General features: G+C 40.5%; 3 protein-coding genes across 6 annotated transcripts in view; all 3 read left to right on the forward strand.

Annotated features, from left to right (window-relative positions):
• Positions 1 to 5,111, forward strand: part of LOC145441830 (eukaryotic translation initiation factor 4 gamma 3-like) — a 14,658-nt gene extending 9,547 nt beyond the window's left edge. For both annotated transcript variants that reach the window (XM_080319773.1, XM_080319774.1), the window contains 5 exons: positions 629 to 842; positions 907 to 1,008; positions 2,021 to 2,258; positions 2,433 to 2,588; positions 3,585 to 5,111. In XM_080319773.1, coding sequence (XP_080175899.1) covers positions 629 to 842; positions 907 to 1,008; positions 2,021 to 2,258; positions 2,433 to 2,588; positions 3,585 to 3,811 — 937 coding nt within the window. In that variant the 3' untranslated portion in view covers positions 3,812 to 5,111. The remainder of the gene's footprint in view (positions 1 to 628; positions 843 to 906; positions 1,009 to 2,020; positions 2,259 to 2,432; positions 2,589 to 3,584) is intronic.
• A 5,922-nt stretch (positions 5,112 to 11,033) lies between these two features.
• Positions 11,034 to 35,845, forward strand: LOC145441831 (uncharacterized). 2 transcript variants are annotated; one of them, XM_080319775.1, is made up of 13 exons: positions 11,034 to 12,016; positions 13,344 to 13,706; positions 15,156 to 15,389; positions 15,769 to 15,894; positions 18,239 to 18,343; positions 25,528 to 25,647; positions 28,856 to 29,779; positions 30,564 to 30,671; positions 30,727 to 30,799; positions 33,491 to 33,576; positions 34,128 to 34,280; positions 34,341 to 34,400; positions 35,391 to 35,845. In XM_080319775.1, exons 1-13 carry the CDS (start codon positions 11,084 to 11,086, stop codon positions 35,451 to 35,453), a joined length of 3,348 nt encoding a protein of 1,115 aa, XP_080175901.1. In that variant the 5' UTR covers positions 11,034 to 11,083; the 3' UTR covers positions 35,454 to 35,845. The 2 variants fall into 2 exon arrangements, with proteins under 2 accessions (XP_080175901.1, XP_080175902.1); XM_080319776.1 differs by having other exon boundaries at positions 15,156 to 15,254.
• LOC145441835 (eukaryotic translation initiation factor 4 gamma 3-like) lies at positions 27,999 to 59,762 on the forward strand. Of its 2 annotated transcripts, none has more exons than XM_080319780.1 (10): positions 27,999 to 28,230; positions 37,318 to 39,633; positions 43,435 to 43,797; positions 45,142 to 45,375; positions 45,813 to 45,917; positions 45,985 to 46,124; positions 51,990 to 52,125; positions 52,635 to 52,872; positions 54,314 to 54,469; positions 58,820 to 59,762. In XM_080319780.1, the coding sequence occupies exons 2-10, from the start codon at positions 38,995 to 38,997 to the stop codon at positions 58,999 to 59,001; spliced, it is 2,193 nt and encodes a 730-aa protein (XP_080175906.1). In that variant the 5' UTR covers positions 27,999 to 28,230; positions 37,318 to 38,994; the 3' UTR covers positions 59,002 to 59,762. The 2 variants fall into 2 exon arrangements, with proteins under 2 accessions (XP_080175906.1, XP_080175908.1); XM_080319782.1 differs by lacking the exon at positions 27,999 to 28,230 and having other exon boundaries at positions 39,258 to 39,379; positions 39,442 to 39,633.
• Positions 59,763 to 60,948: the final 1,186 nt, after the last annotated feature.

Raw genomic sequence — 60,948 nt, forward strand, 5'->3', positions numbered from 1 at the left:
AATTCTAATTCTAATCTAATTTGGAAAAAGCTTAGTAGCTGTAATTCCAATTCTAATTCTAATCGAATTTGGAAAAACTGTGTAGCTCTAATTCTAATCTAATTAGAAAAAGTACTGTGGAGCTCTAATTCTAATTCTAATCTAATTCAGAAAAGCTGAAAATTTTCTAGTTGTCCAAGTCTGTAACTCCAGTATATTTTGCTGGCACTACTTGAATTGTGGTTTTAGACTTCTATTCGGGCAATTTTCGAGCTAAACTCGCTAATTTCGTATAGGAGATAATGAAAAGTAGTTTTGGGATAGCTTACATCATTTTTATGCCTGAAATGAGCGTCACGGTAGCTGGTGAATATATTCAGACCTATATTTAGTGGCACTAGTCATTTTGGGTTAGTTGCAAAGATATGCCTCACTTTTTCGGGATACTCGGGTAGGTTTTGCTTACTTTCTCAGTGGTTTTCTTTTAAGACTGCTTCCGCTGATACTTGAATGAAACTGCTCACTTTTTCGCTCGTCAGATTTTTAAAGCAGCATGTAGTTTTAAATAGGTCTATGTCCGTCGCATTTTCGTTACTCGCTGTATTATTTTTCAAGGTTTTTTTTAATGTAGACTTCATTCCCTTGACAGCCTGGCCGAGTTACTGAAGCTGGGCAGCGATTTTGAGATCGAGGTCCCGAAAGTGTGGGAGTATTTCGCCGATCAAATGGCCCCGGTTTTCGCGGAGGAAAACGAAGCCGAGATCTCCCTCGCCGTGCTTGGAAAACTCGCCGCCCCGCTGGCTGAGGAGGACAGGTCCGGGGTTTTTGTGGCCGAAATCGTCAAAGAGATTATCAGGCGCGGGGTGAGTAGATGTCTGCTTGTCCTGTCGCTGATTTTCGGCGACGAATGCGCGTTTTCGTGGTTAGAATCTGGATAGTTTCGTGGCGCGTTGGCGGAGGAGTAATCTCGACTGGTGCAAGATTCTGAATAAGGGCGAAAGCGACGTCGGGAGCTTCTTGGAAAAACATGTATGTTGATTGTTGTGATTGATTGGGTACTAGCCCCTGCTAGTTTCGGTACTTTCTGGCTGTACACAGTTGATGCAACAGTCCATGAGCTCGGTAGGAAAATGGAATGAGCAAACGCAAAAACTAAAATTAGTAAGAAATATAAGAAAGCAACTCTCAAATGTAGGAAACGGCTGACAGTGTGAGCTTGCACTGATATTGTTGTTAAATATGAACTAAAACAGGAACTGTATTTACTCAAAATTCACTCGTCACGCATCACTATGCTATAAATATGATGATATGACAGGGTTGTAATGACTCGACTCGAGTCACGATTTTCTGATGACTCGAGTCATATTCTAAAAATACGGAAATGACTCGACCAAGTCACATGACTCGAGAATCAGACAGCCAAGACCGACATTTCTATGTAAATTCAAAGAATAGTAAAGTAACCACAGTATTGGTATTTCGTCTATTGGTACTGGTACTTGAAAGAGTGACCTGAAGCTGCTAAAAGTGAAGAAAATTAGTATATTATAAATGCAAATCATTCGCTATCACCAAAGAGAGTTGTAAAAAGTGGATTTTACAGGAATTTGACTATAAACTTAGCAGTCAACATTGACTTGGACTCGGACTCGAGTCATAATACCATGACTCGGACTCAAGCCTCTGCTCGCTGACTGGGATTCACACTTGACTCGGTGGTGAATTGAAAATGACTCGACTTAACTCGAGTCAAAACTATAAAAGTGAAATTGACTTGTGACACGGAGCCTTGTGACTTGGTTACAACTCTGATATATGATACGTTCTTAGTACACGGATAAGATGTGGTTGCAATAGCTAGTTTTAAACTACCGATATGATAGAGTTAGGTAGATTGCAGGTACGTTGTTCTGAACGTGTTACTCCTATGTGAGATTAGGAGTGTGGATGTGAGCGCCTGTATCGCTGCGTTTTGTAATCCCAAATTTTCATTTCAACTGTCCCAGTCGCGATACTAATTTCGATCTGCGCGTTTCAGAATCTGCGAGAACTCGGAGTTCAGCCCCAGGGTCAGAGCGCGTCCGTGCCGGAAGCCAGACAGAACGAACCCAGCAAACGTTACCGCCTCGAGATGGACCTGACTCAGCTCTTGAACAAGGGCCTGTCGAACGACGATATTTTCGACTGGGTCGAAAAGAACTTGACGCCGGAAGAAGCTGTCGCGCCGGACTTCATCCGCGCTCTCACCATTAGCGTATGCAGGAGATCTCTCAAAAGTAAGATGATTTTATGGCTGGTGATCTGATGTATTGCTGCTCTATATATTGCCAAATCTGTATTGACGATATCTTTGTTGCGCTCATAGCCACGCTATCGAGTCGAGGCTAACGTGACTTTGCGTATGATTTTCTCTGCTTGTAACTTCACGCGATTCGACTTTTCTGTTTCAGTCGATGCGAAAGACGGCGACAAAATGACCGTGGTCGAAGATAAGATCACGGAACGCAGCATTCTGCTGAATAAATACATCGAAAATCGACAGGACAGGGAGCTGCAAGTGTTGTACGCGCTACAGAATCTGATGGTCGAACTCGATCAGCCGCGAGGTAATGGAAATCATTCTCGTTTCTCTACATCTGTGGTTCTTGACCGGACGTGACCGATTTGTAAATGTGTATGTGGACAGGTTTTGTGTAGCTATAACTCTAATTATAATCCAATTTTTGTAAGCTGAAAGTTTACCACTTTTTCATCGCTACACTCTACGTGGAGATATTAAAAGTCTCGAATCTAGTGGGTGGTTGAAATCGAAGCTTTTCAGTTCTGCCGGGCAATGATGAGGTGCCCACAGCATCTCGTACCCCTTGAAGAATGGCGAAATTCTCACTCTCTGAGCCCGGTGTTGTCCGATCAACTTTCGTCCATCTGTCCGGGATGCCCATTTGTCTCGGACGTCCCGAATCGTCTCCAGGATGCCCCTTCTGTCCTGGAGGCCTCTTACGAAATCCAAGATGCCCCCTAATGTCTTGGTACACTCATACAATTCGAGACGCCCCTTTTGTCTCTGATTCACACAATATAGGCTTAGAGTACACAATATATGACGATGATGAAGATTGCATTCCGAGCAAACCTCCATGTGTGGAACAGCCGTCTCTGAGTCACTGAAAGCAACTTTTAAGACGTGTCCGCGCAAATGTCGGGTTGCTGGTAGTGTCACTTTTAATGACAATATATGGGGCGCAGAGGTGGTCTTTAGCAAAGTACTTGTGCTCTCCCAGAGTGGCCGAGTAGATTTTGGCCACTTGCTCCGCTTTCACTAGTGGTTATGTTTCTCGACCGCATTTCTTTTTTGAGTGGAATTGGTAGAACTTGCTGGCGAAATAGTAGCGACGGTGTCACGGTAACGGAACGTATTTTCGAAACTGTTTCCATATCATATTGAATGAAACCCGAATATTTTGGGCTGTCGCTCGTCAGGGGTAATCGCTTACTACTTTGACTATCTCTAGGCCTAGCTAGAACACTTGCTTTTTTACGTATTTCTGCGCCTACAATTGAACATCCGTCCGATTCTGATTCCCCACCTTTTGTTTTACCAGACGTCCTCCGCATGCTCTTTGACGTGTTCTACAACAAAGTCGTGGTCCAGGAGCAGACGTTCTATAACTGGGAGAAATCCGAAGAACCCAACGAGCAGGAGGGTCGCGGCGTGACGGTGGCGTCAGTCAATATGTTTTTTACGTGGCTGCGTCAGGGTTGTAATGACTCGAGTCAAGACTCGACTCGAGTCCGACTCGAGTCACGATTTTCTGATGACTCGAATTGACTCGAGTCATTTATTCAAAATGTGGAAATGACTCAACTCGAGTCAATCTGTGTATTGATTCGACTTGGACTCGAGTCATTGCGCATGACTCGAACGACTCGAGTCATTGCGCATGACTCGAACCAAGTCATTGACTCGAGACTCACACGGCCAAGACCGACATTTCATTGTAATTCCGAAGCCAACACACTATTGGGATTTCGTCTGTTGGTACTGGCACTTGAAAATGCGACCATAAACTGCTAAAAGTGAGGAAAATTGGTATATTATAAATACGAACCATTCGATATCACCAAACAGAGTTATAAAAAGTGGGTTTACCAAGACTTCAACTGGAAACTGAGCAGTCAACACAATGACTTGGACTCGGACTCGAGTCATAATACCATGACTCGGACTCGGCACTCTGCTCGCTGACTTGGACTCGGAATTGACTCGGTAGTGAATTGAAATGACTCGACTTGACTCGAGTCAAAACTATAAAAGTGAGATTGACTTGTGACTCGGAGCCTTGTGACTTGGTTACTACCCTGGGCTGCGTACGGCCGACCCGGAAAGCGACGGAGATTAGCGTTCTGATCTCTGAAGATTTATTGGTACTTTGGTTTCGGTGGATTGCAAGGACGCGCCTGGTCGCGGTCGAACGAGAGAACCGTGTATCGCGCTCGGAACTGTTTTCTCGACAAGCCTCTCTCTCACTCACTCTCCTCTACGTTAAGTTTTTCAAGCAAATTATCGCGACCGTTACTATGCTCTCGTATTGAGCTTGAGAATATCTTCTCTTTTCGATTTCCGCGTCGAAGCGCCGTTTGTCCAACTGTTCTGAATCTTTTCGAAACGCTTCTCTCCTGTGGCAGCCTGTCTTATTTTTACGATATCATTGTCAATTTATTATATTGTAAATCAGCTTGGCGTTAAGCGGCGGTAGGAACAGAATTTCGTGACGTTTCGCGTTTGTAATTGTGTAACGGCACTGCGTCCGTCTTGGGGGAGGCGGGTGCGGTTTTCGTTACGATTCGGTGTGTTGAAAGTATTCGTTTGGGTTTTCGGATTGAAATTATGGCTTTGGTGCGCACGTCTTGACACCACACAATATCGGATTGTGGTTTTGTCGGACGTGGGATTGGATTTTTGAAATGCGTTTCTCGGAGACACAGCGCGGCGTCTGTGGAAATTATGTTGTTGTTTCTTCGTTTGAAATGATTGTGATATAATCGTTGTCGTGCTGACGACGGATGTGAACGTGCGATGTATAAAAGGACTGATAATTTAAAAAACGAGAATACAGATTGTGAAACAAGGTGTTGCCTGGTTTTCTTTGCTTGGTGGTTTGAAACTGAGATGCTGTGATGTAGGCGGAGTTTTATCTGGCTCTAGCCGGAACCATTTTACAAGTTGCATGGCAGTTGTGGTGTTGATAGCCTCCGTGGCTGAGTGGCACTCGCAACGAATGGAAAGAGCAAGAAAGAGTTGCGGGATAGAAGGTGATATTGAAAATGAACTGTGACATCTGGCCAGATTTGGACAACTAGATAATTCTAGTTGTCTAATTCCACTAAATTAAAGCGTAATGCCAGTAATCTAATTTGTGAAATGCTTTTATGTTCTAATTCTAATCTAATTTGTGAAATGCTCTTATGCTCTAGTTCTAATTCTAATCTGATTTGTAACTTGTTCCTACGCTCTAATTTTAATTCTACTCTAATTTATTGTTTTCCTGAAAATGCATCTTTGTCCGAGGAATTTTGCATCGAATTAACAAGAATATCCCTCTCGCGCAAGAAAATCCAGTGCCAAACCGCCATCGCATTACTTACAATGTACTGTACAGGCATGGTAGTAATTGTGACGAAAAATAGCCATGTTGGCATAGCAGCTTGTAGTCTGCGAACAACATTCTAGTTTCGATCACAAGTGGAAGTGGAAAAATTTTTTGAAGCAGAGGGTAAGAGCATGGACTGTGATGTTTTGAGTTGCTTGAAAAGAGAAAATCGTTTTCCTCATCTCAAGCTGCTGCTCGAGAACTCGTGGACATGACTGGAACATCAGCTCCACCGGAAATAGTTTTCAGCCATACAGAGAGCTCTATAGTGCAGGGGTCGCCAACTCAAAACAAATTGCGGGTCACTTTTTAAACCTTTCTAGAGACCGTGGTGGCAAGAATGCAATATCGAGACAAAATAGGCCACACATTTGGGCTGACAGCATCATAACCATGTTAGCTTCAAACACCCTTATACTATGCGTAGATTAAATATAAATACTCGCATTCGACGCATACAGACAACGAATGTACCCAAGACACGCCTGAATCGTTTTTTATAAGCACATGACTGAAATAATTAAAAATGGAGTGGCCAATCTGAAATCCCATTGGTGATCCAAATTATGTCAATCTCGTTGCAGCTATCCCGCTGTGATATCAAGTACTTACCTAAGATCAGTGGTTCTCAAACTTTTTAAGACACGCCCTCTCCCCCCCTTATAATGGTGAAAGATTTCGCGCCCCCTTATCGTTATATCACAAAACGCAACCAGGATGCTAGCCCACCTATAACGGGTAGTTTGATGGCATGGAAGGTTACGACTGTGAATGAGAGATTTTCAAATATGCAATTCAGACTAAATACAGAGCAATAACTATGAATTGGATGTAAATCGCGCTCTGCGCGAAAAATATTTTCAGTTGAGCTCAGCTTTGCACCCCCCTTCATATGCTTTCATGCCCCACAGGGGGGCGCGCCCACCAGTTTGAGAACCACTGTCTTAGAATTATCATGGTGAAATATACTAAGAAAAAGTTAATCAAGTCTCTGCATTAATTCGATTTTTAGCACGCATTTTATCAATATTTTTAAAAACTTTCTTTAGACTCTCGCGGGCCGCACAGAAAGGTGTTGCGGGCCGCATGCGGCCCGCGGGCCGTAGTTTCCCACCCCTGCGTTAACCATTCTCATGCCCATGGGAATGCATTGTGATTCGATATGAACTGAACTTGATTTTGGCTGTAATTATATTTCTCATTCTAAATTTCATTCAATGTCAAAGTTTGTGCGAATTCAGTAATTCTAATTCTAATTCCAATCTAATTTGGAAAAGAACCGAGTAGCTCTAATTGTAATTCTAATCAAATTTGGAAAAGCTGTGTAGCTCTAATTCTAATTCCAATCTAATTTGGAGAAATTGTGTAGCGCTAATTCTAATTCTAATCTAATCTGGAAAAAATGTGCAGCTCTAATTCTAATTCTAATCTAATTTGGAAACGCTGAAAATTTTTTAGTTGTCCAAGTCTGCATCGGGCCCCAGGTCCAGGTGGATGCCAGTCTAAGGGCAGAGACCCATTTCTCTACTCAGCAACGATTGCAAAACTTAACTCGCGCCTAAAAGTATAGCCTACTCACACTCAAATGCGTGCGGATCGGCATTCAAATTCAAGTAAGCTCACCACCAGACTTGATGAGGTCATGCGCTCTAGAAATGGTGTGGTCTCGAATTGGATGCATTTTTGCAGTAATGGAGCTGCAATTAAATGGATTTTGTGTAACAGCAACTTTGGTCCTCTTATTCGTAATTAGCCAGGACGAATAGCCTACATATATCATCCGTCGTTTTTCTCGGCGTTGCGTTGCATGCATTGATGGTGGGTGGGTGGTCATGGTCAGGGTGCCGAAACGAGACATATAACTATATCAAAAGTTGCGAACATCCAAATTATGATGAGCATAGCATTTGGAAGCTATAATAATATTTCGGCGGGCATATTACTTTTAGTCGCTCAAGGCATGTACAATGCGATTCATAAATTACAATGCAATTTAATGAACAGATAGGAGTATGCTGAAACGATCAAGTACAGTCTCGTTGTAATGTAACATTCACCTCGACCTAATGCCCGATGTATCAGTCGCTTTACTTGTATAATCCGCGGCTGCAAAACCAATGGGTGCGGGTTCGAGTCCGACCGAGGTCGACTTCCGAATTCCGATACCTAAGTGTTGGAGGTTTACCTAGGCTCCTCCTCGCCACCTCATCCGCGTCAGCGGTGTCTTACAAAAGCCTAGAGGTGGGCCGTGCTATAAGTCGGCAGTTACGGAAAATAAGAAGAATATCGGCCTGCTGTAAATGACCATAGTAGTCGACAAACATCATGAATACCCCAAAACAAACAAACAAACAGGACGAAGTAAAATCTGAAACTCGATTTGAGAGTTCTTTCAGATGAGGTATTGTTGTCTTGTAGGTCAGGTACACTCTTAAATCCAGCCTGAAATTTGACATTTGCTTATGGTTACCAAATTTTGGAAATCTGAAAAGAGGACACTTTTTCAAAATTTTCAGGCTTGCAAAACCGGAGGAAAATCCTGAAAAAATGGTAAAGTTTTCCCACTTCGTGATCGGTTGACTAAAAACAAAAAAAAGGTCAACTTTCTCGCTCAGCGCACAAAATACAGTTTTGTTTCACATTATCAGGGGGTTGATAAAAAAAAGAAAAAAAGGTCGACTTTTCGGCCCAGCTCCCAGAATACCCGCCGGAGCGTTACTTCAGTGCTGATTTTCTGTAAGTCTATTTTGCCATATATTTAACCAAAATTCTCGGCAAAGAGGACAACATCTCAAAAAAGAGGACATTCAGGCGTCCTCCGAGGACACTTTCAAATAAGTCAAAAAAGAGGACAAATTCTCTTAAAAGAGGATATATGCTGGTAACCCTACATTTGCTGTCCATTGCCCGACAGCGCAATGTAACGTAACTTTGGTCCTCGTGTTCGTAATTAACCGAGACGAACTGAAATCTGATAATGGATTTTGAATTGAGGTACTTTGAAAAGTCTTTCCGATGATGTGTTCATTTTCTGAATTGTAGGCCAGGGTCAGGTACACTCTAGAATCAAGTTTAAGTTCATACAATTTCATCCATTTCAAAACATTGCAAGAATGCGATACGATGAAATATAAGAAGGGGCCGAAACGACTTGGAGTAGTCTTTGAGATCAGACAACAACCTGGGCCTAAGCGATTAAAATAGGAGGCATGCATACTGAATGAAAGTAAAAGAGGATAATACAAAATGATAAGCGACAAAATCAGGGTGGCTTGTGACGGAAGGCGAGATCGTTATGTCAGGTAGTGGTCTGATAAATGTTGAGGGCTGACTGCTATTCATTCAGAAGAAGTTGCTTGTATTTGGACTTGAATGTAGACATGCTTGACGACTGTCGGAATCCGGCCTTAAATTGAGGCCAATGCCCGACAGCGCAAACTGAAATCTGAAAATGCATTTGAATTAGGCGGGAGACTACCCCTGAAAATTAAAAAAATAATATTTTTGTTGGTATTTGTACTATTAGATGTTATCATTCATCTACCCAAGTTTTGTAATGAATGGATAAGCCGAAGTGTGTCAAATTTACCAATTTATGATACCCCAAGTCCCTGATCTTGACGATTTAGTGTTATTTGCGATATCTATGGTTTGATCAGTGATGCGTTACAACAGATGTCAATGTTTATATAGCTCAGTGATGTAAACAAACCATATACAGTGCTCAGCACTTGGTAGCTTGTGGTTCGTGTGTGCTTAGAGTCAGGGTTTAGTGACTGTTTTTTGACGATTAAATGATAGGATTGAAGACTGGTAGAGGCCGGATTAGAGCTTCACAGATATCACAGTCTCAATCTATAGCGCATGGCATAAAAGAAGACATACAAGCAAGCATGGCATCGGATTTTGGAACTAGCAACTCACGTTTATTTATTGTCGAATATCGGAGCTACTACGGCAAATCGTGTGAAATCATGAGGGAAAATGGATTTCAAAGAATGGAAATCAACTCGTTCATAACTCCTGGGACGTTTCAGTATAAAATCGATGCTAAAATTGAAGTTTTTAAAGTCTAACTGTTACTTTTATGCGTTGTGAAATTAAAATGACTTTTTCTCGAAATTTTGATTTTACATAAGTGTAAGTACTAGTGACCATTTTTGAGGCGGAAAAAATCATCCAATCAACTTGAAAATTGGAACATAGACATATATGGGATGCTGAACAAAATAGATTTTTTTTCTTGGTATTGGTAGAAGGTTCGTCATTATTTATTTGTTACAGACGAAAAATGCCATTTTTTAAAATTTTTCGAAAAATTTGAATATTTTTTTTTCACATGATACTCCTTGTTGGAATAAAAAAGTTATCTTGTGCATTAGAACTATTTTATTCCCTAGAAAGCATTGAGAAACAAATTCACTCAAAAATTTTTATGTGAGAATTTTCCCCAAAAATTAGTCTGAAAAATCACAAAATTCAATACAAATCAGAAAATACTCGACTGTATACCACCAAATTGTTTTCAAAATTAGAATGTCCACCAAAGCACGTTATGTCCAAATTTCAGAAGGATAACTAAATTAGTTTTCAAGCTATAGGAATTTCACTGATCTCCCAATTCTTGCGGTATAGCCTCCCCCTTAAAGTTCTTTGAAAGGACTTTCCGGTGATGTGTTCATTGTCTGAATTGTTGGTCAGGTACACTCTTGAATACAGCCTGAAATATGACATTTACTATGGCATTGAGGCAAATCACTGAGAGCGCAATATAGCGTAAAGTTGCTACCCGTATTTAAATCAACCAGGACGAAATGCAATCTGAAAATACAGTACTTTAGAAGCTCGAATGTGTATGTATGCCCGGCTAGATCCGATTATTTAATAGGCCAGTCGGTGCTTTGACGGGTTTTAATTCCGTGTTGGCAAAAATCGTGATTCACATGATCATGGCATTGATCGATATTGTGATTCGACATGTGTTTAAATCTTGTCGGAGAAATGGAACCCCGTCAAAACAGCCCTCAAAGTCTTAAAATCGGCATTGCTCCGAACAATCGCTTGACAAAATTGGGCATCGTCATGTTCATAGTGCTGCGGCAGTACCATTGTTGGAACAATGCCGATTTTCAGATTTTGAGAGAAGTTATGAGGTGGTTCCATTTCCCTGACTAGATTTTAATTTGTATTTTCGGAATCAGAACGACAGTAGCTCTCGATTAAGACCAGTTTTGTTAAATTTCAGCCACCGGGTCGCAAGCTATAATACTATCCAAATATGGTGCTTTCAGATTGCTCAGCAATTAGAGACACTGCTTGCCCTTATCGTAGCGACGGGAGTCGCGTATCTATCCGTAGGTTAGTAATCTATAGTATTACCTACTATAAGTCATCATATACCTCAATGACAGCTCTACTCCATAAGTTTATATCGTAGTTTATTATTAATCATGGTGCAGATTGTGCGTTCAAATGTGGAGAAACATTCAGTGAAGATGATGGCAGAGTTGAATCGAATGAAACAAGAAAAGGATCATTGTGACTTCGTAATTCAAGCCGGAAATGATGTCTATTACGCCCACAAAAATGTATTGTCGGCTGGTTCGGATTATTTCAAAGCTATGTTAAAGCATGACACAAAAGAGAGTCGCGAAGGAAAAGTGGTTTTCAGAGATGTGGATTTTGAGTGTGTGAAAATTTGCGTCGATTTCATATATTCTGGTAAATTAGACATTACTGATGGAAAGATGAATGACCTTCTTCATGTTGCAATCATGATGCAGTTGGAAGATCTGAAACAGACCGTATCAGATATATTGGAGGAATCAATTACGATAGAGAATTACTTTTCCACAAGAAATATCGCCGATATGTACGGACTAGATGCTGTCTTATCGCGATGCAGAGTATTCTTTCATGCCAATATCATGGAAATCTCAACCCAACCTGAATTTGGAAATATCGCTAAAATTGACATCCTCACTTTTGTGAAGTCGGAAAAATCTGAATTATGTGAAGAAGAATTACTAACGTTATTGCTCAACTGGGTTGCGAAAAATCAAAAAAATGAGCAACATTTACAGGAATCTCTCGCAGCAATCAATTTTGACAAAATCTCGCCAGCATTTTTGGAACGTCTTTTGGAATCGAACTCAATTATCAACAACGACTTGAGATTGTATAAGTTGTTGAATGGATATCTTATGGAAGCTTACAAAAGACTGGTCAAAATGAAAGAAGAAATTGGCGATGATGGATTGATAATTCTTTCTGATGATGGTAGATGCACAGGTGATGTGGAGTTGAAGACTATGGCGAACGCTTGGAAGCCGATCAAACGCAATACTAATTCGAAACTGTCTCAGGAAGAATTGGACACGCTGGTGAGTGAACTGTGTACCAGTTTAGCGATTATGGTGTTTGTTGCGTATTACAGCAAACTGAATGTTGCTGCCGAATAGCATGGAAAGCGTTTTTACGTAATGTTCATGAAACTTTCGGATTTCTTCATTGGACTTGATGTTCGGGTCCGTTCCGATCGAAAATTCAAACTGATCATTGACAGCAATGACCATGCTGGTTAATTTTTGTATCTTTTCCAAACAAGGTTGTAACCAAGTCACATGGCTTCGAGTTCCAAGTCAATCTCACTTTTGTAGTTTTGACTCGAGTCAAGTCCAAGTCATCAAGTAGAGGGTCGAGTCCAAGTCATTAAGTTGACTACTAAGTTTTCAGTTGAAGTCTTGTTACTCCGACTTTTTATACCTCTGTTTGGTGATATCGAAACTTCGCAGTTATAATATGCTAATTTTCCTCACTTTTAGGAGTTTCTGGTCGCATTACCAGTATCAATAGACGAAAGCCCAAGAGTGTGGCTACTTTACTTCTCTTCGATATTACAATGAAATGTCGGTCTTGGCCGTCTGAGTCTTGATTAATACGTCCACATTCAAGTCGAAATACAAGCAATTACTAATAAATAAATACAGTCCATCCTCAAGATTACCGGACCACGACTGACCTATCGATCTCGCTTCTCATGACATGCCGCCCTATTTCTTGTCGCTTTCTTTTTCTATACTGTATTCTTTACTTTCATTCAGTGTGCATGCCTCCTCTTTACTACGCCTAGGCCAAGGTGGGAGTCCGATTCCATTGACAAATCCAAGTCGCTTCGACATCTTCCTGTCTATTCATTGTATCGCATTTTTTGTGGTGTATTGAACTGATAAAATTGCTAATAAACCAATGATGATGATGATGACTTGTTTCGAGTCATGCGCAATGACTCGAGTCGAGTCATTTTCGTATTTTGAGAAAATGTCTCGAGTCAGTACAACCCTGTTTCCAAATAAGTTTAAAATTGGAATTGTAGCTGCACATTTTAAAAAATTGAATCTTATTAGAATTACTGAACTCGTCAAAACTTGGAAATTGAGATGAATTCTGAATTAGGAAGTATTAACCAGTTATCCAAGTCTGACGCTGGTTTCGAAGGAGGGGGTTGCACAAGATGTGGGCTTTACAAATTTTATTCGAGTCCCAATAATAGTGTCAATAGTTCAAGCTGTACAGATCGGGTGTATTCCTACTGAAATTGATTATATTTACTCAAAATTTGTAATTTTGGCTTTGTATGGACAATTTTTTGCTTTGAATTGTTGTAGCTGTTGATATTTCATGTCGTTCACGATATGGTTCTCTGTCCAGGGTTTAATGCGTGACATGATGGTGATCCTAAACAAAGTCACGCCTTCGACGTTCCAAGACCTCATGCGCAAAGTGCTGGCTTTGAAAATCGACACGGAGAAAAAGCTCAGAGGCACGGTCGACCTGATTTTCGAAAAGGCCATCGACAAGCCCAACTTCTCAGAAGTCTATGCAAACATGTGCCGGCAGATGGCGCAGATGCACGTTACCCCGGAGGAGAGCTCCGACGAGCGGAACCCGACGGGCCAGGTCGAGTTTCGGAAGCTCATCCTGACCAAGTGCCAGAAGGAATTCGAACGAGATGATTCCGACCGCGGACATCTTCTCGAGTTGAAAAAGAAAATGGAGGCCAGCACCGACCAGGTTTGTGTAGATTTTTGATTCTTGTTATCTTGGTGATTGGATGTTATCATTGAGCATGAGCATCTGAGTAATTGAATTCCAAATCGAGTATCAGAATATGAGAGAGATAGAAAATTTATTCGGTTTCACCAAGAATATATAAATACAAAGCAAAATATAATTCAATTCATTAATTCAACAGCATGAACGGAGGGTTGTTGCATTATGAAACTCATAACAAAAAAGAACACAGAATTGAATATTCATATCACTCATTATGATGTCGTATCAGTATGAAAGATCTGAAAAGCTCAAATATATGTACCTTTTATGTGGCCACAAAGAATATGGCCAGTTCGATATCACAATGAAAATTATTTCAAACTCGACCATTTCATTGTGACACTTTGTGATAATGCTTTGCTGAAAATGCCATTCCCGCAAACGGGACACGACCAATTGTGGTTTCAAAGCTTTGACATTAAGATGCAGAGCTATATCAGAGCCATTTCTTGAAAAATATAACAGTCTTTACTCGCTCTCAATGACACGTCTGCTTTTCGACATGAACCTACTAATCGTGCTAGACCGCTGTCGTTTATTTGCAGATCTGGCAATGATGATTGATCTCGGTCACTTCGTAATGTGATAAGCATAGCGAAACTCCTTGCCTGAGCCCGTGTGTTCTCAGCGTAGCCGTATCGCATTGTATCAGTAGGCCTATAACCATTTCCGAGATGCCCCATAAGTCTCGGATGCCCCTAATTGAGGTCTCTGGGATGTCCATTCTGTCCTGGAGATCACACTCATTCATGCAGATTAATACATCATACGCATGCAATCCGAGATGCCCCTTTTGTCTCGGACTCACAAAATATACACAATGTTGGACAAGAATGAATAAGGTTTCTCCTGAGTGTGGAGCACTCCGTCACCGAGAATGTGGCGTTCTGAGTCATAGAAATGGCAATTATGAAGCACACGTTAAAATTACCCACCGTTTGAACATGTTATGTGAGTGAATAGCTCTTGTTCATGCGAGTTTATAATACCTTCCTATTCAAAATTAATCATGTCTAAGACATTGAAACCCATTATTGAAGAACAAAAATATTATGTTTTGGAATAGATAGGGTAGCGGCGACCCGTGTATTTTTAAGCACTGCAATACAAAGCGCCATATCTTTTTATAAAGTGAAATGAAATGGGTACCGTGTACCGGTATGGTCAAAAATATTCGAGATCATCACTGATGTAATGTGGAACTAGCGTTATTTTCTATGTGGTCATGTAAAAGGTATGTGTTTTAACTTTCCACATCGTCCACACTCTTGCAATGTTGTAATGGGTGATACTCGAATGCTCGATTTGAAGCCATATTCTCGATTTATAATCAAATCACTTTGCTCTGGTATTGATTTGTCCAACCATTTTCTTTCTTGTGCTTATCACCCCACTTTATTTAATCAGGAACTGGCGCCCCAACTAAAAGAAGAATATGACACGGCCGAATTAGAGGACCGCCGACGGACACTCGCAAACATCCGTTTTATCGGAGAACTTTTTAAGGTTCGTATGTTGACCGAGCCCATTATACACAACATCATCATGACCCTGTTCAATGCCCACGACGACGACCATCTGGAGTCGCTGTGTCATCTCCTGACTACGACAGGCAAGGATCTCGACCATCCGAAAGCTAAGGTGACCGATCGACGATAGTAACATCTCAATACGATGCAGTCTTGAATAAAAGTTGAGGGTGAGAAAAACGTTTTTGACTGCAGCCATTTTTATTTTGAAAGCCACCATCTTCACAATTCGAGATCACGCTTCTTAACCCTTTGAAAAATTTCCGGATACTATCATCGACTGATAACTATCTGCTTACTCATGTCGAGAATGGGAGACAGTGCAGATATCCGTGCCACAAATTTCATAACGGGTTAAGAGATGACACGTCACTTAGATATCGCAGGCTGCTGTCAAAATCTTTTTTGCACTTTTGAGACTACATCGTGTTTAGTACGCAGTGTCCCTATAATTGCCACTCTTGATGATATATTGTGTTGTCGCTGTTCAGCCACGGTTGGACCAGTACTTCAGCCATATCCGGAAAATTATTGACGAAAAACGTACCTCGGTTCGTGTCCGACTCATGCTGCAAGACGTCTATGATTTGAGAGCGGTACGCTGCTTTGTGACCTGCGTCTGTCTGCCACTCTTTCTAATATTCATTCCTTTTCCTGTGATAGCACAACTGGATGCAGCACGCCATTCAGACGCTGTTTCGAGGCGACACTCCTATGTCCATGAGTGCCGATTTTCCAGGCGACGAATCCTGTCTGCTCAGCTGAATCTGCTCTTGGACTCAGCAAATCTTGTGTATCAGTCTTGTACTCAATCTAACACAACCAAGAACTCCAAATTGATCGAGGCATTGGTTGAAACACGAAGATGCATACGCGAGATTTGCAAGCCAGGATTAAAATCTGACAATTAGAATGATTAGAAAGCGAAATAGAAATAAAGGACAGTTGAATTAGAAACGGATTCCTCGAAAATGTCATCAAATAACATGCGCAATCGCAAACACTCACCCATATGACTGAACCCATTCAACAGTATTGCACCGACGTAGTAAATGTACAAGTTAAAGTTGTGAGCTGTCAATACTCGGGAAGCATACAGCAATCTAACATTTGACCACATATATTCGGAATCAAACGTTCCAGCGTGGCCGTATAACATCTTCTGAGAACCATGGGGTTTAATTGAAAATTGAAGGAATGTTAATTAAGTCTGCATATCACGTCCAGTCAATTTCAAAACAGAGGAGTTCGAAGGATCAGCCTATTAATGCCATCAAGATGAGCGACCTGGTCCGAGATCAATTAAATTTGGTCTGAAGGCGAACAGATGATTTCATCCCGACTAATGTCACAGTTGAATTTCAATACCAGCTGGGCTAAACAAAATGTTCATCGTGTTAGAAGCCATTGTGCCTCCGATCCAACTAACGTTCAATAAATCACTTCTGAATGGTAGAAAGGCGTTCAGCAACTCTACTAGTGATGAGAACCAATCACTTTAAAAAATGGTAGAGAGGCGTTCAGCAAACTCTATACTAGTGATACGAATAAACCACCTGCAATCGTACGGAGGCGTCCACCAACTCTACAAGCGACGAGAATAAACCACCTTAAAATGGTAGAGAGGCGTCCAGCAGATCTACAAATGTTGAGAACATTGTTGAGACGGAGAATAGAATGTGGCTCCGACGCGAACGTTTGACCAAAGTGCTAAGAATCGTTTCACTATCGCTAAAACTTCGTTGCCATTTGAGAAGTTGAACTCATTGTAGCAATCTTTGCGAAGATCTTGAATACGGCAGTCAATCGAAGCGATTGCTCGTCAAACGTCGATAGACGAAAACTGAATAAACCTAATGAAACTAGTGTCGATACTCGCAACGGTAAACGTGGAATTTGGCAATCGTCTGTTCCGTAAGCAACCGACATCATTCGACTGAATGTAACAATGTGAGCTGTAGCAGATTTGATGCGAAGCAGAGGCGATCAATCCATGATGGGCAGCAGAGTCCTGACTGTAGTCTGCGCCTGAACCGAGGAAAGTCATCAGCTTGAATTAGCTTTAATGTGTACTTCTTCCAGACCAGGGTTGTAATGACTCGACTTGAGGAGTCAATTTGTGTATTGACTCGGCTTGTACTCGAGTCATTGCGCCTGACTCGGACCAAGTCATATGACTCGAGACTGGGTCCACCAAGACAGGCATTTCATTGTAATTTCGAAGAATAACAGTTATCACACTATTAATATTTCCTCTATCAGTACTGGTACTTGAAAATGCTACCAGAATCTGTTAAAAATGAGGAAAAGTCATACATTGTGAATGCGAAGCATTCGATATCACCAAGCAGAGTTGTAAAAAGGGGGTTTGACATGACATTAACTCGGAACTGAACAATCAACACATTGATTTGGACTCGGACTCGAGTCAAAAGACTATGACTCGGACTCGACACTCTACTCCGTGACTTGGACTCGGACTTGACTCGGTGGTGAATTTGAAATGACTCGAGCTGACTCGAGTCAAAACTATAAAAGTGAGATTGACTTGTGACTCGAAACCTTGTGACTTGGTTATAACCCTGTTCCAGACTCGCTATTGCGAATTGATTCCGGACAACCTAACTGCAAATTGTTTCGACGCGACACTCCGATGTCAATAAGTGCCGATTTTCCAGCCGTCGAATCCTATCTGCTCAGCTGAATCTGCTCTTGTACTCAGCAAACCTTGCGTGTCAGTCTTGTATTCAACCTAACACAACCAAGAACTCCAAATTGATCGAGGCATTGGTTGAAACGCGAAGATGCGTCACAAGCGAGATTCGCAAGCCAGGTTAAAAATCAGACAATTAGAATGATTAGAAGAGCGAAATAAAAATATAGGACAGTTGAATTGGAAACTGATTCCTCTAAAACGTCATCAAATAGAGAACAGCAAATAACATGCGCAATCGCAAACAGATGCAAGCCCTCAAAACCATCAGTCAGATTCGTCAGGACGCTAAAAACGAACAGGAGATGCTGCAGCGGAAGCTGGCGTCCAAACCGAATCCAATTCAGAAACAGGTTGGTGTGTTAATTTTAAATTGTGCATGTCTACTGGTCGATGTTTCGAGCAGCGGTTCATAAACTTTAAACGCTTGTGCCGCATATTAGACGTTTTCGGAAGCAGCATGATGTTGATAGAATTGACCGAGAAACACATGATAGGAGTGCATTAATCAATTTCAAACATCCAACGGCAAATTCATACTTGCAAGCACTTGCATTAAGGCGCAATTACCAATTTCAGTAATTATGTTGTGATGACATTTGAACCGCAATGTGAATGCATCTGACCCATGTTGAAACTTTTTCAACCCATCTCGTTCACATCAAAGTATTTGAATAGTATATTCCAGGGGTGGGCAAACTGTGGCTCGCGAGCCTCATGCGGCTCTTTAAACCTTTATCACAGCTCTTTAAATATTGCATGCGTTTCGCATGAGAGGTTCATCCGGATTATATATTGATGCATTTTATCTCGTATTAACAATGCGCGGATTGTTTTCCTGTTGTTTCTTTCTGGATGGTTTAGGCCAGACTTGTGAAATTTAGGGCAAGGTGCACAGGGTTAGAAATTTGCCATTGAACTCTTCGCACATAAACGTTTCACCCGCAACAATGAATGCATAGTCATCAATCAATGATAAATTAATGTGTTCAACAATGAACTTTATAATTAATTACGCCAGAGCAGGTCACAATCATTTGCCGACTAGCAATGGGGAATACGGCTCTTCCATTTGTATTGTAAAGTCTAGCAATAACTGCAGAGTTTGGCCTGAAAAATATTGTAGAGATTACCGAGCTGAAATATTCCTTAAATTCTCATCAGCACTTGAAGGAACTGCTTGACACTGCTTAGACGTCATATAAGCCTGATTCCAAACACTTTGAAGCCCAGATGGAGACGCACCGTATCATCTCACAATAATCAAGTTCATTCAATAGCCAATTAGCGCAATATTGTTAGCAAATTTGAATAGCCTTGCCTACCTGAATTTTGTATCTGTATCTTTGTATGCTGTGTGGTATTGGATGAATTCTGATTCATCAAACATACATTCTGCGAAGAGGTATAAGTAATGATGTTTTTAATATATCTTGTTTCAGCCAAGGCAGACTGCCCCGCCACACTCATTGCCTCTTCATCAGCAGCACTTCTACCAACCTGCCACGCATGAGTACAAAGGACAAGGGGTATATAGTACCCCACTAATGATGGGAATGGTGAGGGTTGCTTCAGGCTCGTGGCATCCCTAATTCCATTGTCAGAAAGGTGCAAGAATAGCTTATAATCCAATTATGGGTAATCGGATATGAATGTTAGTCTTACTTGGATGACATATCAATCAACCAAAATATAGATACTGGTGTTCGTGGTTGATCACGACTTTTATAACTGCTGTGTGTGAAACATCAGTGTGCACACTGGTACTCAAAATTGTATGACATTTAATAATGAACTCACCAATGTCAAATAATTATTAATAGATATCGAACCAGTTTATGATGTGATGCTAATGGACCTTCTTGACCTAATTTGTTTGAGGTATCTGGCCTATGTTTAAAATCTCATTTATGAAAGGGAGAACCACTTATATTACTAAGCAGCTGTTCAAGTTGATTGAGAAATTGCAATCAGACTGCAGTTAGTTCTCAGAAAAATATCTGCTAAAGATGTGGAGCTATGACATGCTTGTTTGAGCCCAGCGATGGGTTCCTGGATTGTTTTCATAGCAGACAGGTGTGTGGTCTGCCGAATGAATACACTTGAGGTTCGGCTTGTTAAGGGGCCTGTCTAATAGTCAGTCTTGCAGCAAGAAGCTTGGTGATAATGCTATACTTTTGCGCACACATGCACTTATAAGATATACCCTCACAACCTGCTCAAGTGGGTTTAGCCTACTTTCACCACTTGAGAAGACTTGACTCAAGTCAGTTTTAGACCATGCTTGAATTGACTTTAAAAATTTCAGTTGACATCTTGACTTAGATAAAAATTTGCAATGACACAAAGATAGTGACCTAATCCCAACACTACCTCGTACTATGAAATATCCACCGTTGTTTGCTACTGCGAGACCACATCCGATCACAATGTACATCACATAGGCATACTGGTACATTGGGTATGTCAAAATATTAAGCCATGCAACCGTTAGTGGCCAAAACCGACACACAGTGCACACTGCACAGTATGCACATGCACACATTTCACCTTCAACAGAGGTCAAGATGAAAATGATTCACTACATTAGCGCTAGTTCCTAAAGAAATATTGCTGACGAACCTTTTGTTTACATGGTCAATATAACCCTGTTGAAGCTACACTAGCGACGCGTTGAAACGCAGAGCTCATTAGAGTCTCCAATAATTGTATATACATCATTAGTCAGTCTAAAAAAGACTGTAACTGCACGTCGTTCGGCATCCTATTTGTTCATTACATCACGTTGTAGGTATATTGTGTGTGTCTTGTTCAGATAAAAATATAACCTGACAATTATTGATAGTATGGATGGATACGGTTCCCAAGTTACAGCAGAAATTGTGTTAGTAGTTCAAGCATGATGTAACAAGAATTGGTGGTTTAATGACGTGAAGTAGCCTGTAGAAGAATAGATTAATATATCTGCAATGTCCAAGTGAGATTCAGTGTATGATGATTAATGCTTCAATTCATACTCTTACTCTTAGCATTGATAAGTATTGTGATTCAACATGTATTACCGACGCTAAGTCATCTTTAGGGCAAGTTTTTGCAGCTTTTGCAACTTATTTTTACATCTTCCGACATCTTCCTAGATATTCAGAACCCATGTAGATTGTAGAATGATGTTTTAAGCTGTTTGGAGGGATTTTATAGTGCAACTTTTTGCAACTTTTCCCTATTTTTCAAACCAATTCTCAAATGTAAAGGATTGATTTAAAAAATGCTATAAACTAGTTCTAGTGTGGTTCTATTCTCTTTGGTTTGCGTAACAAAGAGCTATATGATGGGTTTGCTGCATCTCGTTGTGTTATCTATGACACAATGGCTTGCAAGCAATAAGTTCAACTCCCCCTGCCAAAGCGCGACCGTGTCCGAACAATATCTAAATAGATCGCTTTAGTAATTCTGTTGTTTAAATTTGAGATAGTTTCCCATTTCACTGACGCCCAGGCGAGACCGCCAAAAATTACATTTTCGCCGGTCACCTTATTTAGGCTTTTGATTTTGTTAAAGTCACCAAGAATGATTTTTCCGCAACACATTGGGTCAAGTTTGCAGACCTAGGGGGTTGGGGTGAGGTATTTGACTTGTTTTAGGGGGAGGGGGTTATCGCTATGCTGTTAGGCTTTTTTGGGGAAAATTATTCCTGCATTGCGTAATTTTTTTGCTGTGGACAAGGGAAAAATGAAATTTTTGGCGGTCTCGCCAGAATGTCCGTGAAATGGCAAAGAAAGAATTTGACAACTCCACATGAACTAGGTTATACAACAGAACCTTTCGAAGAGCTTCTTGGAGGTACAGAACTTCAGTATTCAATTGAATAGTATATTCATATTGAAATGAACCCGAATATTTTCGGCTGACACTCGTCAGGGGTAATCGTCAGCAACTAGAAGAGAATAAGAAAGAACATTGTATATCAGCAATCGTATCACAAAATATGACGTCACCAGTATGAAACCTCAAACGAAAGAGCGTTCAATGTACTATTCCTAGGTGGTACACGAACTCCTTCTGTTGACAGAGTTTTGGTTGGTGTATTTTGATAAAAGTCGACTCCAAGGCACACAAGTGGAGTCGAACCCAATTCAGAAACAGGTTGGTGTGTATATTTGATACTGTGATTGTCTACTGGTCGATGTTTGGAGCAGAGGTTCATGAACTTCAAATGGTTGTGACGCATATGGGCCGTCCACGAAAGCAGCATAATATTCATAGAAGTGACCGAGAAACAATTGATATGAGTGCATTAATTAATTTCAAACATCGAACGGCAAATTCATGCTTGCAAGCAATCGCATTAAGGCGCAATTATAAATTTCAGTAGTTAAGTTTTTATCAAAACAATTGAATAGCATATTCCAGGGGGGGGGGGGGACTTTGTGTGTACACTGTACATACGTCTCGCATGAGATGTTCAGCCTGATTATATATTGATGCATTTCATGTTGGATTAACAATAGGCGGATTGTTTTCCTGGGGCATCTTTCCGTATGGTTTAGACCAGACTTGTAAATTTCAGGGTAAGTTGCACTACAAGATTAGAAATTTGCCATTGAACGCTCGAATCCAGTTCGCGTAAACGTTTCACCCGCAACAATGGATACATGGTCATGAATCAACATTGTTGGGATCAGGGCACTACCTTCGAGTCACGAGTCATTGCACATTTTGACTCGATTCAAGTCAAGTCAATCGATTTTGAAGGTGTCTCGAGTCAAGTCAAGTCACTCGATTTTCGGAGGTGACTCGCGTCAAGTCGAGTCAAGCCAAGTCACGAGTCAAGTCACAATTCAAGTCAAATTGCCTATTCGAAGTATGAGGCATGATCGAGTAGTCATTGATTTTGAACCGATGAACGAATATAGAGTTAAATATACATGATATACACGCAAGAAGGCGTTGTATCGCTCACATATACGTAGACCTGGTAAACTACGTAAGTAATTTTCATTTTATTGGTATTGCATTGCCTCAGTTTATAGTTCCCAGCCAAAATAGAGAATAGAGAAACGAATTGATAAGATGCAATACATTACCCATTTATAAATTGATCTGATACAATTCGAGCCTGCGCCAACGGTGGTTAACTATATAAACTATATTCGAAGTCAATTTCCATAAAACAAGAGGTTGGTTAAGTTAAGAAATGAGAAGAGAAATAGACCTTTTGCTATTAAATGACTTTACGATACTAGTTTACGACAAAGTATGCTGTAAAGCTTCGATCACTTCGTTTGCGGTCACTATATTTGCGAGAGAACAATGGAGGCTCAGTGAAACGCACAGTCATTGAAAGATTGGTCGCTCTCATGGGTTGAACCAGCGTTTCGCGAACAATCCGAACTTATGCAAAATATAGTGATTTCTATCGACACTGATTAATTGATGACTTGAAATTGACTCGTGAATTTTGCTCCGTGTTACGAGTCAATCCATATTTCTGATTTGCCGAGTCAAGTCAAGTCATTTTAGCAAAGTGACTCGAGTCAAGTCAAGTCACAGGAAAAAGGTGACTGGAGTCTGACTCGGGTCAAGTCATGACTCGAGTCATCCCAACATTGTCAATCAATGATAAGTCATTGTGTTCAACAATGAACTTCATGATTGATACGCCAATGCAGGTCATGATCATTTCCGGGCTAGCAATGGAGAACACTGCTCTTGCATTTGTATTGTAAAGTTTAGCAATAACTCCAGAGTTTTGCCTGGAAAATATTGTTGGGATTACAGAGTTTAAATATTCTTTAAATTCTCACCAGCACTTGAAGGAACTGCTCGGCACTGCTTAGTCGTCATATCAGCCTTAGTTGAAACACTTTGAAGCCCAGGTGGAGACGCACCGTATCATCTCACAATAATATAGTAGATAGCCAATTAGCGCAATATTGATAGCAAATTTAAATAGCTTTGCCTACCTGAATCTTGTATCTGTATCTTTGTATGCTGTGTGGAATTGAATGAATTCCGATTCATCAAACATACATTCTGCGTAGAGTTGTGAATAATGTTTTTAATGTATCTTGTTTCAGCCAAGGCACACTGCCCAGTCATATTTTCAAGCTATGACTACACAGCCAAGAGTGTTAAGAGGACAATTTCCGCAGTCACAATCCCAACCGTATCCTTTGAAACGATGCGTGGTATTAGGTTTATCTTATTTTCAACTGCATCTCTGTTTAATAAGACGGACTTAATTACTCCTTGGAATATCTAGTGTTATTCGGTGGCGGTATTTTTGCAATATGACCGTCAATTTCCCTAATTCATTGTGATATTTAGCATCCCACAAAGATTCGGAAACCCTCAGCAACACCAGTTCAGCCGTGAGTATTGATTGCTTACATTAAATTTAATCAGTTGATTGGATTGAACAGCAAATAAACAAATGAAAAATTGGCATCTTCGACTGTGACCATCACCATTAGTTCTCACTTCTCAACCGCTATGGAATCTCGATTCATTTTTTGAAATAAATCCTGCGTGATGAGATTTTTTCTGCATAGAATAATTGAGTGATTAAACATGTATTTCTGCGTGATGTTGCCACCAATCCCACTCTGGCTTCTGAATATCACATGCACTTGTATATTCATTGCAAACCTAGCCTCTGTCGTGTTATTATGTTGGTGCATTTTTGCTCTAAGCGGTTTAGTAAGCACCTACCCGAAAACTATGACAGCCTTAACCCTACAGTTCACTGAACCGTCTGCACTCAGCTCTACAGTTGATTGAAATTTATCATTTAGGTTTTGAATTTATAGTATAGAAATATGGTATAATTTGCTGTAACGTTGTGCCGTACTTGGTTAGCATAATTATATTGAATGGAAGCTTCAATACATTAAAGGACATATTTTTTAATGTTCGGAAACTATTGGTAGAGAGAGAGAGAGAGAGAGAGAGAGAAAAAGTATTTATTTTCATTCAACCAAAATACATAACACACGGCAGTGGTGGTGGTACAGAAAATATGCATGTACAGTATCCGGTATTAGATAGGTATGATCGATAAGACCGTGAAGGTCATCTAGTCTGATCACACCAGCATCGCATGATAATGTTGCTCAGAAATACCGCACCGCTTTTTGAATTTTATGAAATCCACTCACAAACATCATTGGAGTGAAATGGTGTTGACCTAAGAACCTCAGCAATGATATGTTGATTAGCTATAAAACGCCAGCAAAGTTTGCTGAATTTACATGTAGCATACTGTGATAATATTTACTGATGGAATAATGTAGTTAACCTTGTCAATTTTATTTTCTCAGCTAACCCGGCGTTCTCGGTGAGTAGAAGCTAGAATGAAATTTTTGTACTTGGTGATAATTGGTGTGATATTGATAACAAATTTGAATAGCCTTGCGTACCTGGAATCTTCTATCTGTTTCTTTGTACGTTTGTGGTATTGGATGAATCCCGATTTATGAAACATACATTCCGCGAAGAGTTATAAGAGTAATGATATTTTTAATATATATTGTTTCAGCCAAGGCACACTGCCCCGCCATCCTCATCGCCTCTTCATCAGCAGCAGTTCTACCGACCTGCCATGCATGAGATGTACAAAGGGCCAGGGGTCTCTAGTACCCCACCAATGATGGGAATGGTGAGTGTAGCTTTAGGCTCTATTGTCAGAAAGGTGCAAGACAAGTGAAGTAACATACGTTTTGAAGTTACGTATTGCAAAAGGTTATCGCTAGTCGACAAAAGTATAAATTATTTATCCAATTATGGGCAATCATATATGAATTTTAGTCTTACTTGATAAACATATCAATCTACCAAAATATATTACTGGGGTTTGTGGTTGAGCACGACTTCTATAACTGCTGTATGTAAAACATCAGTATGTATACTCAAGATTGTAGGACATTTAATAATGAACTTGCCAATTTTAAATATTTGTAATAGATATCCAACCAGGTTATGATGTGATGCTAATGGGCCTTCTCGACTCGATCTGTTGGTATCTGGCCTATGTTTAAAATTTCACTTATGAAATTACCTATATTACTAAGCAGCTGTTCTAGTTTGTCTTCAAATTGTAATGCAACCATCCCTGCGGACTTGGAATTCACACTAATATTTACATTTTTCTGTTGATTACGCTTACCAAAATGTGGGATAGTGTCCATCCAGACAATATCTCTCTCCACTTCTATTCCAATCCTCGCATTTGTCAGCATCAATGCCAAAACACCAGACACGCTGTCAGGAACAATCAAAAGGCCACCAGTTCAAGTAAACCTGCACTGGAAAATTCCGCGAGACGATCCTCGAGAATTAGTCTGCCACCACAATGATTGATAGAGCAATATTGATCACACCCAGGTTTCAAGATCTGGGGCAGAACTATCCCCTAACCCAGTGTTTCCCAACCGGGGAGGAATTCCCCACTTGGGGGGAATTTTGCAATATTTAGGGAGGAATTCCACTTTAGAATTGTAGCGGATTTCCAAAATTGTTCATTCCGAACTGTCATGTAGTCAACCAGTTATATCAGAACGTATGCTCCTTATAGCTGTTTTTTTTTTGCTGAAAGTATGTTCAAATGCTATTTGAAATCTCTTTCTCACATACAAGTACCTTGTTTTATTTAAACTAGTTCAGATGTGCTGCAGTTCGCAAGACAATTTTGTAGGCCAGAGACGGCCTCTCAATCAAATATATTCTAAGCGAGCAAATGTCCTGTCGAATCCATCACAACAAGGCCTCTAACGAAAGTATTTATCTTATATTTTCAAGTCAACATTTTCATAAAGTGACAAAATATTCCAACGCCATAGATTCAAGACAAAGAGATCGCTTGCCAGCCTTTAATTTTAGTGATCAGCAACAACAAAAAATGCATGTTAAACTTGGTACAATGTTGCCGAAACAGAATGAGTGTCCTAAATTTCAATGAGCTCAAGCAGGAAATCTGATCACGTGTATGTTATATATCAGGGTATATATCAGGGCTGTAACCAAGTCACGAGGCTCCGAGTCACAAGTCAATCTCACGTTAATAGTTTTGACTCGAATCAAGTCGAGTCATTTTCAATTCACTATTGAGTCAAGTCCGACGGTCCAAGTCACCGAGCATAGGGTCGAGTCAGATCCATGGTATTATGACTCGAGTCCGAGTCTAAGTCATTGTGTTGACTGCTCAATTTCCAGTTGAAGTCTTGTGAGATTCACTTTTTATAACTCTGTTTGGTAATGTTGAAAGATTTTGATTTATAATATAGTAATTTTCTTCACTTTGAGCAGTCTATTGTCGCATTTTCAAGTACCAGGACCAATAGACGAAATTCCAATGGGAAGGCAACTTTACTGTTCTTCGAAATTACAATGAAATGTCGGTCTTGGCCGTCTTATAGTCCCGAGTCATATGACTTGGTTCGAGTCATGTACAATGACTCCAAGTCGAGTCAATACACAGATTGTCTCTAGTCGAGTCGAGTCGTTTCCCTATTTTGAGAATATGACTCTAGTCAAGTCGAGACATCAGAAAATGCTGACTCTAGTTCGACTAGAGTGTGTTCAATCCTGCTATATATGAAAGTACCAATATTATTAGCCAAATGCATACGCAAACGTGAGAAAAAAATCGCGAGACCAGTAAATTTATGTATACTGATTTTTCACAGCGGTTATATCAGCGATTAGTGCATGATAAGCCGAAAACACAAATGGAAATATGGGCTCTGTTAAGTCAAGCCTTCCAGAATTTCTTTGATTGGGACCAAGACCATTGTTTTGGAGGTCTACAAAGTGTTGTTACAGCACTGCTAGAAACAAACACTCTGCACCGCCCGTCTTATTCTTCGGTCAACAGGTGCTTGCGCGGTAAAAAATGACCTTTTTTAATCATCGGGCAGATTTCTCCTAAGGGGGGAATTTTGGCTCAAATTTTGGCCAAGGGAGGCACGAGATGAAAAAGGTTGGGAACCACTGCCCTAACCTGTTGTGCACCTCGGGAGTAGTCTACCTCACCGGTGGCTGTCTGTTAATTCTGAAAGCTCTGCTCTTGCTAACCGTATAAGTGTAATGTCCCTTTGTATATATTGGTATTGCAGTTGTATTGTCTATGCCTTTATTGAACCCTCACGTTATGGTAAATTGTACTCAAACAGTTTGAAAAAGTAGGTCAAGACCAGACTTTGCAGACGTTTATTAGTCAATTGCATACTGTATCTTCAAGCAGGTGACGATTTACCCTGACGAGTAAGCCATGCTACTGGTAGTGGCCAAAACCTGCGCAGTAAGCACACATTTCACCTTCAACGGAGGTCATGATAGAAACTTGTCACTACTTTAACGCCAGTTCCTAAAGAAATATTGCCGACGTACCTTTTGTTTACATCGTCAATATAACCCAGGTGAAGCTACACTAGCGACACGCTAAAACGCGAGCTCATTGGAGTTTTCAATCATTGTATATATATCATTGGTCGGTCTAAAAAATACTCTAACTGCGCGTCGTTCGGCATCCTATCTGTTCATTACATGGCATGGTACATTGTGTGTGTCTTGTTCAGATTAGAATATAACCTGACGATTATTGATAGTAGGGATGGATACGGTTCCTAAGTTACAGCGGAAATTGTGATAGTATAGTTCAAAGATGATGTAATAAAAATTGGTGGATAATATTTCTCCAATGTCCAAGAGAGTTTTAATGTATGATGATTAATGCTTCAATTCATACACGTGGCATTGATGAATATTTTGGTTCAACATGTATTACCTACGTTAAGTCATCATGTATACTTCAATAACAGCTCTGCTCCATAAGTTTATATTGTAGTTTATTGTTAATCATGGTGCAGATTGTGCGTTCAAATGTGGAGAAACATTCAGTGAAGATGATGGCAGAGTTGAATCGGATGAAAGAAGAAAAGGATCATTGTGACTTCTTGATTCAAGTCGGAAATGATGTCTACTACGCCCACAAAAATGTATTGTCGGCTGGTTCGGATTATTTCAGAGCTATGTTAAAGCACGACACAAAAGAGAGTCGCGAAGGAAAAGTGGTTTTCAGAGATGTGAATTTTAAGTGTGTGAAAAATTGCATAGATTTTATATATTCTGGTAAATTAGAAATTACTGACCAAAAGATGAATGATCTTCTTCATGTCGCAATCATGTTGCAGTTGGAAGATGTGAAACAGATCATATCTGATATCTTGGAAGAGTCAATTACAGTAAAGAATTACTTTTCATCAAGAAATATCGCCGATATGTATGGACTAGATGCTGTCTTATCGCGATGCAGAGTATTCTTTCATGCCAATATCATGGAAATCTCAAACCAACCTGAATTTGGAAATATTGCCAAAATTGATATCCTCAATTTTGTGAAGTTGAAAAAATCTGAATTATGTGAAGAAGAATTACTAATGTTATTGCTCAACTGGGTGGAGAAAAATCGAAAAAATGAGAAACATCTACAGGAATCTCTCGATGCAATCAAGTTGGACAAAATATCGCCAGCATTTTTGGAACAACTTTTGGAATCGAACTTGATTATCAGGAACGACTTTGGATTGTATAAGTTGTTGAATGGATATCTTGTGAAAGCTCTCAAAAGTTTGGTCAAAACGAAAGAAGAAATTGACAATGATGAATCTATAAATCTTTTTGATGATGACAGATGCACAGGTGATGTGGAGCTAAAGACCACGGCAAACGCTTGGAAACCGCTCAAACGCGATACTAATTCGAAACGGTCGCAGGAAGAATTGGACACTCTGGTGGGTGAAGTGTGTATCAGTGTAGCGATTATGGCGTTTGCAGCCTATTTTAACAAACTGAATGTTGATGTTGGGGTCTGTTTCAATCGATAATTCAAATTGATCAATGATCATTGACAACAATGACTATGCTGGTCAGATTTGACAAATGGACAATTTTGGTATCTTTTCCATACAGGGTTATAACCAAGTCACATGGCTCCAAGTCACAAGTCAATCTCACTTTTATAGTTTTGACTCAAGTCAAGTCGAGTCATTTTCACCTCACCGAGTCAAGTCCGAGTCCAAGTCATCAAGCAGAGGGTCGAGTCCGAGTCGAGTCCAAGTCATTGTGTTGACTGCTCAGTTTCCAGTTAAAGTCTTGTTATACCCACTTTTTATAACTCTGTTAGGCGATATGGAATACTTTGCATTTATAGTATCCTAATTTTCCTCACTCTTAGCAGTTTCTGGTCGCATTTTCAAGTACCGGTACCAATAGACGAAATCCCAAGAGTGTGGTTACTTACATTACATTACAATGAAAAGTACCGTGCCTGATCTTGAACTTTTATGCCTTTCAGCCGCAGCAGCAGTTCTGTAAGAACGGTGGCTAATGGCCAAGAGGTCCTGGAAATATGCCGATTAGCGGCAGTCAACTGCACTACCCCCGTCGATGACGGTGGGGCTATCTTATAAATAAATCTAACTTATTTTCAAATTCAACTCCTTTTCAGTCACGTGGATATCCAAATGTGCCTCCCCCAGTCAACAATATGGTTTTGAAACTTCTATGACTTTTCAGCAACCACAGCCACAGCAGCAGTTCTATAAGAACGGTGGGCAACGGCCAAGAAGTCCTGGAAATATGCCGATTCGCAACAGTCAACTGTACTACACCCCGCAGATGATGGTGGGTCTATCTTAGAAATATGTCAAACTTATTATGAAATTCTACTATTTTCCAGTCACATGGATATCAAAATGTACTTCCGCCCACACCCAGCCAACAATATTATCATTATCAGTCTCCACAGACTCGTGAGTATATCACCTGACTTCAATCTTGAGTATAGGCCCGAAATCTGTCCCTTGTTACATGAAATCAGTAGCGGTAATAGAAGTAAATATCTATATTGCTGCGCATGCACTTGGATTTTTAGCAGTAAAACACTTTGTAAGTGTTGTAACGTTCTCATTCTCATCAATGAATTGGCACCCAAGTTCATAGATGCTATGAATGTTTTTAGTAACAGTTAGTTGCTGCTGTAAAATTATTATTTACCAGGGAATGTAGTTATGTTGACTAATTGAAAATTATACTTGTAGTAACGAAACAGGAACAATATAGACTGGTACTCGAAAAATTTCTTCTACTGGGAGGCCATATTTTAGTATTTTCATGTATCTACAGATCAATTAGACTGTCTGACGATGAGGAATTTGAACAATTCGAGCAATAACCACTAACTGACATTGGTGCTACGGTCTTGCCCCACGTATACTTCCAGATTCCATATTATGTCCATTGGTCATTCCTAATATCAAGGGTAACATATGAGTAAAAGGCCTTTAGAAAGTTAATGAATAGAGAGCCCATATTGACCATACTGTCTTTTTTTGCTGAAAACTGCTCCACACTCATTGGTCGTGTTGGTTTTTGATTGGTGGCTACGATTTGTTACTACAAGAATTGAGACTAAGCTGATATTTTTTGTACCGGTGGGTGAATTGTTTTCTGATGATAAGAATGTTGTGCAGTATACCTAGAATTGGTCTAGAGCGCCCACCATCGTTCACTCTCATATAAACTACTTGTTCATGAGGTAAAATGTTAAATGTAGGGGAGAAGATGTAGGAAATTGTGATGCCTAGAACATTTACTGACTGCCCATTAGTTCAGGATGCATGGTAGTTTCCAAGAGGTTATGTTGATCTTATCTAAATTGTCTTTGTTGTCATATGGCGACAGGCTGTGATCAATTAACCTGGCTCAGCTGCACATTACTTAGCATCATCAGCTTGTAGTTATTAGGGATGGTGTGAACGTGAGGTTCACGTACGCGTTCTGTGTGTGAACCTCTGAAATTAAGAGGTTCACGTTCACAAACGAACCTTGGTAGGTTCTGCACTGTGAACCTTTTTCATATATTAAAATTTCCACGTCATTATAACGTCTTTGGTTGAAATTTATTGTATTTTAACTGGGGGCCACTCTATGCATGGTCCGGCAGCATAAAAAATCAACACTAAACGAGTATGCACCTTGACAATCTCGAAAATTTTACCTGCTTTGTTACAAAAGTTTGCTCGAAATATTCAGCTCTCCGTTTTTTAGTGACTCTCTGCTGTGAGCTTGACTCACAATCAGACAACATCACGAGCCAAGTACGCTACTTGTTGGTAGTCAGCGAATGATGCTTATTCTGAAAGCAATCAATGAAATTGATATCGTTGTCTGATGTAAGAAAATCTTGCAAGCGTACGGGTTCCATCTCGATTTGGTATGTTTATTGTATCATGAAAACCAAATCCGTGTGATTGGGGTGGATACTGCAGTATAATTTGTTAATGTGGTAAAACCCGTTTTACACTCTGCTCAATATCAACGTAGCAACTCTCAGACGCTGAATACATTGTGCGGTCTGGCCTAGACTGTTAGGGCGTAAGCTTATATTATATTATATATATAATTGTTGGCAAAGCGATGGAATGTATTGATTTTATTGGATTATTATATCATTTGATTGCTCCAGAAGTATTTACTTCAGCATTTTGGGGTTATGTGGCCCGATTCTTCGCTGGGTATCGTGTACATCAATATATATCACTTCACTGAGACGTAGGGTTGGAATTAGCAATATGACGTTACGTGACGTCATGAGGTTTACGTTCGCGTTCACGCAGAACCTGAACCTTTCAGACGTTCACACCATCCCTAATAGTCTACTGCACTAGGATTTCCTCTTTATTGCCTATAAAATCTTATTTGAGTGCTCCACCGTGTAATATGGGGTATGTTCTTCTTGGCATGTGGGCATTGTGATCTTGAGTTTTTTTTCCATGTTATTCGTGCCCTTAAAATTATTGCCAATGATGGTCAATCAGAAAATTGGTGGCAAGAGATGTCATTCGAGACAGTGATTGTACTTCTACAGGGCTTGTTGTACCAAACTAGAATGGGATGCAAAATTGTTATATCCATGAATCTGTGGTGGAGAACTCTATTTAGGATTTAAGTGTGGAAAAATAGATGTTAACTGCTACTTTCTCTCAGCATGAAAGGGATGCATTCTGGAAAACAATACTTCTTTATATGTGACAGTTAACTCTCCATTCTAGGCCTTTAATTCGGGATGATGTTGACAAGTTGAATGTGTTTGCTACAAGTTGAAGTTTATTTGTTGTAACACTTTGGTAATTCGAGATGAATTATTCGTACAATTACTACCCATGCACATACGCGGAACACTATGATATCTGTACATGCCGATAAGACAACTAAATTCAAATGCATGAAGTAGGTTGAAGTAAGAGCTTCAACACATACAACTAGTATATGTGCTAAAACATTTATTGGAGATATCTGGATTTGCAATTAAGACACAGATGTAGGCCTAGGTCTAGACCTACATCCCACTCATTCGTATGGCTTGATGTTGTTCCATAGCTATGCTTTAACTTACATACGTTGGTATCGGATGAACAATAATTATCTTGTTCAATACACAGTCCAACAGTACCCGATGATGCAAAATCCGCACCCTACAATGCAGCAGCCTGGCCCCATGTATGCACAGTACGGATTCACAACTCAGGTATGTGGTAATGCCGTTACTCAGTCCTGTTTTTCGGTGTTAGTTTACACCACAAGGTTCACTGCCCAGTCGGCATCCTATGTCACAAGTGTCTCTTCCAAACCAAATGAAATTATGCAGCAGCCTATGGCTCAGGTTTATTTATACAGCGATGTTGTTTTTGTCCCCCTTCTGTCCTGTGGTGTTACCTGGTGTCGGTTTGTGATTCAATTTCTCATTTGTTACATGCCTATTTTGGAATGTTCAATTTGAAGTGTTGAATTTACGATACTGATTTGTCACCTCCGTTAATTTTTAATTTTAAACATTTTTCAAGTTATGGGGATGAGTAAGTTCACAAACGCCACAGAGAGCACTCCATTTTTGTTTTGTTCCAAATGTCATTACCATCCTCACTTTATGAAGTAAAGGGCGAATATAATGTACCGATACTGAGCATTGTGATTTGTTCTGCAATTCAAGATGCAGCCATCAAGAGATGTAAAATTGGTCAATTCTGGAAAAATGCATCTTTTCTGTGTGATGCCTCATGCTTTTCACTTTTTACGAAGGGTTCGGGAAAGAGAGAAAAAAGACTGATCAAAATTCTTGACCCCTCTACAAGTCAAGACATCACGAATGACATTATGAACAGCAACACCAGGCAGGATTCGACGTCCACACCCTCCTCTGGCCGTTCGAGCGTCACTGGAACGCCTCCGATAGTAAGTGGGAACTTTTTGTTTTATACTTGACTCGACTAACTTTGCTATGATTACAAACAGACTGGTGATGTAGCTGCCAAGTTTGCTGCGCAAGTGGCTGCGGCTGCCTGGACGGCCAAGGTACTTGATATTCTCATAATATTCTAATCTCTGTGTTGATTTCTCTTGCGCTTTGTACCATTGCAATGTCGTGTTTTTAATGCGGAAACTGTGGTGTTTCATATAAATCTCGGTGGTGCAGTTGAAATTCCTTCTGCGCCTGTCAGCAACCATTTACTTCAACAGGTAGAAAGCTGTAGATTTACAGTCGGGTTTCGTTTGATTAATTGTTAGGGAAACTGTCTACTTGAATTGGTTTCTCGTGATTTTTGTAGGAAATTGTACTATATATCCACTTGAGATAAATTGACGTATAAGCAGGGGTTGTCATCGACATTATAACAAAATTAAGGAGAGCCGAGAAGTTTATGTAACTGATGAGTGAACACAAAAAGTGATTACTCTCACCCAGACGCAATTGGATCCTGTTTGGGTAGCTGCCTAAAAATGTCATCAGGAATCACAGCCTCATTGTCATCTAGTTCGATGAAATCCTTGTTTGTATGCAAATATGACAATAAAAACGCATGTCAGTAATAGACCTGTTTTGTAAATAAGGGCAACGTAGTTTTATACGATACCTCACTTCAAAGTAAGGCCAAATCTTGAAATTAAGGGTGGTATGGCAACCCTGCGTATAAGTCAAACTCTGCATACCATTTCCGATGAATTGCTTGAGTAGAAATAGAATGTGTCAGCTCGAAGACAGCGTAGGGTGTCAGGAACAGCTTGTGGGCTCTTCCAAACTAGCTGGGCCAACGTGCGCCCCCCATATGTACCTGTTGTGTTTGTATAACACCTCGTTTTGATGCGGGCCATGTACAAACGAAATATTTCTCATAATTGCACTCGTTGCAAATTTTTATTCAGGTTTCTCATGAAAAAAACGGCGATTCATTGACGAGGTGTTTTTATGTACTAAACTATGATTGGGAACTACACAAAACAAGTTTCCAAAAAAAAATGCTCAAATCTGAACAACCCTACTGAGCATTGTGATTTGTTCTGCAGGATTCAACGTCCACACCCCCCTCTGGACGTTCGAGCGTCACCGGAACTCCTCCAATCGGCTAACTCATGACTAAGGATGTGATTCGATCCAGTGATTAACTGATTCTACTTCTACACTGCTTATTATACCAAACAAGAATCACATGCAAAATTGTTATATCCATGAACCTGCGACGAATGACTCTATTCAGAATTTGAGTGTTTAAAAATAGATTTGTACTGCTACTTTCACACTGAATTAAATGGACTTGTGATGTTTGACGTATTTAGCATCTCGTATCTGAATATTGATAAAATGATCACTATATAACTGGCACATTTTCAACTTCAGATATTTGGCTCTTATTTTTAGACAAAGTTGCTGGGCAGACTGTCGACTGTTTCATAGAACATGACCAAGTATTAGAACATAACAGGATGCAGTATTTGAGTATTAAAACGTATGAAGAGGCTAGCATGATGTTTGTCTTTATGGGGTGGTGTTGATACATGGGGAGTCGGGGGTGTGAAGTGTTGCACTAGCTCACAAAGCTGCAGTACAATTATTGATTTCAACTCTTATTCCATGGAAATGCTGCATTGCTGTCAATCCAATGCCTCAATCTCAGTGCATGAGCAATATCTTGGTAAGATGTCTCTTGCAACACACGAGAACTGTAATAACATTACTTGTGAGAATTTTCATTCCTCAGTATGTTCTGGGACATGCAATGCTTAACTGCAACCGCTGTGGAAAGCATTGACAAGATCGAATTGAACCAATGATGTCGACTGAATTTCCACAATGCCCATTGTCTCGACTTGCTGCCGATTTTTTTCAACTGGAGGATAATAACTACCTTTTGATCATGGCTTACTACTCCAGAGACATACAACTGTTCTCATTCGATAAAACAATCACGTCACGGGACACAATTTCTCGGTTCGATAATGCGTTATACCGTCATGGTAGCTGTGATGTCCCACTTACTGACAATGCTTCAGTCTTCGTTTCTTCTGAATTTTCCCAGTTCTCCTCAGCTTGGAATTATCAGCACCTTACCCCTTCTCCAAAATATAGCCAGGGCAATGGCTTCATCGCGAGAGGAGTGCAAAGTATAAAGGCCCTGCTCAAGAAATCGGATGATCTCTATCTGAACTGTAGGAATAACCCTTTGCAAAAGGGTTTCTCGCCAGCTCAACTCAGCATGAGACACAGATTGAAGACAAAGGTGATTTGTCATCCCGACCAGCTATGACCACAGACTGTTGATGTCGAAGATCTCTGAAAAAGGGAGGCAGAGTATGGCTGCGAGTCACAATAAAAACATTGTGTGGTTGAGAATGATAGATTTGGAATTGGAGAACATGTATACATTCCAGATTGCGAAAAGATGGCTATCATCAATGAGATGCATGAGAATCCTAGAGCGCTCATCATTGAAAAGAACTATCGAACAATGAGACGGATGTACAACCCTCCAGAGGAACCAAAACCATCTTTTCCGCATCAGGAAAAGCTGGTGGAATATTGTCAAATAGCTTCGAAGCAACCAGGAAACAATCAAGAGGCCAACGGTTCAAGTAAACCTGCACTGGAAAATCCTGTGAGACGATCCTCGAGAATTAGACTGTCACCACAACGATTGATAGAGCAATATTGATCACACGCGGGTTTCAAGATATGGGGCAGAACTATCCCCTAACCTGTTGTGCACCTCGGGAGTAGTCTACCTCACCGGTGGCTGTCTGTTAATTCTGAAAGCCCTGCTCTTGCTAACCGTACAAGTGTAATGTCACTTTGTATATATTGTTATTGCTGTTGTATTGTCGATGCCTTTATTGAACCCTTACATTATTGTAAATTGTACTCAAGTAGTTTGAAAAAGTAGGTCAAGACCAGTTTTTCATACGTTTATTAGTCAATTGTATACTGTATCTTCAGCAGCTGACGATTTCCCTTGACGAGTAGCAACCGAAAATATTCGGATTTATTCAATTGTATATAGCTGCATTCAAATCACAATATGAATCTCCGTAGAACGGAATGATGACTATAATTACTTCAAATATGGGATGTTTTTGTGAAGACCTCAAGTTGGTTTTGCGTACTTTCACAACTTGAGAAGACTTTGCTCGAGTCAATTTTAGACCATGCTTGAATTGAATTTAAAAATTTCGAAATGGCTTATTGACTTGATTGAAAATTTGCAATGACATGAAGATAGTGACCTTATCCCAACAATACCTTGTACTAGAAATCTGCACCGTTATGTGCTACAATGTAGCCTACATCACATAGGCATACTGGCACATTGGTTATGTCAAAATATTAAGCCATGCTACCGGTAGTGGCCAAAACCTGCACACAGTGCACAGTATGCACATATTTCACCTTCAACAGAGGTCATGATAGAAACTTGTCACTACATTAGCGCTAGTTGCTAAAGAAATATTGCTGACGAACCTTTTGTTTACGTCGTCAATATAACCCCGGTGAAGCTACACTAGCGACACGCTAAAATGCAGTGCTCGTTTGAGTTTCCAATCATTGTATATATATATATCATTGGTTAGTGTAAAAAAGACCGCAACTGCGCATCGTTCGGCATCCTATATGTTCATTACTTCGCATTGTACATTGCGTATGTCTTTTTCAGATAAAAATATAACCTGACAAATATTGATAGTATGGATGGGTACGGTTTCAAAGTTACTGCGGAAATTGTGATAGTAATTCAAGCATGATGTAACAAAAATTGGGGGTTTAATGACGCGCAGTAGCCCGTAGAAGAACAGGATAATATAGCTCCAATGTCCAAGTGAGATTCAATGTATGATGATTAGGGCAAGTTTTTGCAACTTTTTTTTACAGCTTCAGACAGCTTCCTAGATACTCAGAATATATAGTGTTTGGAGGGATTTTATGGTGTAACTTTTCTCTGTTTTTCATGCCAACTCCTATTGGAACTTTTATCTGATAGTGCGTAAAAATGTAAAGGATTGATTTAAAAACATGCTATAAACTAGTTCTAGTATGGTTCTATTCTCTTTGATTTTCATAACAAAGAGCTATATGATGGGTTAGCTGCATCTCACAGTTATCTATGACACAACCCCTGCCAAGCATGACAGTGTCCGAACAATGTGTAAATAGATCGCTTTATTAATTCTGTCATTTAAATTTGAGATAGTGGATCACCCTTTTCAGGCTATTGATTCTGTTGATGGTCGCTGAGGGTGAGTATTTTTGTAATGCCTTGGGTCAAGTTTGCAGACCTAGGAGGTTTTGGGTGTGTTATTTGACTTGTTTTTGGGGAGGGGGTTATCGCTATGCTGTTTGGCTTTTGGGGGAAAAATTATTCCCGCACTGCATAATTTTCTTGCTGTGTGGTGGGAAAGTATGTAGTTTTTAGCGGTGTCGCCAGACCGTTTGTTAAATGGCGAAGTAACAAATTTGACAGCTCTGCAGGAACTAGGCTTTACAACGGAACCTTTCGAGTATCTCATACCCTAATAATTTAACAAAAAATATACTTGCAACTTTTTACTGCAACTTTTGCTGAAATTAAATGCAACTTTCTCGCGATTTTAGTGCAACAAAAATTCGCCCTAATGATGGTTAATGCTTCAATTCATTCGTGACACTGATAAATATTGTGATTCAACATGTATTACCGATGTTAAGTCATCATATATACTCAACTCCATAAGTTTATATTGTAGTTTATTGTTAATCATGGTGCAGGTTGTGTGTTCAAATGTGGAGGAACATTCAGCGAAGATGATGGCCGAGTTGAATCGAATGAAACAAGAAAAGGATCATTGTGACTTCATAATTCAAGTCGGAAATTATGTGTATCATGCCCACAAAAATGTATTGTCGGCTGGATCGGATTATTTCAAAGCTATATTAAAGCACGGCACAAAAGAGAGCCGCGAAGGAAAAGTGGTTTTCAGAGATGTGGATTTTGAGTGTGTGAAAAATTGCGTCGATTTCATATATTCTGGTAAATTAGAAATTAGTGATAAAAAGACGAATGATCTTCTTCATGTCGCAATCATGATGCAGTTGGAAGATCTGGTGGAAGCTTTCAGAAGATTGGTCAAAACAAAAGAAGAAATTTGTAATGATGAATTGATAATTCTTTCTGATGATGGCAAATGCACAGGTGATGTGGAGTTGAAGACCGCGGCGAGCGCTTGGAAACCGATCAAACGCGATACCAGTTCGAAACTGTCTCAGGAAGAATTGGACACTCTGGTGGGTGAAGTGTGACCCGGTGCAGACATGGGGTAATCGCGATTAGTAATCGTAATCGATTACGACGATTACAACATTTTCAAGTAATCGTAATCGCAATCGATTACATTCGAAAAAATTCCGAAGTAATCGTAATCGTAATCGACTACTTCACATATCTAATCGATTTCTTTGTGAAACAACGATTACTTTGTATTTGTACAAGGGCAATGACATAAACTAGACATTCGTGAACAAGAAAGAGATATGATGCCAGGTTAGCGATAGCAGAAACGTATGATTTTTAAACGCCATTGCTGATTATTACGTCAGAAGTATTAGTTTGCTCGTCAATGCGTAGGCTAAGTACACATAGTAAATAGATATTCGATTTGTACTTTGTAGTGTAATTGTATCGAATATGATCGATAACGATAGTGATTGTAAGAACACCCGACATGCTGTATATCTGATTATCAATACCCTCGAAACGTCATTACCTCGCAGCAGGATAATAATCAACACTCTGCCTGTAGTTTCAAATAGTAACGGATGTATTGATATTTGGTTATGCGTAGTTAAACGCAGTTTGACCGTTGCTGCTTGGCGAGCAGTAGGCATAGGTACGTACATCGAACAAATATTTGAAATTTGTACTCGTCAAATGAAACATAACATTACGATTTCCACAACGAAGGGTGGGTGTCTAATCTCAAAGACTTCTCCAAGTCGTTACGACACCTTCTTATCTTTTCATTGAATCGCAGTCTTGTGGGATTTTGTAATGATGAAATTTTATTAATAAACTGAACTGAAGTATTAAAAATCAACAGCTGCTGATATATATCATAACCGAGCCGTTCTTTGCCCTTTCTCGTAACAGCATCAAGCAATATCTGTATCAAATGAAGGCAGAATTTTATATCACTTTATCTTATTCTCGTATGACTCTACTTTAAACGGGCGTCAATCATTATTTCGCAATTCTTTACTCAACATTTGGACCTGCCACCATAGCAGTCCTCTTATACACCATGTTAGCGTGGGTTGTGGCTAGCATCAGAACCAAAACAGTAATTCGTCTCCCACTCCAAACGTTGATCTTACGCCCCGATAGGGTGGTCAATTTTCAATTTGATGACTGCATTTCGTCAATAATATTGGTTATTGCGTGATGCTACAATTTATTTTTAATCCTCTCTCCGCCCCGATTGTCAGATTTACCTGCAAAGCTGGGGGCACGTAATTTATAATAATAACATATGGTGTGTTGCTATAAGTACTTTATTCTGTTGTTAATTCGTGACCTCCCGTCTGTTATATAATCAAAAGATATTGTAATTGCCCAAACGTAGCAGACTAAAGGAAAAACTTTCGTGAGACGCACACTCAAATTGTCATGTCTTCATTCCTCCGTGGGTGCCCCGGATGGCATTTGTATTGTGGGGATCAGATTGATAGGACATGATTATTGGTCACGCCCACCCACTGCTGCTATTGAGAATGGATAGGCTACATACCCAATGTTTCGGTAAGGGTCTTGCGTTGGAAGCACACTTCGTGTGGAGTCGCATGTTGGCCGAAACTGCATATATCTTTTGGTGTCTCATGGCGCGGTAATGATTGGGACCGAAATGCCTATACCTATAATTTATGCATGCTTTTTTCTTGAGCGGGAGAGGTACGCATTTCAAAAATCTATCTAGAGACAATCTAGCGTCATTGTAGAGCAGGGGTGGGCAAACTACGGCCCGCGGGCCGCATGCGGCCCGCAACACCGTTCTGTGCGGCCCGCGAGAGTCTAAAGAAACAGATTAAAAAAATATTGATAAAAAGCTTACTAAAAATCGAATTAATGCAGGGACTTGATTAAATTTTTTCTTAGTATATTTCACCATGATAATTCTAAGGCAGTGGTTCTCAAATTGGGGTGGGCGCGGAGTGAAAACATCTGAAGGGGGTTGCGAAGCTGAGCTCAACTGAATTTTTTCGCGCTTCGCGCGATTTACATATAATTCATAGTTATTGCTCTGTATTTAGTCTGAATTTCATATTTAAAAATCTCTCATCCACAGTCGTAACCTTCCATGCCAGCAAACTATCGGCTATGTTTGCTAGCATCCGAGTATGTTACGTTTCGTGATATGACGACAAGTGGGGCGCGAAATCTTTCACCATCATAAGGGGGGCGTGTCTTAAAAAGAACAACTGTTCTAAGTTAAATACTTACTATATTGTTTCTTATATTCAATTTCTGGCGCGACAGCCCGATCTCGAGGCCCACGAAGTTTGAAGGGTTTCTGCTAAACATCACAGAAATACTAAACGACATTGACATAATTCGGATCACGACTCAAGACTGTGATTTCAGATTGGCAACTCCAGTTTTAATCATTTCAGTGATGTGCTTATAAAAATGATTCGCGCGTGTCTTAATTTGGTAGATTCGTTCTCTGTATGCGTAGAATTAGGGTATTTATATTTTATCTACACATATGGTAGAAGCTACCATGGTTATGATGCTGTCAGCGTTGTGTGGCCTGGAACTGAACCGAAAGCGGAATTACTAAATCTATGAACAGATCGCTCTTCACAGATTTAAATTTCAATCTTGTTCTAAGATTCGGGATAACCGACTATCATCTCTACTATAGTTTTGACAAATTGGTTATTGAGGTCGGCCAGCCTATGAAATCTAGTCACTATTTCTGACGTGTGTACGATATCATCAAAGCAATCTTTGGTTTGTTTTAAATTGGCATATATAATATCTTCATGTCCTCACTATATAATCAAACACCAATAATGCGTTTTGGTTTATAATCTCAATTTTATATAGTGCGGCCCGCGAATGGATTCAGATGTTGAATGCGGCCCGCGAGCTCAAAAGTTTGCCCACCCCTGTTGTAGAGTCACTCCAAGAAAATTTTAAAGTCCATTTAATCTCTCGAAAATACTCTCTGTTGATTTGCGAAATAGTTTTGAGTGCCTTTCGAGTTCGCTCCCAACCCATTGGAGAGATTGGGGAGCAGCGGTTACGAGCCTGGCAAGAATGCAAATCCTTGGGTGCGATAAATCGTCCCCTACAAAGGAGGAATGGGTGAATTGTGACGTAACAATCAAATGACATATCATTTATAAAGAAAGTTGTAATCTCATCAGGCCTTTTTCATCGCAACCTTATATTGTTTTCAATATATCTTCCGAGATTAGTTTTAAGAAGCAAAATAAATGTAATCGTGAGTAATCGTGATTACTTTTCCAATGTAATCGTAATCGTAATCGACTACTTCCTGATTTTGCTGTAATCGTAATCGTAATCGCGTGATTCCGAAGTAATCGTAATCGCAATCGATTACATTCATGAAGTAATCACCCCATGTCTGACCCGGTGTGGCGTTTGTAGCGTACTTTAGCAAACTGAATGTTGCTGCCGAATAGCATGGAAAGCGTTTTTACGTGGTGTTCATGAAACTTTCGGATTTCTTTATTGGACTTGATGTTCGGGTCTGTTCCAATCGATAATTCAGACTGATCATTGACAGCGATGACTATGCTGGTCAGAGTTTGACAACTAGACAATTTTTGTATCTTTTCCAAATTACTTTACAATTAGAATTGTAGCTATGCCTTTTTAAAAATAGTAGTAGTAATAGCAGTAGCGATAGTTCACGATGTACAGATCGGGTTTAATCCTACTGAAATCAAGTATATTTACCCAAAATTTTGTCATTCTGGCGCTCTGTCTGGACAATTTTTGACTTTGAATCATTGTAGCTGTTAACATTCCACGTCGTTCACGATGTATACTTCTCTGTCCAGGGTATCATGCGTGGTATCGGGGTGATCCTGCACAAAATCACGCGATCGACGTTCAAAGACGTCATGAATGAAGTGCTGGCTTTGAAAATCGACACAGAGAGAAAGCTCAGAGGCACAGTCAACCTGATTTTCGAAAAGGCCATTGACAAGCCCAACTTCTCAGAAGTCTATGCAAACATGTGCCGGCAGATGACGCATATTCGCGTCACCGCGGAGGAGAGCTCCGACCAGCAGGACGCGACGGGCCCGGTCGAGTTTCGAAAGCTCATCCTGACCAGGTGCCAGAAGGAATTCGAACGGGACGATTCTGACCGCGGACATCTTCTCGAGTTGAAAAAGAAAATGGAGTCCAACACCGACCAGGTTTGTGGAGATTTTCGATTCTTGCTATGTTCCCGATGTGATGGCATGGTGATTGGATGTTATCATTGAACACCTGAGTAATTCAATTCGAAATCGAGTATCAGAATATGAGAGAGAGAATCTATTCGGTTTCACCAAGAATATATAAATAGGCCTACAAAGCAAAATATAATTCAATTCATTAATTCAACAGCAAGTATTACTCAGTATGATGTCGTATCAGTATGAGAGATATGAAAAGCTCAAATATATGTACTTTTTATAAGGCGACAAAGAATATGTCAGTTCTATATCACAATATAGATTATTTCAAACTCGCCCATTTCATTGCACTTTGTGACAATGCTTTGCCGAAAATGTCATTTCCGCTAACGGGATACGACCAATTGAGATTTCAAAGCTTCGACATTAAGATGAAGAGTTATATAAGAGCCATTTATTGAAAAAATAACAGTCTTTACTCGCTCTCAATGACACGTCTGCTTTTCGACGTGCTAGGCCGTTGTTGTTTATTTGCGGATCGGGCAATGATGATTGCCCTCGGTCACTTCGTACAGTGTTAAGGACGGCGAAACTCCTTGCCTGAGCCCGTGTGTCCGCTGTGTATCTGAATCAGATTGTATCAGTGTATCCAATTCCGAGATGCCCCATATATCTTGGATGCCCCTGATTGAGGTCTCCTGAAATTATATTCTGTCCCGGAGACAACACACATTCATGCACAATTACACAAATGCACAATACGCATACAATCCGAGATGCCTCTTTTGTCTCGGAATCACAACATATACACAATATTTGACGATGATGAATGAGGTTTCTCCCGAGTGTCGAGCACTCCTCCACCGTGGGGAATGTGGCGTTCCGAGTAATTGAAATTGCAATTTTCACGCATACGCTAAAATTCCCCGCCGTTTGAACATGTTATGTGGGCGAACAGCTCTTGTTTATGCGAGTTTATAATACGTTCATATTCGATAATAATCATGTCTAAGACATTCAAACCCGTTATTGAAGACCCAAAAAATTATGTATTGGTATAGATAGGGTAGCGGCGACCCTCGTATTTTTAGGCAGGCCGCAACATAAAGCGCCATATCTTTTCATAAAGTGCAATGAAATGGGTACCGGTATGGTCAAAAATATTCAAGATTATCACTGATGTAATGTGGAACTAGCGTTATTTTCTATGTGGTCACGTAAAAGATACGCCTTTTAACTTCCCACATCGTTCACACTCTTGCGATGTCGAAGCCTTATTTTCGATTTATAATCGAATCACTCTGGTATTGATTTGCCCAACCATTTTCTTTCTTGTGCTTATGACCCTACTTTTTTAATCAGGAACTGGCGCCCCAACTAAAAGTAGAATACGACACGGCCAAATTCAAGGACCGCCGACGGACACTCGGAAACATCCGTTTTATCGGAGAACTTTTCAAGGTTCGCATGTTGACCGAGCCGATTATGCACAACTGCATCATGACCCTGTTCAAAGCCAAAGACGACGACCATCTGGAATCGTTGTGCCATCTTCTAACTACGATAGGGAAGGATCTCGACCATCCGAAAGCTAAGGTGACCGCTCGACGGTTATAAGATCTCAATACGATGCAGTTTTGAATTAAAGTTGAGAGTGCACAATAAGTTTTTGACAGCAGCCATTTTTATTTCAAAAGGCGCCATATTCACAAATCGAGGTCACGCTTCTTAACCCTTGGCGAAATTTCCGGATAACACCATAGCATCAACTGACAACTATCTGCTTAATCACGTCGAGAATGCGACAGTGAAGAAATCCGTGCCACAAATTTCACAACGGATTAAGAGATGACACGTCACTTAGATTCCACAGATTGATGAATTCCACCCAAACTACAGTTATACCTCGGAAAAATGGCTGCTGTCAAAATCTTTTTTCGTCTTGAATTTGAGTCTACGTTGGATTTAGTGCACAGTGCCCCTTTAATTGCTACTCTTGATGACATATTCTATTGTATGTTGTCGCCTTTCAGGAACGGATGGACCAGTATTTCAGCCACATCCAGAAAATTATTGACGAAAAACGTACTTCGTCTCGTGTCCGACTCTTGCTGCAAGACGTCAATAATTTGAGAACGGTACGCTGCTCTGTGACTTGCGCCTGTCTGCTACTCTTTCTAATCTTCATTCATTTTTCTGTGATAGAACAACTGGGTGCCACACGCCATTCAGACGCAAGGCCCCAAAACATTCGGTCAGATTCGTCAGGACGCTAAAAACGAACAGGAGATGCTGCAGCAGAAGTTGGCTTCCACGCCGAACCCAATTCAGAAACAGGTTGCTGTGTAAATTTTAAACTGTGCTTGTCTACTGGTCGATGTTTGGAGCAGTGGTTCATAAACTTCCAATGCTTGTGCCGCATGATATTCATAGAATTGACCCAGAAACAATTGATACGAGTGCATTAATTAATTTCAAACATCGAATGGCAAATTCATGCTTGCAAACACTCGCGTTAAGGTGCAATTATAAATTTCGGTAATAATGTTTTGATGACATTTGAACCGCAAACGCCAAAAGGGTCAACCCACTGAAATGTGAATGCATCTGGCCCATGTTGAAACTTTTTCAACTCATCTCGTCGGCATCAAAATATTTGAACAGCTTCTTTTAGGTACAGAACTTCAATATACAATTGCATAATACATTCATATTGAAAAGAACCCAAATATTTTCGGCTGACACTCGTCAGGGGTAATCGTCAGCAGCTAGTAGTAACTAGAGTAGTAACTCGTAGCAACTAGTAGACTATTCAATTGTATCAAAATATTTGAATAGTATATTCATTCTGAAATCAGCCCGAATGTTTTCGGCTGAGCACTCATTAGCAACTAGCCGAGAATTGAAAAGAACATTGTATATCAGCAATCGTGCCACAAAATATGATGTGAAGAGCTTCTTGGAGGTACAGAACTTCAATATACAATTGAATAGTATATTCAAATTGAAATGAATATACTATTCAATTAAAATTTGATGGCACCGGCATGGAATTATGTAATTATGTACCATCGTGTACCATCTAAAACGGGGGTTTTAAACTCAAATGTGATAGCGGGCCAATTTCCTAGTTTTGATGACGCCGCGGGCCGCATCTTCAAGTTGGAGTAGTACATTTATTTCCACGTAGGCCTTATTTGACGGAACCTGGCAGACTAGCATTCCATGCGCATTGTGAAAATGTGATTTACTAATGTAATATTCACGCTTGCCACGAAAAAACAATGATTGGCCTGATATCAGATTAAATTTGGTTCCATTCTAACAAGTATAAACCGCCGCAGAGCCAATTTAAATTTTAAATTTATTAAGAAGAACTCGAAATAAAAATTTAAAATTATCCACCAATGAATTTAATCCAGGAATTATCAACGAAAAACTCAAATAACTCTGCTTCTACTAGAGAGAGAGAGATATGATATTCTTCTTCGTCTGCACCATCGAGATGCTTTGACGACAGAGTTGCGATACGGTCGTCTAGTCTGCGCCCCCGTTTTATTTTCTCCCTCATGCTATCCGTGATTGCTGAGCTCTACTAGGTAGTTGGCATTGAGTCAAATTTGTTTTGCATTGTTTTTGAAGACAACTCACCAATTTCATGGGGTTAACAGAAACATTGGGATTTTTAAAATTTAAACACGGAGCATTTTTAAGATATTCCAACCCTAATGTGTATATTAGGGTTGTTCAGAATTGACCGAATTTCAAAAAGTCTAGGTTTTCAGTCCGTTTCCCATGCCTTATACCTTAAAAACAAATTCTGGCAACTTTTTTTTGTAATTCACCCCCTGCATCCGTGTGCACATTGCCGTTTTTTCATGCACCTAAAAATTTTTTCGGAATTAGGGGATTCCCCCGTTGTCAGTGACTCGACAGGAATGGCGTGTGTTCTCACTGACGTGACGCGTATGTTCTAGCGCTGATGAAGCGCTGAGCACGGCTGTGAAACGGGGATCATTGATTAGTCAGGGGCCTTGCTGCTTTGTTGTTGATGGACTGCGTTTACGATTGAGGTGCAGGACTTATCAGGCAGCGTTTTGACTCATGCTATTAGCGAGTTTTGCGCGTGATTAGTGAACATAGTATTATAGCAGTATACAACTATTTGATATAATAGACCTGATACTCTTTTCCTTTCTACTGGGATAGAAACAAAGCTTGCAAATGTCTATTCCAGTGACTGGGGAAAACCGCCAGTCGGTTGCTCTAAATTTTTTGTTTTATCCCAAGATATCAATATACTGGTATGAGTTTTTCCAATTTAGGAATAACTATCTTCGATAATCTATAACTAGATCTAATCTGGCTACTCCTGTGCAAGTTATGCAGTATGTGTTCGACCTAAAACTCTAAAAGAACTGAAATGTTTTCCACTATTCTTTGTTGCTTGACTGAGTTTATGTATATCTGTTTTTCTAGGATTAGCTGTAGTGCGAAATGTCTGAAAAAAAAGAAAATCGTCATCTAGTGCAGCAGTACCGAAGAAAACTAGAAGAACACGATCGCTGACACAGCATTTCTTAGTTGGGCCATCTGAGGAAGCCATTACGGGATCGAAGTTGCCCACTCTGAGGCAAGTTATGCAATATGTGCTACACCTGAGAGAGCATTCATTTTTAAAAAATGAACCAGTCAAGTCACACATCCAGATCGCAGTAGATGAAGTGATCGGTTTTTGGTTACTTGCTGGTATAAAGACTATCACAAAAGTCAATGCCACTAAAAGATTGGAAACAGTACGGAAACAATGGCTGTCACTAAAGAAAACTGCAGGCCGGCAATATGTATCAAAAAAACAAAGCGACTTTGAAGCCAAACTGAGTAAGCTATGGGATATAGGAGCCCCTGACGCGATAGCGACAATTGAAGCAAGTAGACTTCTTTCTGACGATAAAAAACGTGAAGACATAGCATTTTATCAGGATCAAAGGGGTCCGAGATTAGCAACGATCGGTGGCAAAGATAAAGTGTTGAAAGCGAAAATCATGCAACAAAAGAGACGGACCATGAGTGCAAGAGAGTCTGCACCAGCATCAAGTAGCGAAGGTGAATTTACAGAGAGCTCATCTACATCTTCACAGGTAGCTGACACTTCTCACAGCACTGATTTTGAACTTGCACAGTCGACATCTGGTCATTCCGCTAAATTTTTGACTCTAAAAGCTCCTGTAAACCTATTCAGCGACGAAGACCTATGCCAGGTTTTTGATCGCTTGAAAGTCAGTGATAATGCCGCTACCATGATAACTGCAGCACTGATTAAAGCTTGCGATGGCAACCCTAATGACTTCCATCTTTCAAGATCTGGGACCTATCGACGACGCATTGCAAATCGTTTGAAAATTTCCGAATCTATCTTTGAAAAAATATCCACCAATCCCCAGAGCACATTGCATTGCACTGGGATGGAAAGCGCACTAAGAGTCGTCTAGGATATCAATTTGAGGCCTTGGCAGTGCTCGCATCGTCTGCGTATTCCGGCGCATTTAAGAAAGGGAAACTTCTTGGCATTCAAACTCTGGAAAGTGCTACAGGAAAAGCAAAGGCTGATGCATCATTTGAACTGCTGGAACTTTGGAATTTAACAAAATCTGGTAGAGCTCTTGTGTTTGACACAACATCCTCAAACACTGGTAAAAACAAAGGTGCGATTCCGTTACTTGATGAATTGATTAACAGGAAAATTTTCTACAATGCCTGTCGCCATCATATTTATGAACTGGTCATTCGAGAGGTTTGGAAGTGTTTGTTTGGATCGACAACCACAGGCCCTGAAAACACGGATTTTAATACCTTCAAGAAGAAGTGGAAACATATTGATAAATCAAGAAGCTATAAAACGCTGAAGTTTATTGAAGGCAGCTGGTTGGCGATGAAAGCTGATGAAGCAAAGCAAGAAATAATTCCACTTATGAAACCCAATGATGGAAAGCAGAAAGAAGTCTTGATAAGAGATGACTACAGAGAATGTGCAACAGGCACCTTGGCGATTTTGGATGACAAATATGTTGATCATCGTTTTCGCAAGCCTGGTGCTACTCATAGCGCTACATGGATGAGTCAAGTCCTGTACTGTCAAAAAATGTTCATGTGGAGTGAGCAAATGGACTATTCTGAAGAGTTCATTGAAAAGTTCGAACGAATCAATACATTCATTGCTTTGTTCTATGTTCCAGCTTGGTTGAAAACTGGTATTGCATGTGACGCACCTTGGAATGATCTCAAATTCCTTCATGACATGAAAAACTTTTCATTATGCGATCGCACTGTTGCTGATGTGGCATACAAGAAATTGCGAAAACATCATTGGTATCTAACTGAGGAAAAGGTGGTATTTACCACGTTCTCGGCTAATCCAACGATTCCTGACAAACTGAAGGAAGCGATGGCTGCTAAATTGCTGAAAATGCCAATCCCTGAAAAATATCGCAGATGTATGCCTCTCAGTCTGATCTCTGACTCTGTCTCTGAGTCAATGAGTATGGTCGATTTGATTGGGCCAGAATCGTGGTTTCTATTTGATGGATTTCGTGACTGCTCAAGAATTTGTGAATACTGTTGAAGTAGTTAATGATGCAGCAGAGCGTATGGTAAAATTGAATAGCCTACCGACTATGCTGCGTTCATAACGGATGACAAAAAACAGCGAGCGAGCCTCCTACAAGCTGTGGAAGATCACCGGAACAGATATGCAGATTTCTCGAAAGCAACCATTTCATCCACCTGATTTATGTAATATTTTGCCAAGTTGATCTCTTTCTTTGCCTTATTTTTTCGTTTCCAGTGATGTTTATTATGTGGCTGTGAGTGGATGTTACATTTACAGTTGCATTCTTGCACATGGGGATCCAGGAAATTGATGAACAGTGCCGGACAGGTTTGAGGGGTGTAGGATATGTGATCCAACAAAATGACTATCAGTTTTAGGTAGTTTTGAGCAGTTCTAAGGCTGGGTGGGACATGGAAATGATATCCTGAACTAGGAATGCCTTGTATAGTGGGGTTTTGTAGCACTCCAAACCGCAACAGCTGCATAAATCCATGTCATATGTCACTTTAACTAGGCTAGGTAAAATCGTGACACTCAGATTTTAGGGGAATCCCCTATTTTCAGCTGCTATTCTTCCAGCTCAATGTGCACACGGATGCAGGGGATGAAGTACAAAAAAAAGTTGCCAGGATTTGTTTTTAAGGTATAAGGCAGGGCCGGCCAACCCGTGGCCCGCGGGCCACATGTGGCCCGCGAGAAGGTTTTGAGTGGCCCGCGAGGTAATTTCCGAAATTTCTAATATCAAAAATGGATTGCACAGATTGTGAACATGCAAGGCCAACCAAAAATTTGATTAGTTTGGCCGCAACACTTGAGATGTGATGACTAAAATATCAGTTCCGACGCATTGACAGATCCATCAGCCAGTCACATATTGGTATATCTTCGTACACTACAATAAAGCAGAATAATTTGCGATAGATTTATCAGAAGTAAAAATTTTCTACAAGCTTAGCGCAACATGTTGTCACTCGATTCCTTGTTTTTAATATTGTTGCCCTTTTTGTGAAAATGGAAGAACGCCTGATGTATCATATTGAGTCTAACTATGTTCACGAGACAAATGCAACCTTGCGTTTGCGCTCGCAGTAAGATCGTTGACTATGAAACCTAGGCTCGGAATGATTGACGCATGTTGGTCGCAGCTTTCAATATCGATATGTCCATGCGCCGAATAGCCCAGTCCTCGCAAACTTGGCCCAGCGATATACGGCAGGCCCGCAATATAGTCAAGTGACAATATTATTGACCTATAAACTTCAAAAAATTTTCGCGCTTCGCGCGGGCGCGGTAAGTGGCCCGCGCAATATTTCGTCAATCGAATGTGGCCCTTTGGCTGAAAAGGTTGGCCAGCCCTGGTATAAGGCATGGGAAACGGACTGAAAACCTAGACTTTTTGAAAGTCGGTCAATTCTGAACAACCCTAGTGTATATGCGGCTTAACCTCCAACGACCCATGGATCATCGAAGCCCTGGGGTTGGTTTGAACCCTAGTTGAGTACCACTGATCTAGTGCATACAGCCAACACACTTGTAATTGGAGTAATACGGAAGTGTATCATTAATAAATTTCTCATATGTATTTGTGTCTATAGGGAAGTCGTAAAAAGAACCGTATGGGAAACCGTGTTGGACATGAAGATGGCTGGACCAAAGTCCAGACAGTGAAACCGGTCCTGTTCGACCGGTCCAAGATGAAAATGCAGTGCACCACGTTGGTAAATGTGAGACATGATGTAAGTTTTTTATTTGCTGACGTTACATCGTATGACAGCGAGGCTTGAGATGACAAAAGTCTTGAAGGCCGATAACCCTGTATATGTTTGAAGTGATAATCAAATTCTTCCCTCAGCTCAGTAGGAAAATGAAACCAGCAAAAATAAAGATAAGAGCGAATATAAGAGAGCTATAGTAAAATGAAGGAAACGGCTTCCCCTGTTGACAGTGTGAGCTTGTGCTGATATCGGTGTAAAATGTGAACCAAACCAGGAACTGCATTTACTCAAAATTCACACATCACTATGATGATATAATATGTTCTTAGTACTTGGATAAGATAAGTGGTAACAAACAGAAGCAGCTAGTTTTAAACAAATGATATTGGAGAGAACGGTGGATTACCGGTATGTTCCAAAATTTATCCCCAAGAGTATGGGTAAGAGCGCTAGTATCGCTACGTTTTGTAATACCAAATTTTCATTCCAAATGTCCAATTCATGATGCAAATTCGATCTGTGCGTTTTAGAATATCCGAGAACTCGGAGCTCAGCCCCGGGGTCAGAGCATGTCCGCGCTGAAAGCCAGACAGAACGAACCCAGCAAACGTTACCGCCTCGAGATGGACCTCACTCAGCTCTTGAACAAGGGCCTGACGAACAGCGATATATTCGATTGGGTCGTAAAGAACTTGACGACGAAAGAATCGGTCGGGCCGGACTTTATTCGCGCTCTCACCATTAGCGTATGCAGGAGATCTCTCAAAAGTAAGATGTTTTTAACGGCTAGTTTATAGTAGTGTCAATTGCCATGTTGATGAAATGTGTTTTGAAGTGCGGCTGCTTCAAAGTAGTCGAAGTCTGTTCTCTGGTAAACGTATTGTCGTAAATTTATACTCTTCTGCAAATAGCGTTTTTAAAGACGAGTCAAAACTGCTTCGAGTGGAAGTAGAAATGAATGCTTGAATAGTACTAGAATGATAACCGTAATTTTCCAAGTATAGTACGCCCCTATGTATAATACGCACTCTTAAAATGGCATGGAAATTGTGGGAAAAAGCCTGTACCCATGTATAGTACGCACCCTGCATTCACTGTACATGAATAGCTGTGTTTTAGTACACGATGTTGTTCTGTTTTGCGATGTCACAGTCGAACAATCATGACATAACCATCGCTAATCATTATGCAATTAACGGCATTGTCTCTAAACGATAGTACAGAGCAGCCAAAGCCTGCGAAGCTGGCAACGTGATAGTTCGGGCCAGCGACACGACGTCTTGCGCACAAGGTTTATTACAGATGCGATTGCTAATCATTTTACACGTAACGGTATTGCCTCTATACGATAGTAGATATATCTATAGTAGCCAAAGCCTGCGAGGCCGGCGACGCGATATCTTGCGCACGAGGTCAGATGCGATTGCTCAGGCCAACGGTTGTGTCGTGCACACCACGCCTGTCGGAGGTGCGACTGATTACGCAAGCGATTATATTTCGCGCACATGGCCTGTTGATGAATTAGCGAGGATTGCCGCGCGCACGTCCAGCAATCAATGAATGACCTAATTTCGCTCACGTGCAAACGGCAAACCAACTCAGCAGGAGATTACGTGCTGTGCAGAGACTCTGGTTAATTGGCATCACGTGTTTTACTAATTGGTAGCGCGTTACACTGATAATACGAATTACTGGGCACCATGGCTGAAAGTGATGCGCGACTGGAAACAAACATGAAGAAAGGTGTGATTTCAAGTTTTTTATTGAGGGAGATTTTTTCAAGCGTGTTGTTCCCATGTATAATACGCACCCCCCGATTTTAGGGCAAAAAATCGTGAACATTTTGCGGAATATACATGGAAAATTACGGTAGTTTGCAAAGTAGTGGAAAATGATTGACGATATGGGCGCAATTTTTGAAAATAGATTCGGTCGTCGTGATGCAGAGGGGCGTATTCTCACTGTTGTTATGACGACGCAGAGCTACTTTCTGCTTTTGAAAATCCCAAATCCAAGGTGTAATGAGTGGTTTTTCATTAAAAAACTGGTTAAAAGTGGAAAGACAGCCATTTTCTACTTCCAAATCTCAATCTGAGCATTCAAATATATTTGCTGAGCTTATAGCTACGCTGTCAAGTCGGGGCGAACGTCGCGTTGCGCGTGATTTTCTCTGCTTGTAACTTCACAGGATTCGACTTTTCTGTTTCAGTCGATCCGAAAAACGGCGACAAAATGACCGTGGTCGAAGATAAGATCACAGAACGCAGCATTCTGCTGAATAAATACATCGAAAATCGACAGGACAGGGAGCTGCAAGTGTTGTACGCGCTACAGAATCTGATGGTCGAACTCGGTCAACCGCGAGGTAATGAAGATAATTTCTTGTTCCTCCACATCAGTGGTTCTTGATCATTTTATAGCTGTGAGCCACTTAGTTCCGCTCGGAGTCTAGATAGGAATTAAGTTTCTGATATAACAGTGTGTAATTAGTAGGGCCATTTTTATATGACCTTAAGAAATCAATTATATGACTTTATTTTTGGGAAAATATGACTTTATATGACTTTATGCGAAAATCGTGTGTTTTTTCATGTAACCAACGTCACTCATGGAACTGACGAGTAAAACATGAACAACATAACAGTAATACACATCTATTTTTAGTTTAAACCACTTATGTAGTACAGTTTCGTGTAGTGTGGAATGTTGGAGTCTTTAAAGTTACGATTTGGTCGTAAAAATGACTTTAGTAAGGAAAATGAGCGCTCCACAGACGCTGATGTTGGTTGACACTTCTGCAGTTTTGCATACAGCGCTGGTGAAATGTCTTGTCTTTTTATCGCCATAATTTGTTTCACATCGTTTTAGTCCAATCGGTTCTTACAGTAATTTTTGAGCTCAAGCGGATCTTTTCCAAAATCGAGGGCATTTAGATCAGCATGAGCCTCTTTGATAGTGTACGTACATCGCACAACTTTCCATTTTCGGTATCAAGTTTGAAATATTGTTGTAGGGGAGGCATATTTCTGTTAACTGACTTGTCAACATTGGATCGTTCACTGAATCTTTGACGCTCTTTACAATAACTCCTTCAGCTTCCCATGCGTTGACTATTTCTTTCACTTGTGGAAGTCTCTGAACTTCAAATGACGTCCCACTTCAGTGCACAAAATAAAACTGATTGTGTAGAAACACAATGCAATGTGTGGCCTCATAATGCAATGTGTGACCTCATAATGTAATGTGTGACCTCATAGGTCTGCGACTGTAATGTTATGTAGGCTAACGTTACAGTTTGCCTTCGTTCAATCAAAAATTGCCTTACTTTCTTAGTGCGTAATTGCTTCAATTAGCATTATTCATTTAAAGTATACAACAATATGACTTTATAACTCAAATATGACCTAATCAGGAAAATATGACTTTATATGACTTTATAACTTTCTTAATATACCCCATACACATGCGGTTTTTGCGTCAAAATTGATTTCACGACTTACTGATGCATAGAAAAAAATATGACTTTAAATGGCCCTAGTAATTAGCCTTAAGAAGATTGCCTTCGAACTTGAAGAATGTGAATCTGAACTAGGACTATGCAAAAAAGAGTATGGATGATGTTGTAAGTTCAAATATACACTTGTCGGGCGACGGCTAAGAAAATAGTTAACATTTCCGCCGTGGTGATTCATATAGTATTTTGTAATCATTGCTTTTCTAATTATTAGTTTCCAATTCCTCTGTTGCTGGTACTTAAAACGTTACTGCTGCTGTTAACTATTGTATTTGACGCCAAGATTTAAGTTAGTAAAAGCCAACGAAACAAGATTCTTCTGTTTACTGGTACAACATAGCCCATACCTTTTCCGTTGCACTTTGCAGAAATGCTGCGGTTTGATTTAGACTTCACGGAATGTAAGTTCACAAACCTGTGTAGCTACGTAATGTATGATACGACCAGTCGAGTGTTCAAGGCTTCCGCACCGGGATAGAGTATCGATACTTTAATTCTCGTTGATAACATAAGTCTAAATTAGGGGCGGGCAACTTCTCCAGTCGGCGGGCCGGATATAGGAAAATTAAGTACTTGGCGGGCCGGATTGCTGAATCCATACATTATTTGCCCATTTATCCACATATACAAGGAATAAATCGTATGTAATGAATGTATTTTAACGACAGGAATGTCACTTCAAAGCCATTTCTCGCCGATAATGACGCAGACAATGTGGATTTGAGAATAGCATTGTCATACAGTCGCCGCCATGTCTGCTTCTATCTGATCAATCAACACACGGTGCAATCCTTAATTAAGATTTCAAGGCGTTCGATAAGCCCGGTACCCCAAATTTACCAAGATATCAATTCATTAGGGTTGAGTATGTGACGAGATAGCATCATTGTTCAACTGTGTGGCCTAATTAATCCCGATATTGAATTCATGTGGCCCGCGTCCTCTACGAAATTTGAAAAGTGGCCCGCGAACCGTTTTGAGTTGGCGACCCCTGGTATTTAAGCGTAAGCGGTGTCTTCAAAAGCCTAGAAGTGTGCCGTGCTACAAGTCGGCGGTTACGGAATGAAAAATAAGAAATATCAGCCTGGTGTAAATGACCATTGTAGTCGACAAACACCATGATTACGACAAACGACATTAGGGTTGAGTATACACCGTAAATGTCGATAATACAAATCTTCTCGCTTCGACGAACTTACGCGTAAGCTCCACTCTCGCACGCTGCGCAATGCGCATTGCGCATACATGTATATAATAACATACAGTCACTAGTAAGCAAGTAGTGGGAAGTCTCGGCAGACTGGGGCCGCGGGCTACATAATCATGTAAGACGGAAAACTGTCCGCGGGCCGGACAAAATCCCTTCGCAGGCAGGATCCGGCCGCGGACCGTTTGTTGCCCGCCCCTGGTCTAAATCGACACGATTCTATGATTTTGGTGCCCGAGAAAATACTCTCTCGCTACTAGACTGAAATCATCACAATTGATACGCGATTCGGACCCGAGCACTGGAATGTCGCATCATTACTCCCAGCCTTAATTGGGACTGAGGTTTTGTGGAACTGTTATTCTATTTCTAACCTGATTTGGAACAAACGGCGTAGCAATTAATCTAAGTATGACCCATTTTGTGAAAGCTGTAAATTTTCTAGTCTTCCATCGTTGCGCCCTACATGTCACCTGTACTCATTGTCATTGCGATATTCAAAGTCTGGGAACTGCTGCAGTTCAAGTGAAGCTTTTCGGTTCTGCTGGGCAATGATGAGACGGACCACTTTCCTCGTACTTGAAGAATGGCGAAATTCTCACTCTTCGAGCCCCGTGTTGTCCGATCGTTTATCATCTATCCGTCCGAGATGCCCATTTGTCTCCAGGATGTCCTGTAGACCTCTTAAAATATCCAAGATGCCCCTTATGTCTTGGTTCACTAATAAAATCCGAGATGCTCCTTTTGTCTCGGATTCTCGCGATATAGGCTACACAACACACTTTGACGATAATGAATTTTCCTCTCCGAGCGATCCCTCCGTGTGGAATATGCATCGTGCAGTCTCCGAGTCATTGAAAGCATCTTTCAAGAAGTGTCTGCACAAATGTCGGTTAGCGTCATTACGAGTATATATATATAAGGCGCAGAGGTGGTCTGTAGTACTAGCAAAGTGCCATTGTACTCTTTCCAGAGATGAGCATGGATTAGGATTAGGTTTTGAAAAAACAGGATTTGTGAAATTTTGTCGGATTTGGATTGGATTTGGATTAGACATTTTTTTCAGAACGGATTAGGATTTGGATTGGATTTACCTATTTTCTGGGAGATTGAAATGTCGTGTGGCGAATGGCGACAAACTTTATTCAGATCAGTTATTAATGTACTTATGGTTACTAAGTAATCTTGAATCAAGTGAATCTTTGGTTGTGAAAGAAAATTTTCGAGTCCCTCCATTGCATAAATTAGTATTTTTTCTGAATTTCCAGTTGGAATCGGATTAGGATTGGACATGGACTAGAATCTGAAAAAGTTATGGATTAGGATTTGGATTTGGATTTGAAGGTTCGGATTTGGATTGGATTAGGACATAGAAATTTCAAATCCGCTCATCTCTGACTCTTTCAGAGTAGCTGAGTAGATTTTGGCAACTTGCTCTGCTTACTGGAGCTGGGTATGTTTCTTGACTACAATACTTTTATAAATGAAATTGCTAACTTCCTGCCAAAAGTACTAACAATAGTATTACGGTAACGGAACATATTTTCGAAAGCTGTTCCTACATTTATATTGAAATACACCGGAATATTTTCGGCTGAAGTTCTGTACCTCCGAGAGACTATTCAATCGTCGGTCGTGTACACGAGGCCTACAACGTTGAAAGAAGCCTATTACTATTAACACTAAACGTATGCGACCGCTCTACTAAACTCACTTCTATTTCTTGAGTACTGTTAACACCTTCAGATTCTACTTTCGCTTGAAGTAGTTGACATGACTCCATTAGTACTCCAGTAGAAGTAGAAGGTGCGATTTCCAAGCAGGAAGTCGGTATTCTAGGCCTAGTCTTGCCCCAAAATGAAAACTCTTGGGGCGAAAGTAGTTCAGTAGTTTGGAAACCGAGCGTACTGATTTACTTTACTAGCACTGACTTGTGTGACCGCCTGCAATTGATCGTCCGTCCAATTCTCATTCCCAACCGTTTATTTTACCAGACGTCCTTCGCATGCTCTTTGACGTGTTCTACAACGAAGACGTGGTCCAGGAGCAAACGTTTTATAACTGGGAGAAATCCGAAGACCCCAACGAGCAGGAGGGCCGAAGAGTCGCGGTGGCGTCGGTCAATATGTTTTTTACGTGGCTGCGTACGGCCGACCCGGAAAGCGACGGCGATTAGCCGATTAGTGTTCTAATCTCTGAAGATTTATTGGTACCTTGGTTTCGGTGGATTGCCAGGACGCGCCTAGTCGCGGTCATGAGAGAATGTGTATCGCTCTCGCTCTCGAACTGTTTTCTCGACAAGCCTCTCTCTCTCACTCACTCTGCTCTCCGTAAGTTTTTCAAGCAAATTATCGTGACCGTTACTATGCTCTCGTATCGAGCCCGAGAATATCTTCTCTTTTCGATTTCCGTGTCAAAGGGCTGTTTGTCCAACTGTTCTGAACCATATTGACGCGCTTCTATCCTGTGGAAGCCTGTCTTATTTTTTCGATATCATTGTCAATTTATTTATTGTAAATCATCTTGGCGATAAGCGGCCGTAGGAACAGAATTTTGCGACGTTTCACGTTTGTAATTGTGTAACGGTACTGTGCCCGTCTTGGGGGAGACGGGTGCGGTTTTCGTTACGATTCGGTGTGTTTAAAAGCATTCGTTTGGGTTTACAGATTGAAATTATGGCTTTGGTGCGCGCGTCTGACACCACACAATATCGGATTGTGGTTTTGTTGGACGTAGGATTGGATTTTTGAAATGCGTTTGTTGGACACACAGCTCTGCTGCGTCTGTAGAAATTATATTGTTGTTTCTTCGTTTGAAATGATTGTGATATAGTGTATAGTATATATATATATTGTAGTCGTGCTGACGACGGATATGAACGTACAATGTATAGAAGGACTGAAAATTTAAGAAACGAGAATACAGATTGTGAAACAAGGTGTTGCCTTGTTTTCTTTGCTCGGTAGTTGAAACTGTGAGATGCAGGTGGAGTTGACTGCCTCTACCCAGGAACATTTTCAAGATAGATGGTAGTTGTGTAGTGATGCTGATAACCTCTGTAACTTAACTCCGGTAGAATGATAGGGTTGTGGCCAGAGTTAGACAACCGGAAGATTTTCAGCTTCTCACAACTAGATCAGAATCGATGATACCTACCGTTTCTGCCGAATTACATTAGAATTGAATTTCTGAATTTGCAGAGCCTTGCAAATTGAATTTCATTATGAATTAGAAAGCTGTGCAACGAAAAACGAATTCAGTTGATGTCAATTCTGAGTTCATCCTCATAAGCACGAGAGCCGTGGCTGTCTGTGCACTGTACAGTGTACACCAAGCTTCGCACTATACAGATATGCAGTGTTTTCAAGAAAGCTGGAAATTAAAGTACATCAGAATTAAAGCATAGAAACACTTCACAAATCCGATTAGAATTAGATCATAAGCATTTCGCTTTCATTAGGGATCTAGGATATTCTACTCCAAGTCTGGATGTTGCGGGAGGGATCAGGCGTAGCACTTATTCCAAAACGTAAGGATCGCAGAGCAGCATGCCGCTGTGGTAACCCGACACTTTGGAGAAGTCGAAAGGCTTGAAGCTCCATGAATTCCACACGTCACTTTGTGCAGGACACTGAGTGATTATCTAGAATGCTGGGATATAGAACTATATATATCCCTGATCCGGGCAAATTCGGGATGTACCTTATCTGTACCAGTGTTGGGATGACTCGAGTCATGACTTGACTCGAGTCAACTTTTTCGTGTGACTTGACTTGACTCGAGTCACTTCGAAAAAATGACTTGACTTGGCGCTTCAAAAATGTAGATTGACTCGTGACTCGGAGCAAAATTTACGAGTCAATTTCAAGTCATCAAATAATCTCTGTACCTTGTTTATGTTCGGATTATTCGTGATACGCCTGTGGGACTAGTGAGAGCAACCAGTCATTCACTGATTGTACCTTTCACTGACCCCCCTTGTTACATCACAAATAAATTGAACGAAAACGAACTGATGACAGCTTACGTTTATGTGCTATCAGTAGCATAATCTAATAGCAACGTATCTCTGTTTCTTAGACGGCTCAGTGCGTACATCGCGCAGTGCCCACCTTAGCCAACC

The sequence above is a fragment of the Botryllus schlosseri genome, chromosome 6 (genome assembly GCF_051294905.1).
Source record: "Botryllus schlosseri isolate E-star chromosome 6, Bs_hap1, whole genome shotgun sequence".
NCBI lineage: Eukaryota > Metazoa > Chordata > Ascidiacea > Stolidobranchia > Styelidae > Botryllus > Botryllus schlosseri.

Coding starts and splice junctions, on each gene's coding strand:
- LOC145441831 (XM_080319775.1), top strand. CDS start 11,084: ATGGTGCAGATTGTGCGTTCAAATGTGGAGAAACATTCAGTGAAGATG. Junction 13,707..15,155: donor TGGAGGCCAGCACCGACCAG/GTTTGTGTAGAT, acceptor TTATTTAATCAG/GAACTGGCGCCCCAACTAAA. Junction 30,800..33,490: donor TTATCAGTCTCCACAGACTC/GTGAGTATATCA, acceptor TTCAATACACAG/TCCAACAGTACCCGATGATG.
- LOC145441835 (XM_080319780.1), top strand. CDS start 38,995: ATGCTTCAATTCATTCGTGACACTGATAAATATTGTGATTCAACATGT. Junction 39,634..43,434: donor AGGAAGAATTGGACACTCTG/GTGGGTGAAGTG, acceptor TTCTCTGTCCAG/GGTATCATGCGTGGTATCGG. Junction 52,873..54,313: donor ATGCAGGAGATCTCTCAAAA/GTAAGATGTTTT, acceptor TTTCTGTTTCAG/TCGATCCGAAAAACGGCGAC.